General features: G+C 44.7%; 4 protein-coding genes across 13 annotated transcripts; 2 read left to right on the plus strand and 2 right to left on the minus strand.

Annotated features, from left to right (window-relative positions):
* Positions 1 to 6,842: 6,842 nt before the first annotated feature.
* On the minus strand, positions 6,843 to 8,917 carry LOC109452799 (transcription factor Dp-1). Its single transcript, XM_074332598.1, has one exon. It carries the CDS (start codon positions 8,699 to 8,701, stop codon positions 7,472 to 7,474), a length of 1,230 nt encoding a protein of 409 aa, XP_074188699.1. The 5' UTR covers positions 8,702 to 8,917; the 3' UTR covers positions 6,843 to 7,471.
* A 336-nt stretch (positions 8,918 to 9,253) lies between these two features.
* TRIM40 (tripartite motif containing 40) lies at positions 9,254 to 24,348 on the plus strand. Of its 4 annotated transcripts, XR_012496498.1 has the most exons (7): positions 9,254 to 9,542; positions 10,227 to 10,758; positions 19,947 to 20,042; positions 21,148 to 21,372; positions 21,625 to 21,647; positions 21,810 to 22,264; positions 23,450 to 24,348. XR_012496498.1 is itself a non-coding variant. In XM_074332599.1 (6 exons), the coding sequence occupies exons 2-6, from the start codon at positions 10,414 to 10,416 to the stop codon at positions 22,036 to 22,038; spliced, it is 918 nt and encodes a 305-aa protein (XP_074188700.1). In that variant the 5' UTR covers positions 9,254 to 9,542; positions 10,227 to 10,413; the 3' UTR covers positions 22,039 to 23,441. The 4 variants fall into 4 exon arrangements, 3 of the variants coding, with proteins under 3 accessions (XP_074188700.1, XP_074188701.1, XP_019597608.1); XM_074332599.1 differs by lacking the exon at positions 23,450 to 24,348 and having other exon boundaries at positions 21,810 to 23,441; XM_074332600.1 differs by lacking the exons at positions 19,947 to 20,042; positions 23,450 to 24,348 and having other exon boundaries at positions 21,810 to 23,441.
* A 2,283-nt stretch (positions 24,349 to 26,631) lies between these two features.
* Positions 26,632 to 35,795, minus strand: TRIM10 (tripartite motif containing 10). 3 transcript variants are annotated; one of them, XM_074332601.1, is made up of 8 exons: positions 35,547 to 35,794; positions 34,885 to 35,352; positions 33,618 to 33,713; positions 32,414 to 32,644; positions 31,646 to 31,668; positions 31,212 to 31,327; positions 30,029 to 30,061; positions 26,632 to 28,831 (listed from the first exon to the last, which is right to left on the minus strand). In XM_074332601.1, the coding sequence occupies exons 2-8, from the start codon at positions 35,311 to 35,313 to the stop codon at positions 28,314 to 28,316; spliced, it is 1,446 nt and encodes a 481-aa protein (XP_074188702.1). In that variant the 5' UTR covers positions 35,314 to 35,352; positions 35,547 to 35,794; the 3' UTR covers positions 26,632 to 28,313. The 3 variants fall into 3 exon arrangements, with proteins under 3 accessions (XP_074188702.1, XP_074188703.1, XP_074188704.1); XM_074332602.1 differs by having other exon boundaries at positions 35,671 to 35,783; XM_074332603.1 differs by lacking the exon at positions 32,414 to 32,644 and having other exon boundaries at positions 34,885 to 35,795.
* Positions 35,796 to 37,302: 1,507 nt separating this feature from the next.
* Positions 37,303 to 46,091, plus strand: TRIM15 (tripartite motif containing 15). Of its 5 annotated transcripts, XM_074332606.1 has the most exons (9): positions 37,903 to 38,041; positions 39,169 to 39,274; positions 39,415 to 39,510; positions 40,598 to 40,828; positions 41,788 to 41,810; positions 43,060 to 43,175; positions 43,517 to 43,549; positions 44,253 to 44,463; positions 44,561 to 46,091. In XM_074332606.1, exons 2-9 carry the CDS (start codon positions 39,272 to 39,274, stop codon positions 45,015 to 45,017), a joined length of 1,170 nt encoding a protein of 389 aa, XP_074188707.1. In that variant the 5' UTR covers positions 37,903 to 38,041; positions 39,169 to 39,271; the 3' UTR covers positions 45,018 to 46,091. The 5 variants fall into 5 exon arrangements, with proteins under 5 accessions (XP_074188708.1, XP_074188705.1, XP_074188706.1 ...); XM_074332607.1 differs by lacking the exon at positions 39,169 to 39,274 and having other exon boundaries at positions 37,303 to 38,041; positions 44,253 to 44,467; positions 44,561 to 44,767; XM_074332604.1 differs by lacking the exon at positions 39,169 to 39,274 and having other exon boundaries at positions 37,308 to 38,041.
* The last annotated feature ends 21,479 nt before the right edge of the window (positions 46,092 to 67,570 follow it).

The raw sequence follows: 67,570 nt of genomic DNA on the forward strand, positions 1-67,570 counted from the left end.
TCTAAGTTTATCTTTAGCTCCTTCTCAAGAAAAACTGTCTTTTCCAGTCAGACTGATAATCTGTGACCCAAATTTGCCAAGTAGGGTTGCCAAATTTAGCAAATAAAAATACAGAACACACAGTTAAGTCTGAATTTCAGATAAACAATGAATAATGCAGTATTTGGAACATACAATCAGCCTTTATTTACTGAAATTCAAGTTAACTGAGCGTCCTACTTGGGGGTGCCAAAAAAAATGTATACATATACTTGTATTCATCTTTTGTAATTGGTATATATTGAATATTAAAATTTTAATACAGTTTTTTCATTTCTTAAAATGTGTGTACATTTTTTTGTCACCCTCTGTATATTTTATGTGGCGACCCTATAAGTGATCTTTCTTCCCCTGCTGGAATAATCTCTCATTTCCATCTTTCCAAATATTCCCCGTTAAACGAGAGGGTGGGGAGCAGAGGACGGAGTGTGTGGGATTGGAAGACAAGCCTGCCTGTCAGCTCCTGTATAAGATATAGATGGGGGCAGGAGGGGGCACAGTTAAAGGGGCCCTTTCTTGACTATGGCCTGTGACTTTCCCTCAGATGAAGAATGTACCTTTTTTTTTTTTTTTTTTTAAATTAGTTTCAGGTGCACAAGACAAAGCAAAACTTAGACGTTTATCATTTATATCCCTCACACTGTGTGAACCCCCCTCCCCCATCCACTATCCCTCTGTACGTTCCCAAAACCTCTCACCTTCCCCTTATCCCCACCCCCCCGCCCCTCTAGCAACCCTCTGTTTTTCCTCCATGTTTCCAAAACTGTTTCTGATTAGTTCATTCACTTATTCTTTTCTTTAGATTCCGCATATAAGTGAGATCATATGGTATTTGTCTTTCTCTTTCTGACTTATTTCACTTAACATAATGTTCTCTAGGTCCATCCATGTTGTTGCAAATGGTAAGATTTCTTTCTTCTTTATGGCTGCGTAATACTCCATTGTATAAATGTACCACAGTTTCTTAATCCAGTCATCTACTGATAAGAATGTACCTTTGATTAGAGGCTCCTGACCTTGGAGTTGGGTAAATATGTGAATGTCCAAAGGTTCTCCCTAGAAAATAAAGTATTTTAAGTTATAGGACATTTATTCCAATTTCCAAGCTATTTTAGTTCAGGTAAAATGTCCTTAGTTATTTTGTTTTAAACCAAGAGTGTTTTAGATGTTGACTAATTTAAGGAGGCTTTAAAAATGGACAGCTTTTGTTCCAAACAAGGATGTATCTCCACTAGTCTGACCTACCCTTTGCTTCACACTGTCCCCCACTCTGTTTGTTAGGGGATCTGAGGGCACTTTGGATATGACCTCTGTATCAGGCTCATGGTCGACTCAGAGTTTCTTCTAAGTCTGCAGGGGAGAAGGCTGATACTGAAACCGAGGGTCCTTACGACTTTGATTAAAATTCGTTTTGAATTCTGGCTCTAGAAATCACATGCCTTTCTCTCTGTGCTCCTCAGTCTTGGCCTTCTCTCTCCCTCCCACCCCCATAAGTAGCAACCCCAGAGGCAACAAAAGACAGTAGTCTGGATCTGACTAATGGTCATACAGTTAGACTTCTGGCAGGATAAAGAGAACATCTTGACCTAAGTTAGGTTTTAGCTCCTTAGCCCTAAGGCGGAATGATCCCCTGGCTATTTTCCCATGAGAGCAGACAGAGGGACTCTGGAAAAGACCTCAGACCTGTCCTCAAGATCTGAGGAAATGATTCATTACCCTTACCTCACCTCAGACCAATCAGTTCCCAATAGACCCCCAAACCCTTAACCCATGGTGTCATGTGACTTTGCCTCATAGAATCTGTAACCTACACGCCATCCGGGAGGCATGTCTTTGAGCGCTAGCTCACCTGTGTCTCTGGGCTTGGCGCCATTTCTTTAAATAAACCTCTACTTTCTTTGCTGCAAACTCCTGTTCCTGGTGTCTCCTTTGGCTTTAATGTGCTCAGGTATAAAAATATATGTATATTTTGCTTTAAAAATGGAATACACACACATATTCTACTTACGTAAAGAAACACTGAAAGGATACGCAAGAAAATAAAAGTGTTTACCTGTGGGGCAGGGATGGAAGGATGGGGTAAATAGAGGCAGGGTGGTTGCAAATATTTTGGATGTACATCTTTATATATTAATTTTTGAACCCAGTAAATGTATAACCCTTTAAAATTAAATTATATATTTTTTAATTAATTTATTTTTTGTGGCAAAAAACTGAACTGTAAATAGGAAGCTACTCTTTCCAAATCTCTGTGATCCTTCGTTTTCCCTCGGCTCACTGATGAGCCAAGAAGGTCACCATACTAGAGTTTCCATGACTTGATAACTTTAGCATCCATTACTCTCTCAGTTTAAAAGTTCCTTTTTAAAAAAAAAAAAAAAAAAAAATCTGCTGTGATTTTCTAAGCGTGGCTTTTATTTCCTTGGACGTAGCATATACATAGTTGTTGTACAGTCTGTGTCCAATAATCCCAGTGTCTGAAGACCCTGTCGGCCTGATTCGCTTTTCTGAGAACCGTATCACCGAACATAGAACACAGCCCTTTCCTGTGATTTCTTGAAAATGTCTTCCACAAGTAGTTGGATTTAATACATTGACTGATTGTTTCCTGAAGATCCAGAGATAGATGGTGGTGTGTCAGATTAGAGGATGGATTTTACCAGAGTACAAAACCACAGAACAGATAACTGAAGGTTCAATACTAGATATTCTGTTCTAAAAATATCACAGGATATTTTTCACTGGCAGACTTTCTTCCTTGGTCCCCTGCCTTCTGCTACTACCCTACAGGCTCTGTCTCTCCTGGGCTCTTCCTCTTACACAGGTTTATCCCCTCCTTCCTCCTCACCCCTCCGAAATTTACACATTTCTTTGCTAACTTTCCACAGTCATTCTTGCCCTGAGAATTACGTTGCCAGTGTTTAAGGTATCTGTTATTTTTTAGTGGAATGTCCCAGTGCCCTAGGATGGCAGCATTCTTCCTTCCAGAAGTGAAAGAGAAGCCAAGTCCTGTCTTGGGAGATGGCGCCACCTACTGCCCATTGAGAGACAGCTGCCAAACACACAGCTGAAGGACTTTCCATCACCCTGTCCTGGGCAAGGTGGCAGATAATAGGAAGTTTTCATGCAGCAAAGTGGGACATGAGCTGGGTTTAAACTGATGTCAAGGGTTTAGAGCAGCTGCAAGGAAGAGATAGGAGATTTTCTCTGCTGGGAAATGTCAGAGCAGAGGCAGGAAAGAAGTGATGAAAGAGAGGGAAAAGATGTGAATTACCTGATTCCACAATTTTAAAGTAGGCATAATTAGGAAAGATCATTCATTCAAAAAAGTACTGAGCACCTGCTATGTGCAAGGAGCTATGCTGAACAGACTGTGAGGCAAGGGAATAATAATAACTCCAAAGAACTGTATGTCAGTTTATAGTTTATAAAGCACATCCGTTCTCAGCCAGGACATTTTGATCCACCTTCCTGCGAGGGAGGCTGAGGTGGCTGTCCCAGAGCACAAAGCTCCAAATCTCTAGAAATAGGACCATAATACAGATTTTTTAACTAGTTCAGAACTCCTTTCATTTTAGATTTGATTCTTCCTCTTAAAGATTTTTAAATTTAAGTAATTGTTTAAATAGACGATACACTTACTTGGTTCCAAATTAAAAAGGTGCAATAGGAACACAGGGGAAAGTCTCCCTCCCACCACTGTTCTCCAGATATCTAGACATTTAATTTTACTGTTGTCTTAATTTTCATTTCCTTCATGTGAGTGAGCCTGAGCATCTTTTCAGATGTTTCAGAGATACTTTGTATATTTTTTTTTCCTGTGAAGGGTCTGTTCATTTCCTCTGACCAATTTTTCACTTGGTAGTTAATAGTTTCTTTTTGATTTATAAGAGCTGTCTATGCTTTAGGGAAATTAGCCCTTTGATTTGATGGAGTTGCAAATAAGTTTTCTTTTTACACTTTCATTTGGTCGTTTTTCTCTTGGCATTGCTTTTGTAGTTCTTTTCCCCTATGCAGATCTTTCTAAATGTAGTTGAATTTATCTGTCTTTCCTTTTATGACTTCTACGCTTGAATCTTTCTTAAGCAAGGGTTAAATTAAACATGGTGGGTCCCTGCCTTCAAGTTGCTCAATAAGCCAAAAGGAAAATTGAGAAAACTACCTAAATAACTATAGTGCATTATCACATGGTCAGTACACCAAGGTGGTGCAAAGTGTGGTTTATTCATTTATCTATTAAGAATCCAGTTACTGTGCCATCTGCCCAAATACCCCTCCATTTATGAAGCCTTTACTGAACTCTTTCTAAGAGACGACATTTTGTGGCAAGTGTGCGAGGATGACAAGACGTCGAGATCTGAATCCCGGCTCTCTGTCCACCCCTCTATGATCTTGGGCAGGTCACTTAATCTCTGTGCATTTTCTGTTTCTCATATTATCTCATGAGATGTGACAGAAATGTAGAATGTGGAGCGGTCAAGGATTGGAGATTGAAGAGCAGAGGTGGTAGTGAGCAGCTTAGGGAGAGCTGTAAGACACGTCCAAGGCCTGGATTTGTGATTTCAGGTGATGAAATCTGAATTCCGACAAGGTCCAGAAACAGTCACTAGGCTGGTGGCAAAAGTAAAGGTCACTGGATTGAGCATGTGAAAGAGCAGAAGGGCCTCTGTGTCGAATGGTCATATACATAGTCCTTGAAATCACCCAGGATGATGGCAGGACATGGGGTCAGGAAGGGCCTGTGAGCCTCATGCATAAGTCCTCGTGAAGCAAGGCAAATGGCTCTGTGAGAGCAGCAAGAAGGATTGAGTGTGAGCAACCAGAGCTCCACAGCAGGTGTTTTTACCTGGCCCTGGGGATGTCATGCTCAGGAGGTGGTCGTATAGAATAAGGAAGATGCTCACCCCACCTGTGACGCTGAGATTCAAGAGATTCATCTCTTTTGAGAAGACAGCCAAGGAATTGTGACTTTTTTTTTTTTTAAAGATGCCCATGCGCGTTTTATTAATAAAAACTAACAGTGGCAAGTTAAACAAGTCAAACAATTGAAGTCTCTTTATATTCCATAAAATATTACAGAAAAGTTTGTGTTTCAATAAAAAGACTATTGTTTTAGAACAGGCAGCTAACAGCAACTGTGCAGCTAATGGTTCTTTGTGAATAAATTTTTTTTTTTTAATTTTATTTTATTAAATTTATTGGGGTGACAATTGTTAGTAAAATTACATAGACTTCAGGTGTACAATTCTGTATTACATCATCTATAAATCCCATTGTGTGTTCACCACCCAGAGTCAGTTCTCCTTCCATCACCATATATTTGATCCCCCTTACCTTCATCTCCCACCCCCCACTCCCCACCCCCCTTACCCTCTGGCAACCACTAAACTATTGTCTGTGTCTATGAGTTTCTGTTTCTCATTTGTTTGTCTTGTTCTTTTGTTGTTTTTGGTTTATATACCACATATCAGTGAAATCACATGGTTCTCTGCTTTTTCTGTCTGACTTGTTTCACTCAGCATTACTCTCTCAAGATCCATCCATGTTGTCACAAATGTTCCTATATCATCTTTTCTTACCGCCGTATAGTATTCCATTGTGTATATATACCACAACTTCTTTATCCATTCATCTATCGAAGGACATTTTGGTTGTTTCCATGTCTTGGCCACCGTAAACAAAGCTGCAATGAACATTGGAGCACACATGTCTTTATCTCTAAATGTTTTCAGATTTTTTGGGTAGATACCCAGGAGAGGGATTGCTGGGTCATATGGCAATTCTATTCGTAATTCTTTGAGAAACCTCCACACTGCCTTCCATAACGGCTGCACCAGTCTGCATTCCCACCAACAGTGTATGAGGGTTCCTTTTTCTCCACAGCCTCTCCAACATTTGTTACTATTTGTCTTGTTGATGATAGCCATTCTGACTGGGGTGAGGTGATATCTCATTGTGGTTTTGATTTGCATTTCTCTGATGATTAGTGATGTTGAGCATTTTTTCATATGTCTATTTGCCATTTGTATGTCCTCTTTGGAGAAATGTCTCTTCAAGTCCTCTGCCCATTTTTCAATTGGGTTGTTTGTTTTTTTGTTGTTGAGTTGCATGAGTTCCTTGTATATTCTGGATACTAGCCCCTTATCGGAGGCACTGTTTGCAAAAATCTTCTCCCATTCAGTTGGTGGCCTCTTTATTTTGTCAATGGTTTCTTTTGCTGTGCAGAAGCTTTTAAGTTTCATATAGTCCCATTCGTTTATTTTAGCTTTTACTTCCATTGTCTTTGGAGTCAAGTTCATAAAATGCTCATTGAACCCAAGGTCCATAAGTTTAGTACCTATGTTTTCTTCTATGCAGTTTATTGTGTCAGGTCTTATGCTTAAGTCTTTGATCCATTTTGAATTAAGTGAATAAATTTTAAAAGAGGCTACTGCCTGTCCCGAAATTCCTTTTTCTTTTTATAAAAAAAGAACTATTAAAAATGATTGACAAATTTTGAGTTAAAAAACTGTTAAAACATTCTCTATATTTAATTTCAACTTTATAGTAGATTACAGGAAGATGCTTATGAAACAAATACAATATTTGTTTCAGTACATGTCTTTAAATGATAGACTTATAAGTATGTAAACAACTATATAATAAAAAGTTTCCAAATGATGCCTGTAAGAAATCAGGCAAATTTTACCATAAGCAATAAACCATTCTAAGCCTTCCAGACAGTTTTCATAGCTGCACCAGCATGGCAGTAAACTTTTACAAAACAAAACAAAAACAAAAAGAGAACTCTGCAATTTGTTGCGAAATAGACCACACACAAAAAAAAGGTATAAACTTGATGGAATCACAGTCGATATAATTTAAGAGAAAAATAAAGGTATAATAAGATTCATGGCGCTTAATGGTGAAAAGCAGAGCTTTGCCATCTGCTCAGTTCTTTGGACACCACATGATTGAACAACACAACACTCGTCCTGGAGCCACACCCTCGGCCAGCGGGTGGCGCCATTCACAACAAACTGCAAATGGCATTCTGGGTGGTGTACCCGCCTCCACCGGACGGAGTTTTATTTTCGTGGATGTAGATGGAGTACAGCTTAGTCAGCAATCTCAGCAAGAATTGTTACTGGGCATAAATGAAGTCGTTATTTAAAAAAATAGAAAAGGAACACACAAAATCCTAAAAAGTAAGTAGAGGTCCTGCATCAGCACACTGGAATCCATACACACTGCAGCCCGTTTTAAAAGACCCGACAGAAAACAACCCTGGCTTGCTTATCAGAGGTGCACATCGAATTCAATAGCTTACCAATATCTTTTTGGGAGGAGGCCAAAAAGAAACAGAAAAACCCACATTAAAAAAAAGTTTCTCTTCCCTAAGCATGTTTTCCTGCAGCTTAACTTGCGGGGGAGCGACCTGCGAGCGAGCACGTCAGTCTTCCTCCTCGTTCTCGTTGTCCTCTTCGTCCTCGTCGTCATCCTCCCCGACATAGGACACAAGGGTCTCCACCCGGGACCCGCTGTACTGGGACCCACTGGAGCTCGTGGCCAGCATCCCATCCGCACCGTTGGTCAAGTCCCTGGCAGAAAGCCTTGTGCCATTAGAGGTCGAAACCGACGACGTGATGAATACACTGCCGAGTGATCCCTGAGCCATTTCTGTCACATAGGGTTCCAGCGCTTTCGGCACCAAACTTCTTGCCACTTTGAGGTCTTCAGCGGAGCAGCTTCCGGATTCCAGCCCGTAGGCCATCCCCATGCGCTTCAGCACCTCTATGTCATCATGGATTTCAAACGTGTTGTCAAAATTGAACAGATACTCAAATTTGTCATTAGAAATGCTGCAGTCGATGACAGTCTTCTTGCTGGTGTTCACAATGATGAAAGGCAGGTGGATGACAGAGTTGGGCGGGGGCGGCCGGCTGGCCTGCTGCTCTGCCTGGCGGTTTCTCTGCACCAGATTCTTGAAGGCAATTTGCTGCAAAATAAGTTCTTGAAGTTGAGATTGTTTCTGTTTTATTCTTTCAAGTCTCCTTTGTCTCTCTGCCTCTAAATTCTGACATTCCTGAGCCGAGTTGGTGGGCAGACCGATCCATTTGATTTCCTTCTCCTTAGAGATGATGTTCGTGGCCATTAGCACATTTGAGGCATCATAGACTCGCCGTCTGATGTTCTTCTGGTCATAAGCAGATTCATTTGGTAAGATGTGATTATCGGCGGCGCTGAACTCTGCGACAAGCTCGTCAGCCACCTCATTATAGGATGTGGTTCCCTTCCTCTGTACCTTCTCACAGACCTTCATGGAGAAGTGCCTCAGGCCCTTACCGTTCTTCTCTCCTTTCCTGTTGCGTTTCCCCGCAGACCAAGGTGAGGGGTCTGAAGGCTGGTTCTGTGACACAAAGCGAGTGTTAGGGGTGTGTGGGCTTCCTACCACGATAGTGTTTGGCGCTGCAGGTCTCTGAGGCGTACCAATTACCACTTGCTGTGCAATGTTGACATTGGACTGTCCAAACGTTTTTGGCAAGAGCTGCTTCCCAAGCGTGTTTACTGCAGAGGGGTGAACAGCTACTAAGGACACAACACCTTTTCCAGGACTAAGGTTCTGGTCTATGAAGACCTTTAGTTCCCCATTGGCTTCAATTAGACCAGCATCTTTTTCCATGTTACCAGATCCGTGAAATCGATGCTATAAATGTTCACCCTCCAGAGAAGAAAAATGATTTTTCTGGCTGGCGGTGGGCGCACGGACACGCCGGGGTGGGCACGAGGGCGCGGGCGCGGACACGGATGCGCGGGCTCGGACACGCGGACACAGAGACGTGGGCAGTCCTGGCGCGCGCTCCGGCCCAGGGTCCTGCCCTGCGAGGCGCCGGGCGTGGGGCTCGGAATTGTGACTTTTGAGAAAATAACTTTTCATTAGCAACCCACAGCAGACAGTGGCCAAGTGGGGCTGAGGGAGGAGACTCTGGAGTGAGGTTTTAATAAGTATCTCAGACCTTTTAAAGCCCTTATTAAGGGGACCCCCTGTAGGCTCCCCCAATGTCAGGGCTGAGAACAGCCTGACTGGATGAGAAGTTGGAAGACTGCGGGGTGGCCACTATCATGCATAGACGCCATGGCTGTGTGGCCCCTGGGTCCTGAGCTACCATGGCTGGGGTTTTGGAGGACAGGTCTTCATTTTGTGAGTTGACTCAGTTTGTGCCATTACATTGAAAGCTCCAAGACCTTCCTCTTCCCTGTGTGCAAACAAGCCGCACCTTGCTCCAGCCAAAGTCCATCTCACCTTTCAGCTCCCCTCAGTCAGCCAGCCAGCCACAGGAGTTTCATTTTCCTAGTGATTCAGTATTTGCAGGAGAGGATGGGCCTCTTCACTTCCCCCCAGTTTTACTGACACATGAGCGTTTATAATTGACATGGTTTAAAAAGAACCATTCACCTGCTGGCCATCTCTCCAGATCTGAAGCCTGAGAAAATGACCTGAAGTTGTAGCAGGAGAAACTGAGGTAGGATACTCTGAACGCTTTGGGGGAGAAGGACTAAGCAAGAGGTTTGGGGGTGAGGGAATGGGAGTGAACGCATAGGGTTTAAGGGAAGTGGTGATGGGGGAGGACTTTCTTCTTTTAGTCTCTTTGGAGATGGCTTGAAGGGAAGGAAAAGGTGCCTTCAGACATTGCACAGGTCTCTGGTCTGCTCTAAGTCCTGTTCTCTTGTCTTTCATTGTGGAATCCAGAAAACCCTGGAAAGGATGCTGGTTCAGAGAACAACCAGCTGACAGAGATGCTGATGCAAATGGTTGGCAGTAGTAAGTTATCGCAGTAGCCAGATTCTTAGATGTGACCGTGAGGCACATCTAAGAATAGTATCCCAGGGTGGAAGACACTCCACATTCCTGCCAAATTCTCTTAGCTGAGGGCAAATCAGAGGAGACTTTCAGCTTTTCAGTTTATGATGCTCTGGCTTCTGGCCATAACTCTCTGGCCTTTTAATTTTGAGCTGTACAAATATTCACAGAAAGCTTTGGAGAGGAAAATAGAATTGGTTTTTGAACCACCTGCTTCCTCCAGGGGTATGGAAAATAAAGAGTGATTTCAAGTTTCACAAATATAAGGAAACCAGAGGGTGCGTGTCAAAGCTGATGAGATATTTCTGCAACTCATGAAGAATTGTGGTGTGTGTGCCCGTGCTAGGCTTCACAGAGGGACAGTCAGCAGTTGCCCGAAGTTGTAGGCACGAGTCGTGTCCTCCAGGCTGCTCCAGGACTGCCTTCGTCCAGCTGGGCCATCTTCTCTGGACTGTGTACATGGGAGGCCTTCCAAAGCCCCAGTGGGGAAGGAGGCCCTGTAGACAGGAGGCTGGCAGTGGAGGGTGGAGGCCATGGTCCCTTTGCGGGAGAATAGCTGGGAAGAGGGCATCTGCCCCATCTGCCAGGAGCACCTGAAGGAGGCCGTGAGCACTGACTGTGGACACCTCTTCTGCCGAGTGTGTCTGGCCCAGTACGTGGAGAAGGCCTCTGCCTCTGGGGGCTTCTGCTGTCCCCTCTGCCGGAAGCCCTGTTCCGAGGAGGTTCTGGGGGCAGGCTACATCTGCCACAGCCACCAGAAGAAGGTGTGCTGGTTCTGTGAGGAGAGCAGACTTCTTCTGTGTGTGGAATGCCTGGTATCCCCTGAGCACAGGTCTCATCGTGAGCTGACCATTAAAGATGCCATCAGCCACTACAAGGTAAGGCCGGCTTACCACCTCCCTGGGTGACTCTATTCTACCCTCTGTTCATGATGCTTGGCATGTCATGGAAGCTCAGCAACGGACGCTTTTCTTTGTTTCTCCTGCTTCATCCTCTTTTGCTTTTCCACGTATAGTTTGCTGCTGATGTCAAAGTGTCAGTGAATTACTATGAGTCTAAGAGGTGGTACTGACACTGTGATGTCAGATTCCCAGAAAGCATGCGGTGCTCTCACTTTGCTCACCTGCAGAATGAGGAGTTGGACTATGTAATGCAAAACCTTTCAATACTAAGACTATATGGTTACCCTGGTTGATAGTACTAGAAATTTGGCTAGAAATGTATTCAAGTTCTATACATGCTAATAATTATCCTGCAAATATACTGAAACTTGTAAATTAGTGCATAGCTCTCTCTTTCGCTTCCCTTTCCCTTTGCCTTTTCTTTCCTGCCTTCCTTTCTGTACTGATTATTTGTATCCTATTTCATTTAATTTTTTATCATAAACATTGCATGCTCTTGGTAATACACTCAGAAAACATTATAAGGTATAGTCAAAACTAAAAATATTTCTTCTTGCTTTCCTCCATTCTCAGTCCCCAGAAGTAACGATTGTTAAATTTTTGTGTATCATTTTTCCAGACAATCTTGTGTGTGTGAATGCACTCCTTAACACACACACACACACACACACACACACAAATACATTCTCCTTAAATTTTTTCTGTAACTCATCATCTAAAAATACATCTTGTATATTTTCACATTTTCCCTTTAGTTCATATACAATTTATATATTCTTTTTAACAACTGCCTGGTATTCAATTCTATGAATGTACCATAAATTGGCAGACACTATTTATTTCCAGTTATTATTTTGTTTTGAGATAACATGGAATGTTGCAATGAAAACCTTTGAATATGTTTTAGAGGACTTAGAATATCCAAGATATAGTTTGATGAAAGAGTAAGGTAACTTCTAAGTTATAATCAATTTTTCCTATCATTGTTTATTGAATGATCCAGTTTCCTCAATGATTTGAGTGCCAAGTTCATAACATGCCATATATTCACATATGCTTGCATATTTTTTGACTTTCTATTCTGTTCTATTTTTCTGTCTATCCTTGCCTGTGTGTCAAGCGATTTTAAACACTGTAGCTCTGCAATGTGTTTTAATGTCAAGTAGGTCTTAGAACCCCACAAAGTTTTCAGAATTTTGTGGATATGCATATATGTTTATTTTCCCAATTAGCTTTAGCGTTATTTTCACCAGCCACCACCCCCTACTGAAACCTCAATCCAGTTAGTATTTGATTTAATGGAAATGACAAATTTACACTATGATGTCTTTCTATCCAATAATGAGGGATGAATTTTCAAAGTCTTCTTTTTGATACTTGACTTTTTGAGAACATGTTATGATACAGGATGAGAAAGTGGGGAATCCAGATTGGGGTGACTATGGAAAGGTAGAGAAATAATTCAGAAAGCCAAAGAGGCAGAGTTCTCTGGTTCTAACATCATTCCTTCTAGATGCAGTGTACCACGGGGGGGCAGGGGGTCTCTCACCTGCTGATGCGTGCACGAGATGAAAAATCACATTCAGTGATTTATTCAGCTCTGTGCTTTGTGTGGAATGTTGTGCTAGGTATTGTAGGAAGTAGAAAGATGATTCATAATAATTGTCCTTAAGTATGCCTTTAATTTATGAAGGGAAACCTAGAATAAATAAAAAACAATATGTGTTCATTTAAGAAATACTTAAATAAGTTCCTTCAGTGTGTTAGGAACTACAGTACTTGCTAGGAATAAGACAGATGCCATCCCTACTGGCAGAGTTTTCAGTTTAGTAAGGGAGACAGATAAGAAGTCAAACAAACTACAAGTTTTTTATGAGTTATGAAGAAAACAAACACGGGTGTGAGAGGGAGAGTAACAGTGACCCATGTTAGCGTGGTCAGTGAGGGCTTCGTGGAAGAGGTGACACAGAAGCTGAGATCTAGAGACAGAGAAATCCACCATTGTAAAGACCAGGCAGCAGGGGAGTACACCCAGAAGCCCAAGGCTGCAAAAGTCTTATTTGATTCAAAGAATTTATAGTTAGAGTTTGAACTGGCAGGATATACAGATAGATTAGAAGTGGAGTAAGAAAATGAAAGGAATCAAAGTGAATTCATGAGTTTCTGGTTTGAGAAACTGGATGGATGATGGATGATAAGGATGATAAGGGGGAGAACAGGTTTGAATGAAACATCAAGTTTCATTGAGAACAAGTTGAGTCCAAGTTGAGACACACCAAAGTAGGATCTTAGATATGCAATCAGATACGAAATCTGGGTCTCAAAAAAGTGTGGAGTAGTATTCCTAGAACCTAAAACAGGGTTCCATCATAATAAAGATAATATTTAAAGCCAAGGGAATTGAGGCAATATCCTCAGGAGAGAGTCTAGAGAGAAAAGAAGTTCCAATATCCCGAGAAGGCCATCATTTAGATGTAAGGTACAGGAGGACCCAGCAAACGAGATTTAGTGAGGCAGGAAAAATCGAGGAGAGCGGTGTTCTAGATGCTGTAAGAGAAGAATGTGTTAAGAAGTGAGTGATGGTAGCGAGCACTGGGTGGTACTGAGACATCCAGGAAGGTGGGAGGCAGAGAAGTGCACTTCTGCCACTGAAACAACAGGGAAAAGAACACAGGGTCTGCCAGTGTACATAGCTTTGCAGTTTGGGAGATGGCTCGAGTTTTCTAGTTCATTTCCTCAATAATATGCAAAGAAAGAACATCAGCAGTGTGGGTAAATGTGGGATGTGAAAGGTCTGAAGATAGGAGAAGGTGTGGTATATTTTGGGAAAGTGAAACAGAGAATGGGGCAGGATTGGCAGTCAGTACAAGGCAGCAATTTGAGTTCTGAAACTAGAGGTTTCCTGTGTTTCATGGGGCTGCCTGAGGACAGCCAATGACAGTAGCACTTACTTACCCAGGGATAAGGAGTTGCCTGAAAAGTAACAGAAGGAGGGAGAGGCAAGGGGGTTGAGGGCATTTCTAGAGGAGTGATTGTAATAGTGGGCCCTGTGTGTGTTTGTAGGTGTTGATAGCATAGTTGTGAAATTGATTTCTTACAATTTCTCATGATGTCTCTATTTCTTTGAATTAAATCTTGTAAAGTAAATATTGTAAATTGTGACCTTTATAAAGAAATTAATCCCTGATTGCACTCCAGAAAGACTGAAAAATTTGCAACGTAACAAAAGTCCACGTGTTTCCTCACTGACCAGCCCATGTGGTGTCAACCACTTGAATGTATCCAGTAAGTTTCCCACATGTGCAGCAGTGACTGGATGTGTTTTACTTTGCTTAACTGTGAATGCGGGGGACGAGGCTTTCATCCATGCAGACTCTCACTATCTTCACTTTCCTCTAGAATTGGGGCATGAATTCTACATGATTGTCTCGAAGTAGTTTATCTTTTGGACAATAAGGTATATTAGTTAATGTTTAACCTCCATTTTTCTTATTCTGTTATTTCTTTTCTTTTTTATTGCATTGTTGGGGAAATTTTTAGAAATCTGTATTTAGATCAGTTCTATTTCTTACTCAGAAATTCATCTAATTGTTTCATTTTTAAAGATTAATTCCTAGCCCATTTGGAATTTAATATACTGTGTTGTATGAAGGACTACTCTATGTTAATTTTTCTTTATTCTGGTATCCAGTTGCCCCCAAAACATTTCTGTGAGTCCTTTCCACATCTATGTGTTGTTTCTAGTTTGACATAAATTAAATTTTTATAAGAGCAGAATTTTGCTTTACTCTAGCCATTGATTATTTTTGTTCTAAAGTTATTACATAGTTTTGATTGTTTTATGTTTTTTTTTTTAAATCTACCAGCATCTTTGCCATATAGCATTTTTTAAAATAACTTGATATTCTCACTGACTCAGAGAAATTTTCTTATGCAAGTTTCCAAGTTCTATAGAGAATTTCCTCAAATTTTATTCGGCATTATATTAAACTTATTGATTACATTAAGAATTGTGACTTTTGGGGTATACTTTGTCTTCTTGACCAATAGCATTTTCCATTATGTTTCCCCCCCCTTCTTCCACCTCCCCACCCCAAACTCTGGTTCAAGCCATTGTTTCTCAGTCTAGTTGTGTAGGACACAGCTCCTTGGCCCATGCTGGTATTATGAGCCTTACACACACACACACACACACACACACACACACACACACACACAGCAGCAGCAGCACAAAGTAGCCCACGGCAGCACAAAGCTGCCACAAGTCTATGGCAGCTCTCAACAGCCCAGCTCCAGGGAGAGCTGTTGTTCACAATCTTAGCTGTAGAGGGCCCAGCTCACTGGCCCAGGTGGGAATCGAACCTGTGACCTGGCGTTAGGAGCACAGCACTCCCACCACCTGAGCCATCAGGCTGGCTGGGCCCTTCTTTATATTTCTGAATCAGATATTAAATTGTCTTTATTTAAACCTCTTAATGAGGTTAGCTATATCTTATATAGCTATATAGCTATTTCCTGATGTTTCCTAGATGCACGATCATGTGCACATTGTCAGGTTTAGTCATCACGGTATCATTTTCCCTTGTAAAATACAATGGGTGATACTCTTACCCATATTTTGGGACACTTTTGGCTCTGTAAGGAACACTCATTTTGAAAGTTGGTAATTTTTTTTTATGACAGTATCAGGGAAAGGTACCTTTTCATCTGTTCATCACTTTTCTTTTATGCATTTTGTTAGTAAGCCATTTGAGAATTTCAGTGTTGCTAGGTTCTCGTGTTTCATCACTACTTAATGCCCTTTTCAGTCAAATTATTTTACTGTGAAATCACATTTTATCTGACATTTGATAGGATCAGAAACTTAAAAAAAATCTTGCACGAGTCCTTATGTTTCAATTTGTCTTTTTTTCCCTGAGGAATATTTTAGGAAAATAAAAGTTTGTAGAGGTTTGCATTTTAATTCTAATGAGTGCCTTAGTCACATGATATGTACCACTAAATATTATTCTAACGCAAAAATGGATGAATAAATATTAAAAAAAATAAAACAGAGAACTTTACCTTATTCATTTTGAATATTGTAAATGATAGATCTATATTTTCTATGACTATTTCTTGCATTTCTTTTTTTGTTATCTTTGCCTCCTTTTTTCGTTTACACAATGTCTGTAGCTGACTTTAAACTCTTCATTAGATTTTAAACTAAACCAGAAGATAAGACTGTGGCTTTTTGGACTGAATCGTAGGCCTGATTTCGACAGGCAGAAATAGGTAGTATTTCTGGCAGAGGGAATGGAAGATAAGCCATGAGAGTGTGTGGCTGCATGGGGTGTGTTCAGGAAATCACAAGTAATTCTCTGGCCAGCTTGGAGAGCATGGATGGAGTAGGAAGAGGTAAAAGGTGGAAGGGTAAATGGGGGTTAGGTCACAGAGAGCCTTGGATACTGGGTTAAGGAGTTTGGGCTTATCTTTGGTAATGAGAAGGCATTTTGAAGAGAGGAGTAACACAGATAAGAGATGAAATATGACAGAGATTTCAAGATGAATGGCAGATCCAATGACAGAAATATGGAGTTCAAGGGCAGTAGATTGTATAAGAGGATGGTGAATGGATGATAAGTTTGATTTCTCCAAATTGATTTTGAGATGCCAATAGGAGATTCTTGGCTCCGCTGGAAACATGGGATTGACTGTTAGGAAGAATCCAGTGGTTTGGAGATTACAATCATATCTGAAGCCTCCAGATGGAACGCTAAGGACACAGTTTGGAGATAGAAAAGGACTAAGGAAACAACCTGAGAAAGGTCAAGGAAGGATGGGGGTAGGGGAGTAGAGTGGGATGGGACATGAGGGGAGAATTACTTCAAAGCAGAGAAGGCCTCAGAGGAAGGCTCCTTTGGATTTCATGACCGGAGATCACTGGGGATGCTGCAGAGAGAAGTTTCAAAAGAGTGATGAGAAACAAAACAGATGGCTGAGGAGCAAGGACCCAGTCGTGAAGACAATGAGAACTGACTACTCATTCAAGTTCAATTGTGAGGATGGAGAGAGAGAGTAGATTGATGAGATAGCAAGGTGAGGATTGTTTGCTTGCTTGTTTTATCTCTGTGAGACCTTAACTTTTGTGCTTACCATCAGTGGAGATCCATGAGTGAAACCCACCGTGCCCACTTACTGCCTGCCACTCCTTCCCTGAGTGCTTCATTCCTTCTCTGCTGGGAAGTGACTGCAGGTAACACCCAGTGATGTGACACATTTTAATAACTTCCTAGTGACCTCATTGTCTCCTCTGCTTACTGAAGGCTTTCGTTTGCCTGAATGTTCTTGCTGATCTCTCATCCACAGTCCCCTTGACCTTGATTTCATCCACAGAATCTCAGGGCCACAAAGAACTTTTTTGGTGGCTCCAACCCCAACCTCTACCTATACACTTCCAGTGATGTGGGACTCTTCTTTCCCCAAAGCAACACAAGAGAAACAAGGCAAAAATGACAAAAATTAAACATATTCCCAATAAACAGCCCATAAAATATTCCCCATAATAAACAAAATCTCCTAAAATTTTTTTTGACCTGACATGGGATTTAGTTAATGAAACACATACTTTTCAGTTAATATCACACCCTTATCTTTAGTCCACAAATTCTTTTTTCTGTTTTATTTAATGGTTGCATTTAATCACCATTCCTCCCTTTCCCATGGGCAACCATTTAAAGTGTTGTATTTTTATTTTATTTGTAGATGGTTTGGTAAAACACATATTGCTGTATTTTGTGCTTGTATATTGACTTAACAAAATTATATTATAGGCCTCATTCTATTTCTTGCTTTTCCACTCTACCATGGTTTTAAGATCAGTCCATGTTTTGTGTGTCATAGATAAGTGACCCTTGAACAATGCAGGGTTAGGGGTTCCAACCCACTGCAGAGTCAAAAGTCCCACATAACTTCAGTTATCATTCCTCCGCATGAGCAGATTCACAACCGCGGATCAAAAACATGTCGTCCATTGTTGCTGCCAGCTGCACAGTATCCATAGCAGGTATTTGACACATTTTACTCTCCATTTTCCCAAGAATGGATTTTACATGACTCCAGCTTTCTGTTACCACAAACAATGCTGTCGTGTGCCCATCCTCTTAAGACCTAAGTAAGGAAGTCTCTGGGATATTTAGCCAGAAACAGGACCACTGGCTTATAGAGGAAAGCACACTTAGGTGGCCGGGACCCTCACCAGAGTGGCCAGGCCAGTGCACAACTCACCAACCTGCAGTATAGTCCTTATATCCACTTCCATCTTCCCTCCCCCAGGTGTTATCCACTTGTCTAATTTTCAGTAATCTGATGAGAGTCAAATAATATTTCATTGTGTTAATTTCCATTTCTCTAATCCCTGGTGAGCTTGGGCATAGATTCACATGAACTTTAGCCTTTTGCATTCCCTACTCTGTGAATTAACTGTTCATTTTCTTTGCAAAATTTTCTCTTGGGTTCCTGTCTTTTTATTGGTTTGTAGGCTTTCCTTTTTATATTCTACATGTACCTTATTTTGCTGTGTATAATGTGCTCCCGTGTATAATGGGCACCCACATTTTGGGCCCAAATTTTCAGGGAAAAACTATTTTGTTTTAATTTTTTAATTCAACTTTTTATTTGTTTACATTTAGGTACTTGTTTTTTGTGTTATAAAGGAATTTTAGCGTTTATTTTTTAACATATTATGGTACAAATTTTATGAACCGGTAACAAATGTACGATATTTACATGTCATAGAAGGCCAAGAACTCTGTTGTCACAAGTTCCTCTTAAGTTCAACAAAATCCATTATCGTAGCCAGGGTATTATTTTGCATATGGATATTGTAATTGATTTCTAGAGTTATACTTTTAACTCATAAGCATAAATAGAAGAATTAAAAACACTTACATAGATTCAGAATTAGTGCTACCCATGTATAATGCACAACCTTATTTTTCCCTCACAAATTTGGGCAAAAAAGTGCACATTGTACACGGCAAAATACAGTAAGTCTCTTGCTGGTTTTAGACACTGCACATATCAACTTTTATTGATGGCATTGTCATTGAATGTAATATTTAGTTTTGAGGTAACCAAATTAAATAATTCCTTCATGGTTTGTGCCTTTGGGAGTTTCTTTAAGACATCTTTCCCTACCTCCACGTCACTAATTTATTCTCTAGCATTATTTTCTATTAACTTCAGAATTTCACCTTTCACACGTAGGTCTTTAATACATCTAGAGTCTACTTCACATATGGTTATAAGGAGGGATCAACTTTATTTTTCTCTATTATTATAAGCAAGTTTTCTCAACACCATATTTTATAGATTCTGCTGCTTCTCTTGATTTATGTCCTACTTTTTCTTTTAAATTCCTTTGCTAACATGGATCTGTTCCTGCGCAGTCTCTTCTCTCATTTGCTATTTGTTCTTGCACCAGCACCATGCCATTTGTTACAGTGGCTTTATGGGCCCGTTCATCTGGTAGGGCAAATACATTTTGCAACTAACAAGGGGTTACAAGAAGAATGCTCCCCGAGTCTTTTGTGGATGCCAGTCCCTTTCTTCCACTTTGATCACTAAAGGCCTGTGTTGATATCAGTATCAGCTTTGTTTACTTATGCTGCCCTCATAGTTTATCAAAAACCCAAAAGAAATTTTTTGTTGAGAAATGGAAATCATTCATTTCTAATCATCTTATCCTTAAAGCATCATATTCTCAGCTTCAGGAACACAGTAACCAATCCAGATGCTGATTGGAGGTTTAGAGAGAGGTGCCGTGCCTCCCTGGACAGTGGATTTGCCTCCCAGAGGGCTCTCGTCTGTCCGTCACAGCCAGGACGAGGGAGGGATACAGAGGTCTGGCGTCTCCTCTGCTCCCTGAAGTCAAGTAGAAAAGGTTCTGTTATAATACTATGTCATTTGAGTGGAGTTAAGGCTTTAAAAAAGTTACCCATTGCTTTTCCCGTCATCACCCATTAAATAAACCTATGTTCCTTACCCCAAGCAGGACACTTCGAGAACTGCCTGTTTGGGGGCAGGATTTTCCTTTGGCCTCATCCTGGGGTCAGGACCCTGACCATTTTCCACTGAGTGCCACCCTGCCCCCAGTCTGAAAGCAGGGATATCTGTCTCTCTAGAAGCGACTCACCTGCAGGAAGAGGAAGCTCAAAAAGTACATCAGGGAACTTCGGCAGCTCAGGGCTCAGAAGGAAGAGAGGCTTCAGGCTTTGCAGGTGGGTTTCGCCAAGTCCTGGGAAGGACACCCTCCGAGTGACCCCAGGGCCTTTACTCCTGGTTCTGGCCATCTGTCTATCTCAGGAGAAGCCTGATGTGCCGGAGGTCCTGGAGGCTGGAAACCTGGGTGCTGGGCACGGCTGGCCTCCAGGTTTGCTGGTTGGTGATCTGGGGCAGGTCAAGCCCCTGATCTTCATGTGGTTTATGTGTTAAGTAAAAGCCAGTCCCCTCCACCCAGCTCATGATGAATGAGGACCAAAGGAGACAGATAGCTCCTCAATTGAAAATGACTACCCAAAACATAGGTCTCCATCGCTGTCTCTGACGGGCTACCTTTCTGTATCTCTTGTTCAATGAGATGTGGGGTCTCTTCTTACCTATGACCTGAACAGGGTTAAAAGCAGGCAGTAGAAGGATAGAGCTGAGCAGGGTGTGTGTGTGTGTGTGTGTGTGTGTGTGTGTGTGTGTGTGTACCCACCACGTGTGACATGGCATCTGTGGAGGGGAGGTGTCCTTCCATTCATGAAGAACACCACTGTGACAGGCAAGGCAATGCCACAAGGGGGAAAAAACTGACTGAGGAATCAACTTTCTCAGATACTCAGAGACTGAAAGGTCAGTGGGCCAGTGGGGAGCCATCTGACAAGTGAATCTTTTTTTTTTTTTAAAGATTTTATTGGGGGAAGGGAACTTTATTGGGGAACAGTGTGTACTTCCAGGACTTTTTCCAAGTCAAGTTACTTGTGGAGGGCTCAGTCCATCTCCAGGTCCAGTTGCCGTTGTTAGTTGCAGGGGGCGCAGCCCACCATCCTTGCAGGAGTCCAACCGGCAACCTTGTGGTTGAGAGGACGCGTTCCAACCAACTGAGCAACCTGGAAGCTCAGTGGCAGATCAGCTCAAGGTGCTGTGCTCAATCCTAGTTGCAGGGGGTGCTGCCCACCATCCCTTGCGGGAGTCGAGGAGTTGAACCGGCAACCTATGGTTGAGAGCCCACTGGCCCATGTGGGAATCGAACCGGCAGCCTTTAGGAGCATGGAGCTCCAACCGCCTGAGCCACCGGGCCGTCCCCTGACAAGTGAATCTTAGGGAGTCTCTTTTCTGTAGTTTCTGGTAGACTGTGGACCCCACAGGCTGGAGGCTGAGCGGGGAAGCCAGCAGCAAACTGAGAGGCAGCTGGATGCCGTCCCCCAGCGGTGGCCAGACCAGCTGGAGGGCACGCCAGCAGAGATGTCCGGAAGCCTTGACATTTCCAGGACAATCACACAGCTCCACAGCCTGGTTACTGATCTGGAGAGGATGGCGAGGGAGCTGGACGCCAGCATGCTGAAGGTGCATGCCCCAAGGCATGCCCCAAAGACAGTGGAGATGTGCTAGGAGAGGCTTCTCTGTGACATGTGGTGGTGGCTTGTCCGAGGCCACACAATACTGCTGCTGAGTGGGGTGCAGAGGAGAGCTGCCAATCCCTCCAGTTCTCAGGGTGACTGCCCAGGGTGGCACTCAGTAGTGGGTTGGGGAGGAAACGGGAGATGAGAGGAACTTGACAGCCAGTTGTGATTCTCACTCTTGTTGTGTTTTTTCTAGACAGCCAGCGACTTATTGACCAGGTAGGTCAATAAGTCCCACCTTCCTCCCTGACATACAGACCCACAATGCCCACGGGCTTTATCAAAGTCAAGGAGATCCACTGCTCCATTACGTTTGTGTCTTTATGCTGCATGGCCAGTGGAAGATTCAACAGAAATACTGAAGGATTTCTTTGTTTCTAGGAGTGCTCCACAAAAATTAGAAGCTATTTATCCCAAATTAGAGAAAAAAGCCAACGAATCCCTTCTTCAAGCATCCTCAGCAACTCCGACCGGTTCATCCCTCACCGCAGACTCACCTCATTCTCCTCGCTCTCCGGCCACCAACCTGTCCGGCCGCCCATTAAGTCCACCTGCTGCAGCTTCAGGCCTGCCATTTCCTGAACGTGACCCACTTTCCTCAGCCCCATAGCCATGACCTGGTGCCTGAGTCCCTGACACCTGAACAATCATTACAGCCTCCTTCCTGAACCAGCTTCGTGCCTGTGGCTCCCACTGCAGAGATCAGGATGCAAGATGCCACTCTGCCTGTGAATTGACAGTAGCCCATCTCTCCCAATATCAAAATAGGAGTATCCTGGCACCTGGGTGGCATGCGCTCACCAGTGGTGAGCCACCTCTGCATATGGAGCTGGCAGGTCTGTTGGAAAGAATATTCCTTCTGAGTATCTGTACCACTCACCTGGCACTGATTATTTTGTGGTGGACAGACACTAAGGTGACCCCCATGACCCTCCCCTTTTGGTACTCATGCCCTTGTGTGATCCCTTCTCCTTGGGTATAAGCAGGATCTGTGATTTGCTTCTAATAAATGGAATATGGAAAGGTGATGGGATGTCACTTCCATGATTAGGTTATGTTATATGCCTAGGGGAATGGGTTGTCACTTCAATGACTCACTCTTGAGTCTCTCCTTGTGGGATTGATGAGGTGAGTGGCCCTGTGGTCAGCAGGCAGCCTCTAGGAGCTGAGAGAAGCCCCCAGCCTTTAGCCAACAAAAAGCAGGGGCCCTTAGTCTTGCAGCTGTAAGAAAACAAATTCTGCCAACAGCCTAAGTGAATTTGGGAGTGGGTTTTTCCCCAGTTGAGCCTCCAGATGAGAACCCAGCCCAGCTGACACCTTCATCACAGCCTAGTGAGACCCTAAGCAGAGAATCCAAATTTATGACCCACAGAAATTGTGAGGTCATAAATGTCACAAAAACTGTGATACAATAAATGTGTCTCGTTTTAAGACACTAAGTTTGTGGTAATTTTTACAGAGCAATAGATAACTAACATATTTATATATTAACTATTTGTGCATCACTTCTTTGGGTGAGTAAGGACAGTACCCTGAGTCTTCGTGTCCCCAGTGTCTAAGACAGTGCCCGGCTCGTAGTTGGCACCCAGTGAAATTTATTAAGTAGATGCATGAATGAATGAACAGAAAGTATAAGGGCCATTTCTTGATGCTCCATGTTTAACAAAGGGAGACTTTAACCAGCATGTATTGAACCCTTGCTGAATTAGTCAATACTACAGTAGGCACTGAGGGATGTAAAGAATAAAGCGTGGCCACAAGGAAATGCTGTGTTGTAGTGTAAAAAGTGAAAATTTCACTTAAATTCAGTCTCAGTCCTGACAGCTAATACCTCTGTAACCCTGGGCAAGTTACTTAGCCTCCCTCTCTGAACCTCAGTAACACACCTCTAAAGTGAAGATAATGGTCCCTGTAGCCTGGGGTTGTTGTCAGAATTAAATGTTATTACATATGCTGTAGTACTGAACATGTTGTCAACATTCAAATATGGTAATTCTATCTTCTTCTACTTCTCCATCCAGAAGCTTACAATCTAACTGTGGAGCCAGGACAAACACATGTGGAACGTATTAACGAAACTGTGTGTCTGGTTAAATTAAGTGTCACTGTTGCTAAGTGCTGTGGTGATTCAGAAGAGCAACACGTGTGAGGATGAGAAATTCAGCGTTGGCTTTGTGGGGGAGGTGGGACTGGACAGCAGGGGGTACGATGAGAGCACCCAGTTCAGGACAGCTCCACGAATGAAAGCATGGAGGTAGGAACAAGCCATGCATGTTTGCAGGACCATGAGGAGACTGACTGGTTAATCTGGAATAGTCAGGAATGGGGAAGAGCAAAATTCAAGCAGGGCGTTAGACAAGTGACACCAAGACCTAGGCAGCTATCAAAGGTTTTTGGGTCAGAAGTGAAGGGAATAAGTGGTGTTTAAGGAAAACTAGTCCGGACTCCTGTGCCAGGTGGATTGGGGGGCTGTGGAAAGGGGGAAGGAGAAAGAGTCTGGTGTAGATGTTCAGAAAAAGAAAGGGTGTAGTTACCAGGCAAGAAGCTGGAAACATGAGACCCCGAATCTCAGAACAAGGTGATAGCCAAGGAAAACACATCCACGGAGGGGACAGCTAACAGTCCTGCATCCTAGCTGGGGTTGACCTCACACAGATAATTTGTGCCGAAGTATCCTGCCAGGAGTGGGAGCAGACTGGCAGGCTACAAGATTCTCCCTCACCAGAGAGCCGGTTCTCCTGCGGTGCCTGCCAGCCCCTCTGCCCTCTTCTGCCGTGACTGCACATTGGGCTAGTGTGGGTATCTGACCAGCAGGTAGCTAGCTAATCAAGCCTATGAGCTTGCCTGCCGGGAAACGTCTTTTCAAAGAGGGACCATGATCATGAACTGAACATCAGCTTCTGTCGGAAATTCAAAATGGATCCATGGTGCACACACCAGGAGTGGGCAAGAAGGGCAGCCACAGATGGAATGAGAGCAGCATGTGTGGCCATGCGCTGGAGAAGTGTCCATGACCTAGGTAGTGGGTGGTCACAGGGTAATCCAGCCTCTGAGCTCCTGTGGATCTCAAGTCCCCTTTCTACCAGTTCTTGGACATACAGAGGCAGTACTGGTCGTGAGCACAGACTTGGGAACCAAACTGTCTGAATTCAAATGTGCTTTACTGTCTGATGTCTGATGTGCACTGTTGCTGTGCCATTTACGATCTGCTGATGACTTGGGACCCATTAGTCAACTTCCACATGTCTCAGTTTTCTCAGTATGACATGGGGATATTACCTTAGAGTTGTTGGGAGGATTAAGTTAGTTAATATGTAATCAATTTATTGCAGTGACTGGCCCAAGTGAGCTCTATATGTGTTTGTTATTAGTAGTAGTAGTATTTTAAAATCTCCACTTCTCCCTTAGAGACTTGGTTGTGTCGCCCTCCCTCTCCCACTACCCCAACCATAGCTTCCCAAAAGGCCTGGCTAATGGTGGAAAATCCCATTTTCCTTATGTACATGTCTGTTATTAAATTAAACTTTCCTATTATTTAAACTAACTTGAGTGAGTCTCTGCTCTTTTTAGTAGAAAGAGCTGGTACAGTGTAAGCTGTGAGAAAGCCAGGCATTAACTTGGGGACGTCACAAGTGTGCAGCACTCCTTTGGAGTCTTGTAGAGGGCAACTGGGAGCATGGGGCCTCTGGACATGAGCATTTCCCTGGGGGAGGGAGCCCTGAGTCCAGACTCTGCCACAAGCAGAGCATGTCGCAGAGCATGGAGGTTCGCCAAGCTGCTTGTTTTGAAGTCACTGTATTTTAGGATCTATCCACTTCCTCTGCACTGACTCCAGGCTCCAAAACAGGCGAACTTTTTTTTTCTTTTCAATTTTATTGGGGGAGGGGAACAGGACTTTATTAGGGAACAGTGTGTACTTCCAGGACTTTTTCCAAGTCAAGTTGTTGTCCCCTCAATCGTAGCTGTGGAGGGTGCAGCCCAGTTTCCAGGTCCAGTGGCTGCTGCCAGTTGCAGGGGCGCAGCCCACCATCCCCTGTGGGAGTCGAACCGGCAACCCTGTGGCCGAGAGCCCACTGGCCCACGTGGGAATTGAATCGGCAGCCTTCGGCACCAGGAGCACAGAGCTCCAACCGCCTGACCAACCCGGCCGGCCCAAAACAGGCTAGAAGTTACCTACAAGAGGAACAGTGCTAGTAGGCCAATGTGAGTATTTTCACTCCCCAGCGGTTTTATTTCTCAGAGTAAGAAATACAAATTGTCTTTTTAAATCCAGGTCACTCATGGGGTGTGGCCAGCATGACCATATTCACCAGGCCCCACTGGGCACCTGTTCTCAGTAAAGCGGTGTCCCTTTACCCAGAGCTCTTGAGGTAGGTATGGATTAAAATCCTGGCTGGATGATCTGGGCTGAGCAAATAACCAAAACTCACTAAGTCTCATTTTCTTACCTTTAAAATGGAAGTAATATCAAATATATGGTGATGGAAGGAGAACTGACTCTGGGTGGTGAGCACACAATGTGATATATAGATGATGTAATACAGAATTGTACACCTGAAATCTATGCCATTTTACTAACAATTGTCGCCCCAATAAATTTGGGGGAAAAAATGGAAGTAATAATAGAAGCTACCACATAGAGTTACCTAGACGAGTCCATGATGTGTGTGAAGTCCTCCGGCAGGCCAGGATCGCCACACACATTTACCTTAGAGGCAAACAGTCATTTTAGAGGACCTAGCTAAAGCTCACAACAATGAACAGAAAGATACAATCCACTTTTTGGTGGAATCCCAGATTTGGGAGCTTTGAAGATGTTTAATCATGACATAGGGTCTTGCATGTATCTAGGATTTTTTAAATAAACAGCATTGTATATGAAATACTGAGCGCTCCCAGGGAGAGCAGCTCAGCCCCTCTCCAGTCCCTGCTCCTGAGCGCCACAGCTCCTCCACCTGCCAAACTGAGGGTGGAGAACGGGGCTTCTCAGATGACTTTTAAGCCAAGGCCACAACACAGTGCCCTCTCCCTTTGAGGTTGCAGATGGGTGGTTCACTCTTGCCAGGAGCCCCAGAGGGGAGATGACCAAACATTTTAGTTTATGTCTGATCAGAATAAACAGATCACATTAAACAGATTGTCCCTGAAGGGGTGGTGTAAGTAGAATAAAAGACAACACCAACAAGAACTAGAAAATAAAGTGTGTTATGACAATATTTTTATTGTGCATGTGGGATTTATTAAAATCCCACCTTGAGACAACTGAAATCATTTTCCAAAATCTGGGCAGCCATGTATGAGTGCTCAGCCCTGTCCCAGAATCAGCACCAGGCAGGGGACTTCTGACATCACCAGTACTCAGCTCCTTCACCACACGGCCACAGCCTCCCCCAGACCACCTGGCTTCCTGTCTCCCCTAGGGCTCTCCACCCCAGATTCACACATTGCCAAATACCCATTTCTCTACTTCCTACCATCTCGTCCCTCAGATGTCACTTCTCGTCCGACCCTAGAGCAGTCTCAGTTCTCTGGGCTAAAGGTCACAGGTCATCAAATTCATCTTCCTGCCTCCACCTGGATTCTTTTACCCAGCCTAAGGGTTAAGATGAGCTATTTCTGCTCCCACAGCTGAGCTATTTGAGACTCATTTCTTCCCACCATTTCATTCCTTTAATCTTATTTGTTGATCTCAGGTGGTGATCAACAGGTCAGCAAAAGGATTTTTCCCAAAAGTTGAGTGTGGTTATGCCTCCCCTGTCCTCCTCCATCTAAGGCATTGAATCTACATCTCAGGCAGAAGTGACACCACCGGGGGGAGGGAGGCATTGAGTGGTGTCAGGGGTAGGGATGGCAACACACTTGCTCATGAGGACAGTGTCCTATGGGTTACAGATCATCCAGCCAGTTCTCTGTCGTCCCTTCTTCTTAAGATGCTTCTTCTCCCCCCACTTTCCCTATTCACTGCGCTCATCTTTTAGATTCACCTTTTCCTGAAAGCCATTCTCATCACACACCCCTGCTCTCCAAGATGGGTTATGCCCCCCTCTTCTGAGCTTCCCTAACCCCCAGGGCAAACCCCTATTCTAGCACTCATCACCTCGTGCTGTAATTTCCTCTTCATGTCTCTGTCTCTTCCCATGAGCACCTTCAGACAGGGGACACTTTTTTTCTTTTTCTTTTCATATCACCAATGGCTACCATACTGCTTAGCTCATAATTAGCACACAATAAATATTTCTTGAGGATATGAGTAACTAAACCCTAATATTTTGGGAAGAAAACAAGATGAAGAGAGGTGAGATGCCCTGCTTAAGATGGCACAATTAGTTGGTTACAAGCCTGGGTGTAGAGCCCATGTCTTCTATCTACAAATTCGATATTACATTCCTTCCTCTACACCAGGGGTGTCCAAACATTTTTCAATGTTTTTCACCAAGGGCCATATGCAGTAAAATACACAAACAGCCGGGCCACTCACTTGAGGTGAAGTATGTATTGCCTCACCTGGTTTATTTAAGTAAACTAAATATATTTTGGAATTTGCTGCGGGCCAATTAAAAATGGATTGTGGGCCGCAGTTGGCCCGTGGGCCGCAGTTTGGACACCCCTGCTCTACACATACTTCTGTGCCTGGTGGGGATGGTGGTGAGGAAGCTGGTAGTGGTCCAAGTCCCCAGACAGCTTGACCATCTACTGGGCCTTGAGGAAAGGGCTTGATCAGAAGATTGAAGGTAACCCGCCTCGTCCCTTGCCAAAGTCCTGACTCCATTATATCATCTAAAGCAGTAGTTTCTGTTTCATGTCTTCCAGGTGACTCAGCCAGGGGTCAAGTCCATTCCATCCTCTTTTTGAGCCCTGTACTTAGAGGAGGGTAACTTCCCCCTCTCAGGAGTTTAGGGAGAAACTGGACCCTCGGCCCCAGAGCCCAAAGAAGGGGAAGACCTTTTGAGTGAAGGTGGCAGTGAAGGTATAAATGGGTTCCTGAGTGGCAGCGTTGGCAAAGGTCACCCAGCCCACCTCGTAGTCAAGAGATACCCTCACCTGCCTGGGCTGCTCTTTCAGGGACAGCCGTGTGGGGAAGGAGCCCAGGGCTGAGACAAAGCCCCAAGCCAGCCTCATGGCCCACACGCCCTCCTCTGGCCTCAGTCGAAGTTCCCCTTTCCGCCGCACGTCCTCACTGACCACACCCACGGTGCAGCTGCCCCCATGGGCCAAGTCTACACTCACCACCCACGTGTGTCTTCCCCCTGTGAAGCCACCGTGGGCCAGGACACAGGTGGCCCGGTCAAAACGCTGAGGGTTGTTTGGCGAGTTCTGCCATTTGTAGGAGAACCGAGCCCGCTGGTGGTCCTCAGACAAGAGGAGCTTGGGGTGGGAAGTCTGGGGGTCTAGAGAGATGTGAGCTGTGGGGAAAACCAAAGGGGACACAGGTGTCAGCAGGCATGTTATCCCCTTCAAGAAAGGCCTAAAAAGTCCCCTTGGCGCCCACGTGTAGTGTTATTGTTACCATCAACGTGTACAGTTAGTGTCTATGCCGACCAGCACCTGGGAACTTGTTAGAACTAGGCTCTCAGGCTTCACCCCAGACCACCTGAAACGGAGCCTGGATTTTTAACAAGATCCACAGGTGACTGGTGCCCTGTTAAAGACTGAGAAGCCCGGTGCAGAGGACGCGTCGCCCCATGTCCATGCTCCCCCGGTTCTAGGCTTCCTTTGGATGCTGTTCTGCCTCCCACCCCCACCCCGACCCCCACCCCCAGCTGGTTGGCACCCAGAACTGGGCGTGCCTGCTCTGATCTCCTGCTGCTGACATCTCACGCCCCACCTACTGTATCTGCATCCGGGAGGACTGAGGGCGGAGACGTTCTCTCAATCCACACTTCGGGATTCCTCCAGGCACGCATGACTCAGTCTTTGCTCCTGGCAAGCTCTCTGGCTCACCCCAGGTTACTCACTCTGCCTCAGTAATTTCAAAACTATCAGGGTCTGAGGGCCACTTTTCAACCTCAGAAACTTCTGCAGATTCCTACATATTGTTACTTTTAGTATCCATAAATTGAAGCAAATGGATAAATTCAGAGAGTCCCTTCCAAAAACTCTGACTTCTCAGAATCTTCGGCTGATAGACTATGAACAACAACCTCGAGTGGGGTCCATTCTGTTCATTTCTTTCCCACCCAAGGCTGCTCTCCTTTTATCATCTATGAAAGGGCAGCTGCAAGGGCGTAGGGGCTCTGGTGGGTTCTAAGAATGTGATTCTAAACCCAGATCAAAGTTCTCCTCATCCAGGAAGCCTTTCGTGATAGACCTTTCCCGTTTTGATTTAGCCTTTCTAACTTCTTCCTCATGTGTAGATCAGAACATGAGCTTAATGCCAGGCATGGGGTGTGTGTGTGTGTGTGTGTGTGTGTGTACATGCGCTCACGCATGCACACGCCTGTCCTTTCTTCATGGGTCTCCTGCAAGCCTTACAAAGGCAGTGATGTGTGTGAGTGTATTTATGTCTGCGTGTGTATGTATATACATGCAAAATGTACTTTTTTTTTTCCTTTTCAATTTTAGATTTCTCTCTCCCTCCCATTCTGACATAGGCTGCTTACCTGGTTCATAGTCCAACTCAAAGCAGAGTTTTTCTGTAAAGAAGAAATAAAACAGGATGAGATTTCACCAGTCACACAAAACCATAGAATACTTAATGATGAGGAAACAGGCCCAGAGAAGGGAATGGACCAAAAGAAGAATGGAAGCTGGAACCCTCCAGACCAGCGGTTCTAACTTGAGCTTGCATCAGAGTCCTCTGGAGTTGGGTGGGGGATGGAACTGAGCATTTGTATTTGTAACAAGTCCGCAGGGGCTGCTGCTGCTGGCTGGGAGACCCATTGAGACCCACTCCCCTACCCTGAGCAGGCAGGACCAGGTGTGCCTTGATTGCCTCTGTGTCCTCAGCGCTTCGCACAGAGCCCAGGACATAGCAGATGCTCAAGGAACATCTACTTAATGAATGGATAAGTGGGTTAATTTATTTCTCGTTCTGCTTGAAATTTTGCACATAGTCAAAGGTTAGTCTTTGATTAGAGTAATATTTCTTTTACTGCCAGGCCACTGGGAGTACTTGCAGGAAGTGAACTTGTGAGGAAAGCTCTCTAGGGTGACACTTTTGTGGGTGGGTCATTTAGAAATAGGTGGAATGATTCAGGACATCATGGGGGTGAGGGCTAGGTGTTGGCAGAAAGCCATATTCCTGACTTTCAGTTTCAAATCCTCCACACCCTCTCCTGCCACCAGCAGGTATTCCAGAAAAGGCGGGCACAGTCCCCACAGGGCAGGCTGACTCAGAACCAGACTCCGGACGAAGCGAAGGAAGGAGGAGGAGGGAAGTCAGCTACCACAGGGCAAACAGAAATACTCTTGCTGGTTTTAATTAACAGTGTTCATCATCAAAAACCTATCATGTACTACAAATGTTTCTGCGGATTTTTTAAGTTATTAAGAATAATAGATTGTATTAATCGTTATCTTTCTTATTGCTTAATGCCAATTGATGAGATTTGTTTAATTGTTTTTCAAATCCGTTAAATTTTTTCCGGAAATCTTCACCTTTATTATATCTCTCTTCATTGTTTCATCATCCCGATAAGCAGATTTTATAAATATCTGCAAATAAGGAAACCAAGATACTGGAAGGATACGAGCCTTGCCGGGAGTGACACACTGTGGGCAGTGGAACACGGGGCTTCGAACACCAGACTTCATGGCCACCTGTGCTGGGTGGAGAGCACTTACCCAGAAACATCTTCAACTCCCTCTGCAGTGGGAGGGCCTGCTGGGGAAAGTCCCGGATCCTCTGGCCCAGCTCAGGCGACACAGCCTCTGGTTTCCGACACTTTCTGGTTTCACATCTGGGGGCACAGAAATACGGGGTCTGGGAAGTGTCCCTAGCACTGTGCCCAGAGTCAGTCAATTGCCTTCTGTCGAACTGGGCATGGAGGTGCTGATCCCCACAGGTGGACACACTTCCTCTGGGATGGCCTCCACCCCCTGGCCTCCCTCCGGCACCGCCATGCAGGCGTATCTACCACTGCACATGGGGGTGCATTGGGGTACGGGAGCTGTGCGTGCGAATTGTCCTTCTTCCTGTGAGGCTGCTGTACATTTGTAGGGCACTGATGGCGTGTATGTGTATGTGTGTGGGCAAAGAGAAGAACTGTATCACTTACCTTATTAGAGTGCTTCTGATATCCTGGGAGAAAGAGAGAGAGAGAGAGAGAGAGAGAGAGCAGGGATTCAGTTTTCACCTTCCTCCTCCCGCTTTTCTTATAACTAAAAAAGACAAAACACCGGATTCTGAGCCCTGGGTAGAAAAAGGACACCAGACCCACAGAGTCACAGTCCTTTAGGGTTTAGGATGCTTCCAGATCACAGAGCCCAGCCCCGTTATTTTATAGATCCAGGTGGTGAAGTGACCTGCCCCTGCTTTTGGAGGCAAAGGCAGATCCCACTGAAGGTCTTCTGTTTTTCCGTCCTGAGTGTGCTCCCCTAAATCATGCCACCTTTCTGATGTCGCGGTGAGACCCCAACCTCTTCTCAGGTGCGAGGAAGTGAAATAGACCAGGAAGAACTTCCTGACTGGTGGGCAGTGAGTGGCCCAGAGAATAGTTGCTTTGGAAGTAGCCTGACATTTGTTTGCACAGTACTCAATGCTTTTCAAAGTGCTACTTTGACTTGCATTTACTGTTGGATCCTCACAAAACCACTGTGAAGTAGGTAAGGAAAGTATCCTCCCTATCTGTTGGATGGTAGGATGGAGAGACCAAGACAGGGAGCAACGTAACCAGGGAACTCTTGGGGAAACAAGGACTAGAATTCAGAACTCCTGGTCCTGTGAGCCATCAGAGATGTGTGAGTGAAGGAGACATGGCTTAGACAAAGTGACAATGCAAGAAATCACAGGTAAGCTCAGGTGGTTGGGGCAGGGCAGGCCTCACCGTCAGGAGCTCCCTTGCTGGCTTCTCGTTCTTCTCCTCCAGTTCTGCAATCAAGGCACTAAACCGGCAGATCTCCCCGGTGACCAGGACATCAAACTCATCCCGTTGCTTCAAGATGTCCCCATCCAGGCTCTCCAACTGCGCTAAGAGGATGCTCTGCTGCTCCTCCAGGAACTGGCTCAGATATGCAAACTCGAAAATCACTTTTTGTCTCTTGGTGGCCACCTGAGTCTGAGGGGACCGGAGGAAAGGACAGCAAGGAGTTATGTCTCCTCCTCCTTTCCCTCTTTTTCCTTAGCTCACTCCCATCTCCCTTCTGGCCCAGATCCACGTCCTCCAAGGTTTGGTGGTAAAATCAGAGCCCCAACCCCACCCCCAGATCCCCAGACAGACTTGGAATTGCAGCATGGTTTCCTTTCTGCCTGCCACACCGTTTTGGGACAGTCTAGACTCTCCAGCATTGCCTCGCACCATCTGCTGCAGCTGCTTCTCCTTCTTCTCCTTCTTCTTCTTCTTCTTCTTCTCCTTCTTCTTCTTCTTCTTCTTCTTCTTCTTCTTCTTCTCCTCCTCCTCCTCCTCCTCCTCCTCCTCCTTCTTCTTCTTCTCCTTCTTCTTCTTCTTCCTCTTCCTCTTCTTCCTCTTCTTCTTCTTCTTCTTCTTCTTCTTCTTCTTCTTCTTCTTCTTCTTCTTCCTCCTCTTCCTCTTCCTCTTCCTCTTCCTCTTCCTCTTCCTCTTCTTCTTCTTCTTCTTCTTCTTCTTCTTCTTCTTCTTCTTCTCCTCCTCCTCCTCCTCCTCCTCCTCCTCCTCCTCCTTCTTCTTCTTCGTCTTTATTTTTTTGAATTGCAGCCTGTATTACTTTCCTGTGGCTGCTATATGCTGCAGCTTCTAAAACAGTGGGACTCAGAGGAGGCATAGGCAGGTGTGGGGACACCCTATCTTCTGCCTTTTACGAAATACACACTAGGTGCACAGCACTACGTTGCATTACAGACACAGTCTCATTTCAATCCGTACAGAAATTTAATCTCCATTTCACAGAAAAATAAACAAGATGGAGCGTTGCTTGAAGCCCTAAAGCTAATTAGTGTCAGAGTCAGGACTCAAGCTCAGAAGGGCTTCCAAGCCCTATGTGCTGTGGTGCCTGAGTTTCTGAGAGGCCAGGCCCCTGAGGAAGGGGAGGCCCGGGGAAGGGATGATGTCCTACCAGAAGGACTTGTATCCTTTGGTTTTCTCTTGACTGGATCTCTTGAATTTCCTCTCTCTCTTTTCGTAGACACTCGAGACACTTCTGTATTTGTTCCTAGAGAGAAGGAGCATCAGATATTTAAGGTGAAAGCAATGATTTGCTCAGGGTTGTCATCTCATCCCACCCTCTGCCTCCAGGAATGGAACCATCCAAGGGAAGGAGTCACTCCCTCAGCTGACCATGCCTGGGCCTTCATTGTCCTTCACAGCTTACTTTCTTTGGGTCGTTTTCCTCTTGCTTTTGTCCTCTGAGAATTTTGATCAGGGCTTTCCCCCTTTATCTTATGTCATCATAGGCTGGGACTTGGTTTTCTCACCTGAGCCTTTCTTTTTTCAGGGAAACCACCCTAATCTCTTTTGCCTTCGGTAAGTGGTATCTGGGATCTGTCCTGAGCCTCATATGCCCTTTGAAATTATTCCAATTTTCTCACATGTCCCAAAGGGAACACATCCAAACAACCCTCTCTTATGAATGAATCAATTTTCTGTGTATGATTCTGAGGGGGAGAAGAAACTTGGAAAATGCAAAAATAATCAAAGAGCTGTTCTAAAATTGCTGGCTCTAGAATAGAGTTGGAAACAGGTATACACACACAAATGTTCTTGCAGGTAAATTTAGAAATACATATAGAACTCTCATCATCAACTGCTAATTAATTAATTGACACATACACCCACTTGTACTAAAGCACAAAACATAAACAACTAAAACCAGCACACACTCATTTAACGACAGATAAAATTACACACCACATATATTTACTTAACCTGCATATATGTAAACACCAATTTATTCATAAACATGAGCACTCAGTTATATTTACACATTCAAATAGTCAGACCTCCCCCAAACGCACCGTACCCATTGGTAAATATGCAAACATTAATACATATGCAAACCATTTGTGCAATCGTTCCCTCGAATACAAACTCAGACACTCTCAGACATACCTGACCGCTCCATTGCACAGATACATACACTCACATTTTGGTCACTATTCCATTCAACAAATATTTATTGAGCTCCTATTATGTGTCGGCCATAAGTAAACAACATAGAAAATGCTTTAAACACAAACACCTAATCTTCCAGGCCTGGGTTTACTGCATGGGTGATGATAGAAGTAAGGAGATAGAATTTGGCTTCTTAGTGGCCCAAACCAGAGCTCTGCTCCAATTCTCTTAGTCCAGACCCAGCCCGCGAACGCCCGTTTGCCCTATCCTACCCTGTAGGGACCGGCCGCATCCTCCAGGAAGCGCACAGTGTGGGCTCGGTGCTCCCAGGCCTCCCGGCACAGCACACACAGCTGCATCTCATCATCCTCGCAGAAGTAGTAGACCTTCTCGCCGTGCTCGTGGCAGACGTCCTCCTCATCTGAGCCTGGCTGGGACACCAGCTTCAGGCGCTCAATGTTCTCTACCACGCTGGCCAGCTGCCAGTTGGGCCGGAAGCTTCCTGGGCGGAATGGCTCCTTGCAGAGCGGGCAGGTGAGGGGTTCCTCGGGGTCCAGGCCTGGGGTCTCGCAGTAACGGGTAAGGCAGCCACGGCAGAAGTTGTGGCCACAGTCGATGGTGACCGGCTCCCTCAGGGAGCCTTGACAGATGGGGCAGTTGACCTCATCTGCCAGGCTGGTCACAGAGGCGGCTGAGGCCATGGTGCCTGTTGCCTCCTCAAGGTCACTGTCTCTGCTTGGCTGAGGAGGAAGGGCTAGAACAGTGAGGACACACACTCACACACCCACATGTGCACACAGCCAGAAACAGGCACGTCTTAAACATACACTGACACCCTCATGGACACACATACACACACATGCATACGTGTGCACACACACAAATGCAACGCATCCACTTGCATATCTGCTGGCCAGAGGATACAGACACATACCCTCCAACAGCTGAGATGGAGAAATAGCAGAGGAGGGGGAGGGAGAAGGGAGGAAGAAAGGATCACAGCATTCCAGAGGTGACCTCAGGGACTCTCAGGGCCGGCACCTATGACCTGGACTCACAGTTCCTTCCTGTCCATCCAGAGACACTCACAGCAGAAGGAAAGTGGTATCTTAACCGTCCACAGATGAGAGAGATCATTCTTCTGTTGGGGGCAGGAAGGAGACTGGGTCACAGAGCAGTGATGCCAGCCACCCCAGCCTCCTGTGGTATAACCAGCTGTCTCCAGGGAGATTGGCGATATCAGCCAGCCCAGGGGAGTGTGCGGACACAGATAAGGTGGCTGTGCCCCAGGGAACATGGCACAGGCAACTTCACCGGTGATGCCCCCACCGGCCTGCCACAGGCTTCCAGAGAGGTTGGAAAACACTGTGTGGGGAGGAGAAAGAAAAATAGCAGCGGCCAGCCTTTATTTATGATGACTCTACTCTATTCCTCACACTGAAACAGGATCTTAGTTGTTCCTCCTGTCTGCTCTATGATGCTGGTGCCGTGAGGGCATTAGTGGGGCTCAGCCAGGTTCTTCAGCTTGCCCAAGGCATACCAGTAGGAAGGCCATTATTTGCACTCACATCTCTGTCTCAGAGTTATGCTGTCCAATAGAAATACAATGTGAGCCACATATGCAATTTAAAATTTCCTAGTAGCCATAATTAAGTAAAAAGTAAAAACAATTTTAATATTTTATTTAGCCTCAAATATTAACATTTTAATATGTAATCAGTATAAAAATTAGTAATGAGACATTTCGCTTTTGTTGGTGCTGTCTTTGAAATCTGGGGTATATTTACACAGAGAGCAGATGTCCCTTGGGACTGGCCACGTCTAAATGCTCAGCAGCCACGTGGGGCTGAGGACACATGTGTTGGGCAGCGAAGCTCCAGGGGCTGCACTCTTGGGGCGCGAGCAGGTAGGGTGCTAAGGTGGGAAGGGAACGTGGTGTACAAAACAGCTGAAGTGCAAAGGGAGCCAAACAGGGTAGGGGGCTGATCACCCAGTGGGAGAACGGGAGGACCCTTTCCTTGGTTGGTGTTACAGTGCCTACGAGCGATGAAGAGCCGTGGCTGTTTGATCTTCGTCCTGACTCGAATTCCAGCAGAGCACAGGCTGGGAGCCGCAAACTTGCATTGACCCCACGTCTGCGGCTTTCTAGCTCTGTGACCTATGGGAGGTCATTTTTGCCTTTCAGTTTACATTTCCTCCTCTGTGAAACGAAGGTAATCATACCTTCCCCCAAGGGTTGTCATCAGATCGGATATCATAATATGAAAATACTAAACGTTAGATAAATGTGGTTGAATCTGTTTATCTCATTGACTAATTGAGTTTTCTAAGTTTTATCAACATGAATCATTTGATATATGGTCTCTTGTCTTCTCCCACTGGCAGTTAAAAACTGAAATTGAAGTACAATGTTACTGGAAGGCCAGTGGGGACACTGGTGTTGGGAGTTTGTGGGGGTTACAAGTTTAGGAGAGACCAGTCTGGGCAGATGAGGTGAGGAGGGACCTGTGAGCTGTCGCCACCCATGGACCTGCAGCGTCTGACAGAGCCCTAGAGTCCCAGAAGTCCGTCACCGCCCACTCCCCTGGACTTTGCTGCTGCAGGCACACCTCAGAAGCAGAAGTTTATGGCTCCCACCTTTTCAGGTGAGCACAAAGCCGTGTCTCTTCCTCAATGCTCCCCACCCCACCAAGGTTAAGGGAGAGATTCCAGGAAACCCCGTCTGCCTGTGACCTCATGATATGCGCTGCGCCCCACCCCAGGGACCGGAAGGGCCAGGCATGGAGAACAGGCTGGCCAGGCCACTGCTGAAAAATGCTGGGTAATTAGACATGCCTTGGAGTTTGAACTGCTCTGCTGATGGGCGGTGGCCAGGGCTCTGGGGACGCACAAGAGGTGGAGCCAGGTAGCTTCCCTGCCCAGACATTCCTGATTTCCTTTCTCTTGGCTTCCTATTCCTTCCCTTCTGTGGTTTGTGTAAAAGTGACTCAGTTTCAGGGGAAGGAATATCGTGTGGCCTAAGGCAGAAGCCTGAGTGGACTGGCTGGGGCAGGCACCGTGATGCCCTCAACCTCCTCCCATAAGGGGGCTGCCTGTCCTGCCTGCAAGAGGGCCCTGGAGGATGCAGTGACCGCGGCCTGTGGACACATCTTTTGCCAGCTGTGCCTCCCCCCACCCCACCACATGGGGGCCCAGCCCTCCAGCGGGGTCCTGCTCTGTCCTCTCTGCAGAGAGAAAGAGGAGACAGAGACCCTTGTGGCCCCTGTGCCCCTGGGCCCTCTGGGGGAGACTTTCTGCGAGGAGCACGGCGAGAAGATTTACTTCTTCTGTGAGAAAGATGCCGAGTTCCTCTGTGTGTTCTGCCGAGAGGGTCCCACCCACCAGGCTCACACCGTGGGCTTCCTCGATGAGGCCATTCAGCCCTACCGGGTAAGAAGGGTGACTTCAGCTTGGGCCTGTTTGCAGCAGGGCAGTGTTCTCTCACGGTGAAGGGGATGGGGCCGGGATCTGGCTGAAGGGCCATGGCTTCCACACTAGGGACCCCAAAACTGTCAGGACACTGGAACTTTGCCAGACTGAGGGGGACGTGGTTCCACTGGGATATGGGATCATTCAATCTTAGGGGGAACTTCAGCTCCAGCCCTTTTACGGAGCACAAAGGATTGTAGCCACAGCTTCATCTCTGTGGGAGGAAAGAGCGTCAGTGCAGGGTAGGACCTCCTGCAGGCTGCGGCTGGGAGGACCGGGTCTCCCAGGATCCAAACTGGACATGGCTTTTACCAAGGCCCTGAGTGCTGGGCTCAGAGGGAAGAGGGATGCGGAAGGGCCACCAGCAAGTGCTGCTCTTCCTTTTGAAGCAAGGAGGTACGGAGGTAGCCCATCCGGTCTTGGGGACATTATCCATTCCTGTGTGCCTCTCAGATGTCTCTCCTGTCCCCCTGTCACCAGGTCTGGAAATAGTTTCCTCAGAAGCATTGCTCAAGTCTGTAACTGCATTATCCCCACAACCACTACCAAATCCAGGCTCTCACTGTCTGTCACCCACACTTGCGCAGTCTCCAATGCGTTGCCTGTCTCCACTGTCCCCTTTCCTGTCACCCTCCAATGTGCTATGAGGTAGCCCGTCCCAAACCACACAGCCAACCACACCGTTCCCCTCTCACAATCCTCCGTGGAGCCCGAGTGTCCAAGGAAGGCGTGGTGTGTTTGGCACCCAAGGCCATTGCAGTCAGGTCCTGCCTTCCCGTTCCGGCTCATGTCTCAGCCGCCCTTCCCAAGGCACTATGTGTCCAGCCAGACTGACCTGCGTGTGCCTGCTGTTTTCTCAATTGTTTTACCCTCACACATTTCTCATACTTTTCACGTGTAGTGTCTTCCTCCTAGAATGCTCTCTCCCCTCCCCTCACTTCTTTTCTTACCATTTTAACAACATTTAAGTGTGCAGTTCAGAGACATTAAGTGCTCTCCTCCCCTTCTCTTATCCAACTGGAAGTTTATCTTACAAGGTCCACTGTAAATGTTTGCTGCTTTCTAAAACCCTTCCCTTGTCCCTACAGGCAGAATTGTCCCCTGCTCTGTGTTCCCATCTCACTTTGTGCACCTTGATTACTGCGTTTGCCTGTTTGAATTTTAATCACATGTGACCAAGTGCTTCCCCAGATGGTGAGCAAGGACGAGGACGGGCTTTCTCCCCTCTGACCCCTTAGCACTCAGTGCTGTGCCTGGACCGTGAGAGACACTTGACATCTGTGCATTGAATTATGAATGAAGCCACCTCTTTTTGCCCATTCTTCTCCCCACAGGATCGTCTCAGGAGTCGGTTGGAAGCTCTAAGCACGGAGAGAGATGAGATTGAGGACATAAAGAATCGGGAAGAACAGAAGTTCCAAGTGCTTCTGGTAAAAGGCCACATCCCTGGCCACTTGCTCCTTTGGGGGTTTTCCTAACAGACTCTGCAGAAACGTGTTGTCTGGTATCTGTTGCCTGGCTGGAAAGAACTGGAAAACTGTTCCTATTCACCTCCCTGCCTCCGCACAAGGGCATTTGGGGTTAAGAGTGCGGAATTCCAGAGCTGGAAGTGGTTTTGACATCTTCTAATCCAAGACCCATCTGAGCAGTCATATTTTTTCTCTCTTTTTTTTTTTTTTTTTTTAATTTTGGTTTTTATTATCAGTCTTATTTTCACAGTCCAGGATAGTGATGCTCCCAAGGCCACATGGCAGAACTCAAGTTTATGATGAAATGGCTAGAACCTGGATCTCTTGACCCTTAGTCCACTGCTCTTCCCATCGCATTCTGCCTAAAAGCATTGCTTTCAGATGGGAAGCTTGGAGCCAGAAGGTGTATATTAGTGTCTACATTCTAGCCCTGACCACAAGGCTGACCCCTTGGTGTGGTGCATCACGTTCCTTCCCACATCTTTTCTTGTGCTACAAAGTTATCCAGGAGGAAATCCACAGTGTGGGAATTTCTGCTATCATGACCAAGGAGACAGAGTTTTGGAACAGAGATCTCTTCAGAACCCCTCAGCTCCCATCAAAATATTCCCCATAGATAGTGAGCTCACTGACTAAGAGCAATGCCACACACTCTTCTGATAGGTTGTGCTGACTCTAATTACAGCTTCCTCTCACTTCAATTACTCTTTAGGAAATGACTATAACCATCTCCACCTGCCTTAGGAAATGTATGATTGGGTTAGGATGGTATAGATGTGGAAGAATTTTTAAAAAGTTCTCCATGGCTGTGAGAGCGGAATGTGGCATTATTATTAGAATCTCTAGGTAAGACCAGGGCGCAGCTTGCGTCACCGCTACATTTATCCCGAGACCTGCCTACTCCTACCCTGATGCCACTTGGGAGAACGAGTCCTGGAATTAGTTACTCTCTATTCCTCTTAATCAATAGTAAGTATATAGATGACCATCCTGGAAGCCAGCTCTGTGAGCTTCTCCCTAACCGTGTCTGTCTTTCTATCCCTGGCAGACTCAGATTGAAAGCAAGAAGCAGCAGGTGAAAGCTGCTTTTGAGCGGTTGCAGCAGGAGCTGGGGGAACAGCAGTGTCTCCTGCTGGCCAGGCTGACTGAGCTGGAGAAGCAAATCTGGAAGGAGAGAGATGAGTACATCTTAAAGGTCACTGAGGAGGTCGTCCGGCTTGGAGCCCAGGTGAAGGAGCTGGAGGAGAAGTGTCAGCAGCCAGCAAGTGAGCTTCTACAAGTGAGAGACTCCCCACCACCTCATGGGATAGGAGAGGGATTCCACAGCAAGGGGATGCTGTGGCATGGGCTGGAAGATGCTGGGGATGGTGAACGGCATGAAAGGAAAGTGGAGATTATTTCCAATGGAAGAACCAATGGTTACCAAGTTCTCTTGTCCCAGAGAGGTTACGGAGGTACAGACCCCACAACGCTGGATGACTTGCCCATACACTGTGGTCACATTAAGGGCTTTGGACTCAGACGATGGTGTTCTTATTTATTTATTTTTTTAACTTTTATTTATTTTAAGTGTGTTTTTCCAAGTAGTTGTTACAACCTAGTTGTGGCAGGTGCAGCTCACAGTGGCCCATGTGGGGATCGAATCGGCAACCCTGTTGTTAAGAGCACCGCACTCTAACCAACTGAGCTAACTGGCCGCCCCTTGGAGTCAGACGGTCTTGAGTTTGAGTGTCGGCTCTTCCAGCTGTGTGCCCTGTGCCCTTGGCAAGCCTTGTAACCTCTCTAAACATGGAGATAATAACAGCACCTCCCTCGCAGCATTGCTCCAAAGATAAGAAACAATCCATGCAAAACACTTAGGTTGGTCCCTGGCTCACAGAAATAACTGAATAAATAGTGCCTGTTGTTTTCATTGTATTATCCCATGTCACATCAGGTCTGGCTGATAACTCAGGGCCAAGTCCCTGCTCTCCACCATCTCTTAATTGTTGGAGCAGGACACAGGCCCAGGCTGAGGCTGAGACAGAGAAACCCATTCAAGTGAACTGACTCCACAGTTCTAAATTAGTAAGGAAGCATGATGTAATATAAGAGAGCAGCCTCAGAAGTAGGTAATTACAGACACAACTCTCTGGAGGAGGAAAGTTTTGATCTCACATGTTGAGGCAGAAAGGAGGTACAGCATCTCCGATGGGAAGGATGTGTGGGAATTAAGCACCTGCTCTTTTTCTTTTGCAGGATGTCAGAGTCACCCAGAGCAGGTAGGGCTCACTCCCCGTCTCACCTCCTCTCTATTCAACAAGGGGACTGGGGGGGGGGGGGACACAAAGACCAAAGTAATCAACTATAATGACTGGTCCCTCACACAGAAACAGCCCAGAGAGAAAGGTTTGTGTTCTAGCGGTTCATTTTCTTTTCTTTCTTTCTTTCTTTTTTTTAATTTTTATTAGTGGTTCATTTTCAAACTGAGTGTTTGGTATCAGGGACAGTTTTTCCCCTAGATATGAAGTTACAAATAATAATCATGTTTTTAGGCTGATCTGGGACCTTCTATTGAATCCCTGAAATTATTAGTCCTTGAGTCAATATTTAACACTATTTAAAATGTAATGCTAAGGGGAAATATTTTATACAGAATACAATAAACACAGAACCTGTTCTTTGAATCATTTCCCCCACTCAACTTCCCCGTATATTCAGAATTTCAAGTGCTACCATAAAAGGACAGGCACTAGGGGCTAGGAGGCATTGTAAACATATATCCACTGCTCCTTTCCTGTCTTCTCTGACATAAGCAGAGCAGTCTGCCCTGGGGTGAGCAGAGACTCAACAACTGGGGAACACTTGTCATATGCTGTGTACCCAGGCATGTGCCAGGAGGCTGAGCCCGGGTGTCCATGGATCAGGAAGTGTCTCTACACGTACTTTCCAAAGAGTGTTAGAGATTTAGATCTAGGATGGCCCCAGAGGTCCTCTAGTCTGATAAAGAAGCTGAGATGCAGAGGGGGAAGTACTTGCTCAAGGTCACACATCAAGTGGAAGCAAGGACTGAGCTAAAACCAAAATCAAGGGCTTTTTCACTGTAGAATATGTTTTTCTATTGTTTGTTTTTTTCAACTCCTTCACCCACCCCACCCATCCCTTTTCCTCTGTAATGAATACACACAAATTAGAATAGTTTAAGGCTGGTTTTCAACCGTTACCATACTGCCTTCTAGAAGCTAACAGGGGTAATGATCTCTTCTCTTTTGGCCGGGACACGTCCAAACATTCTCTTAAAGGATCTACCTATAATTCTTGAGGAGTGGTTACCACTAGTTCTTTTTGCGTCCAGCCGAAATGCTTCTTGCTTTAGTAACTATACATTTCTAACAGAGATAAAGAGATGCTACTCTATGTAATTATTCACCACAGACACCAAGATTCTTTAGTCTGATTTTAGTCTCATGTGGTCTATATCACCCAAACATTAGTTTTGGAAATTGGACCTGATTACCAACTTGTCTGCAGGTGTGAGATGAAGACTTTTGTGAGTCCAGAGGCCATTTCTTCTGACCTTGTCAGGAAGATCCGCGATCTCCACAGGAAAATACTCACCCTCCCAGAGATGATGAATACCTTCTCAGGTAAAGGGAATGGGGCAACAGCTTTCCTCGTCCCATTAGTTGTCCAGTTTTCCATCCATCTCTACCTTTCCGCACCTTCAAAACCTGGCTCAAGACATCTGCGTTCCTTTAAGTCTTCCCTTAGCGGTCCCACTCTGCCAGGGGAACCATTTCCTAGAGCATCTCCTCCCCTCCCCAAGGACAGGCACCAGACTGAAAGTCCAGGGAGACGTCTTTCGTTAGAGTACAGCAGAAGCTGAGCCTCTCCTACCCTTGTCCTCACATTGTTCCCAGGACACACTGCCCTTGGGGGTACCTATAGGAAATAATGTCACAGATCTTTCTGTTTCTGCTTCCCTCAGAAAACTTGGTGCATCATCTGGAAACAGATTCAGGTAAACAGCTGGGGGTTTTGGGTGCCGTTCCTTCCTTCATCCATTTGTGAATTCATCCATTCAACCCAAGGCAGCAAACAGAGCAATGAAATATATGAACTCTGGAGCCTGATCACTTGAGTTCTCTGTTCTAGCTCTTGCTAGTTAGGAGACTCTGGGCAAGTCATTAAGTCTCTTTGTCTGACAGTTTCTTCATCTATACAATAAAAAGTATAATAGGGGCCGGCCCTATTATACTGGGGGGAGTGGGGAGGAGGTGGAAGAAGGGAAAAAAAAACTATAATAGTACCTACCCTGTAATTACCTGTGAGGTAAATGGATTAATGCATGCAAAAAGCTTAGTATAGTACCTGGCACATAGTAAGTGCTCAATTAATGTTACTTGTATATGAGTAGATATTACTTATTCAAAAATATTTATCAAGCCCTTGTTTCTTGCCCAGCATTGTTTAGACTCTTATTGATTTGAACAAATATGGTTTGTGTGTGTAATATATTTTACTTTGAAATGTCGCATGGCTGGCGGGGGCGGAGCTGCGTCCTACCGGCCCTTCTTACGCTCCAGCTCAGCCCTTTCATTTACTTTGAAATTGGGGCTTAATTTAGAAACTATTTCCACAAGCATCACCTCATTCTGCTTCTGAAATTTAAAGTGCAGAAAAATCACCTGGGGTGTCTTTTAAAAATACAAATTCTGATTCAGTAGGTCTGGGATGGGGCCCAAGAGTCTGCATTTCTAACAAGCTCCCAGGTAAAGTGGATGCCTGTGATCCATGGATCACACCTCTGGTGGCAAAACCTTACAGCACAGCGCCACTTGCGGGTCAGGTAGAGGAGCTGTCATCCTCTCCCCTCATGGACCAGAAGGGGAAACTGAGGTCCAGAGAAGCCAAGCCACTGGCAGACTGCACAAGGCAGGTGCTCTTTCTGTCCCCCTCGCACCTTGTTACGTGCTCCAGGGGCATTTTTGGTGCCGCCAGCTGTGTTGATGTCGCGCTGTCCTCCCTCCAGGGGTCGTCACTCTGGACCCTCAGACCGCCAGCCGGAGTCTGGTGCTGTCGGAGGACCGGAGGTCGGTGAGGTGCGCGCCGCGGAAGCAGAACCTGCCCGACAGCCCCCTGCGCTTCCAGCGCCTCCCGGCGGTGCTGGGCTCCCCCGGCTTCTGCTCCGGACGCCACGGCTGGCAGGTGGAGGTGCAGCTGGGAGACGGCGGCGGCTGCAGCGTGGGGGTGGCGCGGGAGGGCGTGGGGCGGGCGGAGCAGGGCCTGAGCGCCGACCGGGGCGTCTGGGCCGTGGGCCTGTCGCACCAGCAGTGCTGGGCCAGCACCTCCCCGGTCACCGACCTGCCGCTGGACGGCGTCCCGCGCAGCCTGGCCGTCGCGCTGGACTACGAGGCCGGCCGCGTGACCCTGCTCAACGCCGAGACGCGGGAGCCCATCTTCACCTTCACCGCCTCCTTCTCTGGTAGAGTCTTTCCTTTCTTCGCTGTCTGGAAAAAAGGCTCCTGCCTTACTTTAAAGGGCTGAGCTGGAGCGTAAGAAGGGCAGGCAGGACGCAGCGGAGAAAGCAGCGCCCTGGGACGCCGCTCCGCCCCGCCAGCCCTGAGACGGGCCGCCTCACTGTGGCGAAGGGGGACACGGTACCTCAGAGTCTGCGCGGCTGTGGGATTGTGTTTACTTCGTTTACCTCGTGTCCTTCAACTCCCCGAGGTCCTGGTCCTCCCGCTGACGCTTGACCTTCTCTGCCTCCGAGTGGAAAACGCAAGGCTAGGCTGTGCCTAGGACACCAGCAAAGCAGGGGAGCCAGCGGGCGGTTGGAAAAAAATAAAAATCTAAAATAAGAAATGTTAAAGCTTCCAGGGGGCAGGTTGGCTCAATTGGTTAGAGCGCCAGCTCTCAACAACAAGGTTGCCCGTTCAATACCCCAATTCCCCACCTGGGATGGTGGGCTGTGCTCCCTGCAACTAAGATTGAAAAAAGCCACTGGACTCGGAGCTGAGCTATGCCTTCCACAACTTGGTTGAAGGACAATGACTTGGAGCTGATGGGCTCCAATTAAAAAAAAATGTTAAAGCTTCAAAATAATTATCAAGGGAAAAACCAGAACTTCATCAGGCTTCCACTGATTGGTACAGTTGACTTTTTGTTTTGACACACGCGTGGAGCTGCTTCTGCCTTTACAGGGCTTAGGGGCCTCTTCAGCCAGCCCTGGGTGGACCTAGGACCCCCTCCCTTCTGGCAGGCTTCAGGCCCTTTTTTTTTTTTTGTAGAGAATGCCCTGATAAAATGAACGACCCTACCAGACTTCCTGCATTTCACTGCTGATGGGGCTGAAGGAAAGGCTTAAATCCAGTGGAAACTCTGTGACCAAGACACCATCTTGTCCCTTCTTTTACTCAGGTCTTGCCCGGTGATAGTGGAACCAGATTCCATTGTTCAATAAAATGAGACTGTGTTCAGATCTAACTACCCTTTCAAATATTTATTATTATTCCTATTATTATTACTGGACACAGAAACAGGCCACACATTAAAATAACTTTACAAAGCAAAGTATGAATCTCTGTCACAGTGATTTCCACACCACCACCACCACCACCACCACCCCTTTCTGATTCCAACTCTCTCTCAAGCTTAACACTCATATCCCCACCCTTCCACCCCAACCCCTTCTTCATCCCTAATCCAGGTTCCCTCTAGCATAAGTCGATGTACAAGATAACTTTATCATATGAGCCCTGCTCCTAAAGTGTGGGATCAGATGTTTTTTTTAAAGACACTCTAACTGCTTGTACCATATGAGAATTTCATTACAAAATTGTAATAGGAGTCATTATGATGTGAACAATTACCCTAATATAACTGGACAAATAGAGATCCTTGATATAAAGGAAGCCAGTGGATTTGGGGTTTCTTCTGTCCTCCCTGTGACAGGAAGAACCCCCTGTGTCTAATCCAGAAAAAAATCAAGTCGTTTGACAGGCCAACCTGGTAGTGATACAGGTTAGCTAGTATGTCCCTAGGTAGACAGGGAGGTCTCTGGTGGAATAAAGAAGACAGCCATATCCTAAAACTTCAGGTTTGAAACCACTCTTTTGCTCCAGGACATAATGTAACAAGGCCTTGAGGTGAATCATAAAATTCCTTTTGGCCTGACAAACAGAGCAGATCTGATAGATAAAGAGTGGGTTACTTTGCTAATTCCTTTAGGATGGGCAAGCAGAACAAACCTGGCAGACGAATTTCATTAGAAGGCGCCAGTTCCCTTCTTCAAACAGCTCCCTTCCCCAAGCAGGCAAGGGAAGGTATAAAAGTAAGAGCTTTTGCATCAGACACAGGGCCACCCCCATTCCGGACCCCCTCCCGCGCGAACCGCTCGGGAGCTACAACCTCTTCTCCTGCCTCTAATAAACTATCCTCTTTTTAAAACTCTTTGCCTCTCCTGGGTCCGTGTTTCCATTCTTCGGCTTCACGAGACACGATCCCGGCCCACACTCAGAAACTGCCGGCAGATCCAACATCACCTACATCAGTAGTAATATTGCCTAATGTTTGTTATAAAAAATAGTATATGCTCATAGTTTTACAAAAGATTCAAATATGTCAAAGAGTATAGGTGAGAAGTCCCTCTGTCCACTCAGCCCTTGCTCTTATCACATCCCGTACATAATGACTGCTATCAACTTTTGCATATCCTGCCAGTTTTGTATAACTATTACTGGGTCTTATCTTCTCGAGGTTAAGAATTCAGTCGAGAGACAGACAGTGTTTTGTGCAGCTATAGACAGGTAGTAAGAAGTTTATTACTCGAGGCAGATACACTCTAAGATGTGGAGCGGACGAAACCCAAGACGGGGAAAGGTGTCTCCTTACAGTGCATGAAGGCTTTGATCTCGGTGGGTAGAATCGCCTCCCCCTCGCCCTTCTTCTAATCTCTCTTTCTCTTGCCGAGGTGCCCAGTCCTCCCTTTTGGTTTCTGTAATTTACAATTTGTTTGACAAGCTCACTAAAATAATCCTGATAAGCAGGATGTATACTCTGAGAAATGGAATGCTTTCCTCCCTTCTCTGCTTTTTAACAACACATCCCTTTGATTTAAGGGTATGTGTGAGCCTAGAATCCTGCTGGGCTAGTGAGGCATTGGTGCCCTGAGTGAGGGCAGCTGCAAGGGGGCCTCCCAATCAGGGCTAGGTCTCTGCTTCTCCTGCCCAGTTCTATCTACCTATTTACCCTATCATAACAGTGTATTTAGCTTTATTTTTTTTACACAAATGAGATTATACAATACATTCTTTGAAACCCCCCAAAAGACAAACTATATACAACATGTGTTCATTGCAGCACTTGTCAAACATCACAGAAGTCAGAAGGCTTTTTTTCAAAAATACACATCTTTCTTTGAACATTGTAACAAACCTGTGAAATGAATGACTTACTTTGTTTCTCTCGTTTTGTGGTAGAGGAACCCCCCCCCCACACACACACACACACACACACACACACAGTGAAATAAACCTGTCTAACAAGTTTCAGAGATGGTCTTTGGAATCTGCAGGGCTAGAATCCACAGGTCCTGGTCCTCAGCCCTCAGTCCGGTGACCTTTCAACCGCACTCAGGCTGTTTCTCTTCCCGTGCACTGAGCTAGTGTTACAGGCAGCTTCTGCTTGAATATGAAATCGAAAAAACAAACAAACTGATGCTCTTTTAGCTGAAATTACACTGGCATTGGTTGAAATTGAATTTGGGGAGGGTTGGGGGGATTTAGTTTAGAGAGCATTGACATTGTCATCCTATCCATAAACATAGTATCTCTCGCTGGCTGTTGAGCAGAGTATATAAAATATACTATAAACAAGGTTTTTATTGGATTGAAGCCTTGCAAAACAAGTTATTTACTAGTAGGGTCTGACAAGAGTGAAGTGAAAGTAAACATGTTTATGTGTAGAGCATATACATATATTTATGTGTGAAACTGAGCATAACAAAATTGAGTGACAAACACGTTCACCAAAACAACTTCTGGTAAACAACTTGTTATCACCTAAGAGGTAAACAAGTCCCAGGAAAAGAGAGTAAGAGCAAAACTCCAGAGCAAGGCTGTGAGTAGTCTGACTGGGCGCTCCTGCTCAGAACTTCTGTGAGGTGCAAGCCCCCATACTCCGGAACTCTCCAAAGTTCTTCCTTGCAAGGCCAGCTCGCCTCAGATTCGTCAGGGGGCTCAGTTGTCTCTTCTGGACCAGGGACCTCTCCATCCTGATTGACTCTGGGACTTGGGTCGTTATTAAATTCTATTCTATTCTGTATAACCTTCTGCACTTACCAGAGCATTGGCCTCTGGAGGGACATTGGCTCCCAAATAAAGCTGTGTTACTCACTCTACCTGAACCTGTGTCCTGGGACTTTGTTCCCCACTCGCGTCACGAGTACCACGCAGGGATGTAGGGCCCTGCCGAGGGATTAATGTCCCCTTAACTTTCAGGAAGAGACTGAAGTGTGGTGACTGCCCTTATAGGCGCTCACGAGAACTGTTTAGATTTCATTTATGTTCTTTAATGAGATTGTGAAATTTTTTCCACAGAACAATTTGGCAACATCTACTAACATGCCTATTGTTTGACCCAGTAATTCTCCTTGTACAGAAATGTTCACACAGCGGGCCAGCCCGGTGGCTCAGGCGGTTGGAGCTCCATGTTCCTAACTCTGAAGGCTGCCGGTTCGATTCCCACATGGGCCAGTGGGCTCTCAACCACAAGGTTGCCGGTTCAATTCCTCAACTCCTGCAAGGGATGGTGGGCTGCGCCCCCTGCAACTAAGATTGAACACGGCACCTTGAGTTAAGCTGCTGCTGAGCTCCTGGATGGCTCAGTTGGTTGGAGCGCATCCTCTCAACCACAAGGTTGCTGGTTCGACTCCCGCAAGGGATGGTAGGCTGCTCCCCCACCAACTAGCAACGGCAACTGGACCTGGAGCTGAGCTGCGCCCTCCACAACTAAGACTGAAAGGACAACAACTTGACTTGGAAAAAAGTCCTGGAAGTACACACTGTTCCCCAATAAAGTGTTGTTCCCCTTCCCCAATAAAATCTTTAAAAAAAAAAAGAAAGAAAGAAAGAAAGAAGTGTTCACACATGCAAACACTGAAACACATTTAAAATAGTTCAGTAAATTACAGAATGGAGAATAAATTGTAGTATATTCATACCATCTATTACTGTACAATTTTAAATGAATGAATCATAGCTACACGTATCTGTATGGGTAAATTTCAAAAAAAAACACTGTTGAACAACAAAAAAAGCAAGTTAAAAATATGTACAGCTCTAGTTTTAAAAGTTTGAAAACATGCCAAACAATCCTCTATGTTGTTTTGGGGAACTTATATATGTGGAATTCCACAAATTTAGCCATAGTGATTACTTCTGGTTAAGAAGGTAGGAGGGAAATACGATGGAAAAGGAGTACACAGAGGGTTTCAACCATACTTGTAATTTTTTATTTTCTAGAGGAAAAACTAAATCACATTCATTCAAGGATAAGAGTTTGATGGAGTTTAGTGGTGGGTATACAATTATTCATTATATAACTTAGAACACTTGTCTGTAGGTCTGAAATATTTTATAAGAAAGAACAAAAGTTGCTCTTTATAAAGTTTATATATTTTGAGGAGGCTATGGTATTTATACGGTTTGCATTGCTATTATGAAAATTTCTTTTTTAATTATAATTTGTAGTTGGTAGAGGAAATCAATGTTGATTTTAATAAGTTAATCTTGTATTCAACAATTTTTCTGCACTCTTATTAATTCTAAGAGTTTGTTGATTCGTGGGGTTACCTGTGTAGAAAATCGTTATTATTTTATCACCTGAAAATAACACTTTTTAAATTAGTTTCAGGTGTACAAAGCAATGTAATATAATAGACATTTATACCCCTCACAAAGTGATAACTCCCTCCCGAGTCTATTACCCCAGTGACATTATATACAGCTGTTACAATACCATTGACTATTCCCTATGCTGTGCTCCACATCCATGACCATACATCATATATATATAAATGTATGTATGTATGTATTTACATTTAATTATAGTTGACATTCAATATTAATCTACTTCAGCTTCAGGTGTGTAGTGCAGTGGTCAGGCATCTACACAGTCTATGTAGTGATCCCCCTGATAAGTCCAGTGCCCATCTGGCACCTTACATGATCTTTACAACATTGTTGATTATATTCCCCATACTGTATCACATATCCCATAACTATATTGTGACCACTAATTTGTACTTTCTAATCCCTTCACCTTCTCCTCCATCTCCACCCCCCGCCATCTAGCAACCCTCATTTTTTTCTATATCTCTGAGCCTATTTCTGTTTTGTTTGTTCATTTATTCTGTTCTTTAGATTCCACATATAAGTGAGATCATATGGTATTTGTCTTTCTCCATCTGACTTATTTCACTTGGCATAATGTTCTCTAGGTCCACCCACATTGTTGCAAATGGTAAGATTTCATTCTTCTTTATGGCTGAGTAATACTCCATTGTATAAATGTACCACAGTTTCGAGCTGGCCTGGTGGCTCAGGCGGTTAGAGCTCCATGCTCCTAACTCTGAAGGCTGCCAGTTTGATTCCTACATGGGCCAGTGGGCTCTCAACCACAAGGTTGCCAGTTCAATTCCTCAAGTCCCGCAAGGGATGGTGGGCTCTGCCCCCTGCAACTAAGATTGAACACGGCACCTTGAGCTGAGCTGCCGCTGAGCTCCCGGATGGCTCAGTTGGTTGGAGGGCGTCCTCTCAACCACAAGGTTGCTGGTTCGACTCCTGCAAGGGATGGTGGGCTGCTCCCCCTGCAACTAGCAACGGCAACCGGACCTGGAGCTGAGCTGCGCCCTCCACAACTAAGACTGAAAGGACAACAACTTGACTTGGAAAAAAGTCCTGGAAGTACATACTGTTCCCCAGTAAAGTCCTGTTCCCCTTCCCCAATAAAATCTTAAAAAAAAAAATGTACCACAGTTTCTTTATCCAATCATCTATTGATGGTCATTTCGGTTGTTTCCATATCTTGGTATTGTGAATAGTGCTGCAATAAACATAAGGTGCATATATTTTTTCGAATTAGTGTTTTGGATTTCTTTGGATAGATACCCAAGAGTGGAATTGCTGGGTCATAAGGTAGTTCCATTTCTAGTTTTTTGACATACCTCCATGCTGATTTCCATAGTGGCTGCATCAATCTGCAATCCCACCAACCATGCACGAGGGTTCCTTTTCTTCACATCCTTGCCAACACTTGTTGTTTGTTGATTTATTGATAGCCATTCTAATCAGACTGAGGTGGTATCTCATTGTGGTTTTTATTTGCATTTTTCTAATGATTAGTGATGTTGAACATTTTTTTCATGTCTCTTGGCCATCTGTATGTCCTCTTTAGAAAAATGTCTCTTCATGTCCTCTGCCCATTTTTTAATTGGGTTGTTTGTGTTTTTTTGGTGTTAAGTTGTATGACTTTTTAAATAAATTTTGGATATTAACCCCTTGTCATCAGTTTTGCTCAAATAAACTCCTTGAACTTCTCTACAGGTTTGGATGTTTCTTCTATTGACACAATTGGAGCAGGAGTGTATGGTTTTCCTATACCACCAATAATTCTTTGGATACCAGCTGGGTGTCCTACAATTCAACTCAATTCTGGCACTATCTACCTGGAGACAGAATCAGATTCTATAAGTTAAGGGCTCAGTCCGATCAGATTGCCCTCTGCTTCAGAGCCACTAGCAAGTCTAGGTTGCTACAGGTTTTGACTGACTAGCTATAGATTGTGTAACTGGAGGCCAAATGAGTCCATGGTTGTGCTTCCTGCACCGCTCAGCCATTAGATCTCCTGCACTGCTCAGTCAATAGATGGAGTTGGTTCATGGAATAAGCATTTATTGTTGGAGAACCGGTGGCCTGAGGCCACCTCCAAAAACTGCCCTATATTCTCAGACTGGCTGGGGGTATTTAAGGGAAAATCAGGGCATTCTCCCAAGGCTGCCTGATGAACCAGAGGTCTGTTCTCCTTTCATGATGCCCTCCTTCTGTCATCGCATCTCTTGCAGTCCGGGAATGGTGAGGGAGTAACCTGGGAAAATGCTAAACTATTGTTTGTAATTAGCAAGCATCTACAAGGTGATCTTCTAAGATAAGGAGCCAGAACCGGGACAGGGCATCCAGAGGCATTCTGAGCTCAGCCACCTGTTCATGGGCAGGGCGTCCCAGAGGCATTCTGAGTACAGGGGCCCAGCTGGGCCCTGCTTCAACTGGAGACTCCCATGACATCCTCCATGGACTTCACTTCAGACAACAGTGGCAAGTCCAGATTGTTACCTGTACACCTGACTGACTGGAGGTTCCTACAACCCTCTCCTTGGGTTAGATTAATTCTCTAGGATGCCTCACAGAACTCAGGAAACCCACTTACTCACTAGATTACTAATTTATTATAAAAAATACAAATCAATAGCCAGATGAAGATACATTGGATGGGGTCTTGATTGGGGACCTTTTAATATAAGAAACATCCAAACCTGTAGAGAACTTTATTTGAGCCAAACTGAGGACAATTGCCAAGAAGCAAAATCTCAATGGATTAAGAAAATGCTCTGGAGAATGGCAGTTTTGCAGCTTATTTTATAAATTACAATCAAAGGAGGAGATGTGACATCCTTTGGTGGTAGAATAAAGGGGTGGGAGAAAGGAGAGTAGGGAAATCGCTGGCATTGGATAAAAAGTAAAATGGAGAGACACAAACCTCTTTTACATAGGCGGGCACAGGATAGTTAATACTTAGCATTTGACAGCACATAGAGATGGTAATCAAGGGATAAAAACAACAATGAGGGGTTCTGTGGTCTCCTGCTCTAATGCAGTGGGTTGTGCCCTAACCGTTCTGGAAAAAAAGGGTTTACTTTGACATTCCAAGGGTATGTTGTCTTAGATGCAAAATAGACAATGGTGGACAAGCTCACTGTGGGGACAGAGCTCCAGAGAGTAGTTTACAGGCTCTCGGCCTCACATGGTAAGGTGCTGGCTCGGCTGTGGCTGATTGGCTGTCGGCTGTGGCCGGTTAGCCGATTGGCCGCCGGTATAACTGCTGCGGCTACGGAGGAGAGCCGAGGACTGACGAGGAGCCAAGCAGAGCCGAGGAGAGGAACAGAGTCGAGAGAGTGGAGGAGAGTCGTTGGTCGGTCGGTTGGCAGAAAGGCGAACAGCAGGTCGCGCATCCGGTGGGCCCAGCCTCCAGTGAGACCGTGGTGGTATGACTCCCCTACCTATGGCTCCGTGGGTGTTCCTTTTTGGCCTCACCATATCCTGCGTTCTTGTGTGGGGAGCGGGAGCAGAGACCCTGCAGGCTGCCCCGCCTGAAAAATGGCGAGGCGAGCAGGCCTCCGCGCACGACACTCACTTAAGGTAAAGATTGACCTTTATCAAAGAAGCTACAGGCCAAGGGTGTGACTACTGGCCATGACTTGCTTTTAGTTAAGAATTTTTATGCTCAGACCATCCTATGAGGTTAATTTTGGTCTCTGAGTTTGTAGGGCCTGCCATGCAGGCCTCCCTGGAGCTTGTCAGGTTTAGTATGTGGCCCCTTTTTCTTCCACATGCTTCTGTCCTCATGAAGTTTGGGGCCCAGTACGGTGATATGTGGAAATGTTCTAGTTCAACCTGGAAGCTCTAAGATCTTCCTTCTTTTGGGTTTTTATGGAGACTTCATTACATAGGCATGCTGATTAACTCATTGGCCATTGGCGATTGATTCAATCTCTAGCCCCTTTCCGTTCCCTGGAAATCAGGGGGTGGGGTGAAAAGTTTCACCTCAATATTCAGGGTTGGTTCCCCTGGCAACCAGTCCCCATCCTGAGGTGCTTTCCAAAAGTCACATCATTAACATAAGCCCAGTGGTGGAAAGGGGCTTGTATGAATACCATGTTTCCCCGAAAATAAGACCTAGCTGGACCATCAGCTCTAATGCGTCTTTTGGAGCAAAAATTAATATAAGACCTGGTCTATTTACTATTATAATAAAATAAGAGTGGGTCTTATATAATTAATATAATATAATATAATATAATATAATATAATATAATATAGTATAATATAATAAATACCGGGTCTTATATTAATTTTTGCTCCAAAAACTGCATTAGAGCTGATGGTCCAGCTAGGTCTTATTTTTGGGGAAACACGGTAGCAAGACACACTTGGGGTGTCTTCCTGAAACTCTGGAGCATTTTCAGGAATTGAGGGTAAGAGGCCAAATGTGAAGACGGGATTGTAATGGTAGCACTAAATCTCCTATTTTAAGATTTGGACCTCTGTTATAATTTGATTTAAGAAGTGTAATTTAGCTTGGGACTTTTTGAAAGCTTTCTTTTATTTCTTTGCCTTTAATGATTCTGCTTCCTATATATTTACTATGCATATCAGTTTCAATGTTTCTATTTACTTTGGCCCAGTGCTGGCCCTGTGACTTGGGAGAGGTTTTGCATCTGTATGGGATTCACTCCTGGCTCCAGCTTAAATCTACATAACATATGCAAAGAGTGTGATTACAGGCTTAACTGCACCTTCTCCCCACCCCAACGGACAAAGGTGAACTCAATTGTAAACTTGACTACAGGCCAAAGAGATTTACAGCCTGGTTAGAAAATATGAAACTTGAGACTGTTAGGCCAGGAGCAGAAACCGCCTTTGGCCAGAGAAACGAATACGGGCCAAGCGAGTAGCTCCCCCCACCCCAAAGAAAAACTTTTGTTTTTTTTCTTATAGGAATTTTAAGTTTCCCTTTCCTTAAGTCTCCTTTTCCCCAGTTCCTTAGCTTCCTAGTTCCTGATCTTAATCATCTTTCAAATCAGCTTTTTAATCTTTTCTTTTTTTAAAAAAATTTTATTGGGGAGCAGTGTCTTTCTCCAGGGCCCATCAGCTCCAAGTCAAGCCGTTGTCCTTCAATCTAGTTGTGGAGGGCACAGCTCAGCTCCAAGTCCAGTTGCTGTTTTCAATCTTAGTTGCAGGGGGTGCAGCCCACTATCCTATGCGGGAATTGAACCGGTAACCTTGTTGTTCAGACCTCGAGCTCTAACCAACTGAGCCATCTGGCTGCCCCTCCAGCAGCTCAGCAGCAGCTCGTCTTCAATCTAGTTGTTTAGGGTGCAGCTCACTGGCCCATGTGGAAACACAGCCGGCAACTCTGTTGTTCAGAGCTGAGCCATCTGGCCACCCCCGCTTTTTAATCTTAAACAGAAGATTGTTCCTAGCCTGAATCATAGGAAGTCCCCTGCCCTTTGCTCCAGGCCATCCCAGGCCCAGCACCTGGGTGAACACCGCCACCTGAATAACCAGATTAACCAGAGGAGAAGGCCACAGGCTCCCTGAAGCTAAACAGAATTTCTATCACACAGCCTCCTTGCATCGAAGGCTTTGGGTCCTGCTTCTTGGGCCAACACTTTTAACTCTGTTTAACCAAAATCTGTCTCTCCTCATCTAGGGGCCTTGGGGATACAGAGGATACCCCAGTAAGATTACCAGTCCCAACCAAAGAAGTCAACACAATCTTCCAGGCAGATCTTGAGACCCCTTCCTCTCATCTAAGATTCGGGTAGGGCAAGAGTTCTGTGAATCCTCAATAGGTAGAGACAGCTCTACGCCCCTGCCCAGCAGGAAGCAGATACAGAAGAAAAGACCCCCTGTCCCTCAACTTCCCATAGAGATTTTATGGGGATCACAAAACAAGTCAAGCAATTAGAGACAGGCATCAGATCTCTGTGTTCTTGCACGTTCAACCCAACACACAGAATGTGACCACCCAAAAGACCTCCCCTCTCCACCCAAAACTTCCAGTTCTCACTGTAATTATCTACCCCTATGAGGAAACAATGAGTACAAAATACCCAACTAGATTAAACCAGTCACTCACACCTGCGCAGTAAAGCCCACAACCACCAGGAATATGTATAATATCACACATATGCCGAGAAGTTCATTAATATCATTATAACAAACTGAATTCTGGGAAGCAAAATGCGCAGTTTAAAAAGATGAGGTAAAACCCCCTTGTCAATGACAGGTGTCAAGTTGTCCCTAGCCTGAAAAGGAACAGCCCATTCTAGAGAAAAAAAGGGATAAAAACTCCAAGTCCTCACAGTCAGGGCCTCTCCTGAGCTTTGCTTTTGCTCGGGGCCCACTCCAAACCTTCTGGAGTGTACTTTTCCTTTTAATGAGCCTTTGAGCCACCCTCTACTACTCAGGCCCGCTTCAACCTCCTTGAGCTGTACTTTCTTCTAATAAACTGCTCTTTCACCACTTTACTTTCATGTCTCATTCAATTCTTTGCTCAAGACGCCAAGAACCTGGACACTGTGGCGAGGGCCCACCCTCCAGTAACAAAAACGCCCGGAAGGTGCTGAATAGAAACCATCTTATCTTAGAAGCCATGTCGTCCTGCTGTCTGCTTGCTTGTGATGCATTGAAGAGGAGCAGCCTCGTTTACCTCCCCCTGTAGAACTCCATACCCTTCTTACTCGCGGAGGTTATGGTCTTTTCTAGCCTGACCTCCCGCAGCGCAAACACGCCAAATAAATTCTAGACCAATTTTGTGCTCCCGCAACTCATTCCTCCGGCCATGCCTAACACCAAATATAACAAAAGATGCTCCCACTGCTCTTATCACTCAGGAAATTCCACAGATTTTTGGAGCTGTTGATGGAGGAATATTTTCCTGTGAGTCCCCAAATGAAGTAAATGTTGGATCTGCCGCAGTTTCAGGGTGTGGGCCGGGATCATGTCTCGTGAAGCCAAAGAATGGACACACGGACCAGGGAGAGGCAAAAAGTTGTAAAGGAAGATAGTTTATTAGAGGCAGGAGAAGAGGTTGCAGCTCCTGAGTGGGAAGGGGTCCCGAATGGGGGCGCCCAGTGACTGAGGCAAAAGCTGTTACTTTCATACCTTCCCTTGCCTGTTTGGGGAAGGGGGCTGGAGCCTTCTAATGGGATTCATCCATCAGTTTTGTCCTGTTAATCCCATCTTGAAGGGATTAACAAACCAACGCATTCCTATCTATCAGATCTGCTCCTGTGTCCGGCCAGAAGGGATTTGAGATTATCTATTAACCTCAAGGAGTATTGTCATGTCTCGTCCTGGAGTGAAGGAGACATTCCAGGGCCTGGAGTTGCAGGATATGGCTGCTTTTTTGTTTATTCCACCAGGGACACCCCTGTCTACCTAGCAACATACCAGATATCCTGTCTCACTGTGAGCCAGGAACTGTGGAGGAAGACCAAATCCATATGAGAAATATATTTTGGGCATCTAAATGACCAAATACATATTTCTTGTAAATGACAGCATTGCAACAATTAACTGCCTTGGCGCAGTGCTTGGCATTTAGTGAGCAGGTAGTGTTGATGTTGGGCCATGGTTTAATAATAAAATGCTCAGGTCTCTCTGACTCCATCTTGGTTAAGCCTGCTTTGTTCCCAGGGCCCTCAGGCTAATAGCCTCTGCTTAGTCTTGCATATAGACATGCTAATCACTAGAGGAATCCTGCTTGGCTTGAGTTTTACAAAAACAATCCTTCCCAATTTCCCCTTCCCTTGACATACAAAAAGCCTGAACTCTGTACTTTGGTGAGATGGATTTGAGGTACTGCTAGGGCTTTTATCTTCTCAGTTGGCACTTTCTCAACCAATAAACCTTTCCTTACTCCAAACTCTGATGTTTTGAGTTTTGTCCTTTTGAAGCATTGGGCTCACAGACTTTGGATCAGTAACAATGGTAATGGAGTTGGGACAAATTCCCTTAGAAAGAGGCCCTGGCAGGAGGCTGTGATTGATGTCACAGATCTGCAGAATCAGAGTTAAACTTGGGTGAATCTCTTATATGTGCACCAAACAGAACCTATTTAGAAGCAGGGAAATCCTCACTTATCCATTCTCTTCCTCTTATATTTGTTTTTAATTTAAATATTTTTTAACTTTTAAAATTTATTTTAAGTGTGTTTTTCCAGGACGCATCAGCTCCAAGTCAAGCAGTTGTTTCAATCTAGTTGTGGAGGGCGCAGCTCACAGTGGCCCGTGTGGGGATCGAACCGGCAACCTTGTTAAGAGCACCGCGTGCTAACCAACTGAGCTAACCGGCCGCCCCTTGTGTTTCTCATTTGTCAAGAAGTCTATGGTCAAAGTTGAAAACTTGGGATAAACCCAGCCCAACACTCTAGGACAAAGGGAACTGAGGCCACAGAGCGCATACCAGAACCACTGATGGAGGAAGGAGCAGAGCCAAGGGTGGCCTCTGGTCATGGCCAGCCTTCCTGCAGTGCTAGGGTTGACAGTCCTCTGAATTCAAAGAGAAGAGCAGCTTCATAGCTCAGGAGTCAGAATAGGGAATTAAAAAAAAAGAAACAAACAAAGGTATTCAAATTCACAGACCAAAAAAATGAAACTGCTGTGTAGATTACCTTTAACTTGGGTCTACGGGCTCTCACCAGTGAATATTATCTTTGTGAATTCTTCCGGTCTCACTTCATTACAAAAAAGACAGAGCTACTTGTCCTCATGATGACAGGTTTGAAGTCATTGCCACCAGCATCATTCCCTCAGAGAAGTCTCTTTGTAGAGGAATTCTGAGACCAGGTGAGTGGCCTAAAGACATGCAGAAGTAACAGTGAATGCAAATGAGTCAAGGGGCCTGGCCCTGGGGATGTAAAAGCCTCCCCTTCTGATGTTGGCCCAGCCAATGACTTTGACCTTGGAAAACCACCCCATCTGCCCTAGGCATAAAGAGCATATAGGATCCCTTCTAACTCTGAGACCTTGTGACTTAACTGCTGTCTTCACAGTGCTGGCCATCTAAGGGAGTGAAGGGTGAGTACTGCTTCTACTTCTCGTAGGACTGGGGACCAATTCCACATATGTTCTCCCAGGCCTCCTGGGAAAGCAGTGACCTCAGGCCTTTGTGCTCCAATAAATGAGACCTGGGGAGAAAGGCACTCTCTCTTTTTTTGGTAAGAAGGCTAAGAGTTACCAGGTACTCCCTGTTCTTCAAAGCTCTCAAGCCCTCATATTAGAGTAGGAACCAGAATCCCATTATCTCCTGGGGCAAATTCAAGAGGCTCTGCACATTTGGTAGCGGAGCTTCTGAAATTTTGACCTTGAATCAAATTTATAACTGATGAATATAACTCGTCCTGAGCATCACCGTTTTGTAAGGTAACCATCACGTTAAAAATAACAGTAACATGTTTCTGACAGTGGCACTATGAGTTAAGTGGTTGCTCAGGATTTTTTGCAGTTTCATAAGAAAACAGGAGTATACTGACATGCTCAAGGACTTTTTTTTGGTCTAAATCCTGTGTGGCTGTGAGAGTCGAGGCAGCAGTGGCTAGAGTGTGACATCTCCTAAAGTGCGATGCCTCATGTATGACACCTCCTTTGCCCCAGACTCCAGGCCTTGGGGTCAGGTTTAATATCCTAGAAATGTCAGTTGATGAAGCCTTGGACCAATAACAGGGAGGGTGACACAGCCATAGCTGAGACTGGCGTAAAGTCAGGTGCCTGTGAGTGTCGGGACGTTCCCGCCCCCTCCGCCCCCGCAAGCCCACCCTAAGAGCTCCATCCCCTTATCAGAGCTGTCTCCCTCCATCCCCTTATCAGAGCTGTCTCCCGCAGGCACTATGGTTAGAGGCCTCCCTGTCAAAACAATGTTGAGGGATCACAGCTGCTAGGGACAGACCTCCCCGGCACCCTGGCCAGATTTCTCCCACCAACCTGGAGGCCTAACCCTATAAAACAAAGCATCCGACCCAGGGAAGTGCTCAGTTCTTTGGGAACAATCCCGCTGAGCCCGCCAGCATAATAAAGCTGTGTTCTCCCTGATCTCTGCGTGCCGCTTGAGTCTCTCAGTCCTCGTCATTTTTCCGCAAGATGAGGACAGCATATTCTGAGAAAGGACACATTGGGGGAACCCCTCCCCCCCCCAGGAGGAGAGTTTTCCTGGGAACTCCTCTGAGAAATAGAATCCCTGGCCTAGTGCATGGACAGTGCTTTGGTTTGTGGGGTAGGAACCCCCAAGACAAAAAATAAACAGGAAATTGGTATTGGACTTGATGAAAGTGAACTGGCAGTGATCTTAAGATGTTTAAGCACAGAGCTGGAAGGACCACGAGTGGAGCTGGGTCCCTGTTAATTCTAATCTTGACTTCCTGTTGGCTCTGTGGTAACTTCCGGGGGGGGGGGTGCGAATAAAGGGAGAAGCCATGTTGGTCTCGGCCCTTTTTTCCACGTGGGCGGCCAGTTGGGACACCAGCCTGTGAGTGTGCGTATACACACTCCTTGGTGGCTTTGTTTCTTTTTCTTTTCCCGAAAAAAACCCTTCTTTTGGTGGATTCTATGGAGAGTTATTTTTTTTCCGATCGACAGACTGGTATTATACGTGGGTTCCCAGGCAACAGCTCTGCATAGAAGGAAGTCAAAAAGCCCTGCTCAAAATCAGTTAACAACACAGGAAGAAAGGACTCCCTTACCCATTGCAAGGCACACACTAGAGGAGCACAACCCAAGAACTTTGACTACAGAACAATTAGAACAAAAGCAACTAAAAATGGGTACTTAAAAATGATTAAAGAACTAAAATGAAACAAAAGAAACATGAAAATCTGATTCAAAGAAAAAAGTAGAAGTTCTAGACATAAAAGTATAATGAATGAAAATAAAGTCCATGGACTTGGTTAAACAATAGATCATATGCAGACGCGGAGTTCATGAACTCTCAGGAAATGAACCAAAATGTAGCACAGAGAGAGAAGGAGATGGAAAATCAGAGAAAAGTTAAGAGATTTAAAAAATGGAATGTGAAGCCCCAAGATATGACTTATATAAGTTCTGGAAGGGAAAAAGAGAGAAAACTGGGAGAAGCAATATTTTAAGAGACATACTGTTAATTTTCCAGAATGGAGAAGAGGTACCATTCATAGATTCAAGAAACACAATCCTGAACAGGACAAATAATGACAAGTCTATCCCTAGACATAGAAACTAAACAAAACAAAGACAAAGAGAAAAACCTGAAAAGCAGGGAGAGGAGAAGATGAATTAACTCCCAAGGAGCAGATGTCTCAACAGCAAGAATAGGAATGTCCCTTCAAGCTTTTGAAAAAATAACCATTAAAGTAAATTTCCATTCTCAGCTAAACTATAGCTCCAGACTGAAGATGAAATGAAATTCACAGAGGAAAAAAAAATTAGTTTCCCACAAATCTTTGCTGAGAGATTGACTGCCATTTCCCTCTTGGGAAGAAGGAAGTTAAACCCAGCCAGAAAGGAGAAGGGGAGGCAACAAGCAGTGATAAGCACAGAAACTGTTAAAGTGTGAGCAAAGATAAAGAAGCATTAACTCTACAGAAAACAATAATAGTGACTAACTGGAGGCATATTAAAATAAGGTGTGCACAAGATGATTTTCAGAGAAGTTAAACACCAAAAAACTGTAAAACTTTCAGAAGATAATATAGAATAGGGTAAGAAAGGATTTCTGCAGTAAGACCAAAAACGGCACTCACCACAAAGGTATGGATCAAAAAATTCTCCAGCTCATTAAAGAGCTTCTGGTTATCGAGACACCAAAGAGAATGAAAAGAGAAGCCACAAATTAGGGAAAGATATTGGCGATACACATGTCTGAGGAGAGAGCAGAATCCAGAGTATGTGCAGAACTACAAATTAATATGTAAAAGACAACCCGAGAGAAAAGTGAACAGAAGACTTGAGAAGGAACCCGATCACCCTCTATAAAGATGGCCAAACCCTGCTGAGCAACCAGCAAAACACAAATTTATAACCTCAGTGAGATTCTGTTACTCATCCACCAGACTGGCTGAAGTTTACAAGATGAGAAAGCTCATACACCACCAATGGGAGTGTGAACTGCGACAACCACTTTCAAAATCAGTTTGGCATTACTTAGTATGCTGAAAATCCACCACCCTGTAACCCCCAGCTTCACTCCTGTGTACATCCTGGAGAAACTCGGCACAGGCACAGTAGGATGAATGCACAGACACTCCCAGCAACATTGTTGTAACAGCAAAAAACTGGAAACACAAATGTGAAACAAAGCTATGAGTAATAGTATCACATAGGTGAAGAGGTGTTGCAAGGTAAAGCATTCCAAGGTCTTGTATTGTTTGGGAGGATGGAGGGACAAAAACGTTATTTTTTGTTAATTCATGTATGTATTATTTTGGGGCGGCCGGATGGCTCAGTTGGTTGGAGCGGGAGCTCTGAACAACAGGGTTGCCAGTTCAATTCCCACATGTATCAGTGAGCTGCGGCCCCTGCCACTAGATTGAAGACAACAAGCTGCTGCTGAACCTCCGGAGGGGCAGCCGGAGGGGCAGGCAGATGGGCAGCCAGATGGGCATCTGGATAGTTCAGTTGGTTAAAGCGCGAGCTCTCAACAACAAGGTTGCTGGTTCAATTCCCACATGTGATCGTAGGCTGTGCCCCCTGCAACTAAAGACTGAAAACGGCGACTGGACTTGGAGCTGAGCTGCGCCGTCCACAACTAGATTAAAGGACAACTTAGAGCTGATAGGCCCTGGGGAAACACATTGTTCCCCAATATTCCCCAATAAAATTTATTAAAATAAAAGCATGTATCATTTTTCAATTCAAATATTTTAATATAAGACTGGGTTATATTATATAATACCCGGTCTTATTTTTATTTTTAAAGATTTTTTTGGGGAAGGGGAACAGGACTTTATTGGGGAACAGTGTGTACTTCCAGGACTTTTTTTTCCCAAGTCAAGTTGTTGCTCTTTCAATCTTAGTTGTGGAGGGTGCCATTCAGCTTCAAGTTGTTGTCCTTTCAGTCTTAGTTGTGCAGGGCGCAGCTCAGCTCCAGGTCCAGTTGCCATTGCTAGTTGCAGGGGGCACAGACCACCATCCCTTGTGGGAGTCAAACCGGCAACCTTGTGGTTGAGAGCCCACTGGCCCATGTGGGAATCGAACCGGCAGCCTTCAGAGTTAGGGGCATGGAGCTCTAACCGCCTGAGCCACCGGGCCGGCCCCCCAGTCTTATTTTAATACAAGACCTGGTCTGATATAAGACGGGGTCTTATATTAATTTTTGCCCCAAAAGACGCATTAGAGCTAATGGTCTGGCTAGGTCTTATTTTCGGGAAAAAAACACAGTAAAATTTTATGGGTAGAGAAAGACGATGTAACTTCCAAAATAAGAGAGGAGAAAAAACAGAATAAAGAAAGCTTAATCAAGCCATCAAAGATAAGAAAATAAACAAGAAGCATAGAAAAAGAATGATAAGTGGAAATGATAGATATTTATTGATCTATCGATAATCAAAATATATGTAAACATAATAACTCATATTTGCCCAAACACAGGTTTCTAGACTGGAAAAAAAATCTAGCTATGCTGTTTACAAAAGAATTAATGAAACAATGATACTGAAAGATTAAAAATGATATACCAGGTAGTGAACAACAAAGGGAAAATTTATGTAACTATATCAATATCAGAGAAAATAAACCTCAAGGCACAAAGTGTTAAGGTTAGAGAAGGAGGGACATTACCTTCTGGTGAAAGGAACAATTTCTCTGGAAACTGTAACAATTCTAAGCTGTGGTACATCTAACAATTCATTGTCAGAGTTACAAAAAAAAACACTTGATAAACCAAGAATCATAGCAGATTTCTCTCAGTTATTCATACTTATAGACAAAATATTTGGAAAGATATAGTATATTCAAAGCACAAAATAAGATTCTTCTAATAAATACATAGCACATTTGAATAACAAAATAAAATTCATCTAATGGGCATACACAGAACTCTGAACTCAGTGAAGTCTTTTTGAGCACTCATGGAATATTTAGAAAAAACATGACCAAGACTTAGGCGCAAAAGCAGATCCCTCTCACTGTCAAAGCAAACATTACATGCCCCCTATTCTATTTGCTTTGCATTTTCTTCCATGCGTAATATATTGAGCTTCTCAGCCTGCTCTTTCCCCTGCTGTTAACCAGCAGGTGTCCTGCGCTTTGTCCTGGGAAGGCGGGCTCTCCTAAAGGAACATCAGACCCACACAGGGACCTATGCCCTCCCGCTCATTCTGACAGGTGTCCCGCCAAGGGCACCAACAAGAACGGCACAGTTCTGGGCATCGTTTGGTGCCAACTCATACCTATAACCACCCTGTTCAGTGTTCTGTCATCATAAAACTGTTCTTGCAAATGCTGCTTGTAACAAGAGTCTTTCAAGATTCCTGAACCACAGGTATTATGACTGCTTTGTAGAATCCCAAACACTAAAGTCTCTAAAGTGTCTGCTTTGTTAAATGATTTTCTTGCTTGATAATAATCACTCTGGTAATATCTGCATAAACATGTTTCTAAAGGTATAAAGGCTTGTGAAATCTATTTATTAATCAGAAGAGCATTGAAAGCAACCTATCTCCCTCCATGCACAAGGGCATAATAAAGTCATGAGTGACAGAGCTTTTTTCTTAAAACAATGTGTCAGAGTGGTTTTCATTTGTTAATCATGCAGACGAAGATCTCTGACCACAATGTAATAAAATTAAAAATAAGAAAGATCATTTAAAAAGCCTTTTTAAAAACCTTAAAAGCATTCACAAAACTAAAAACGCAATTCTAAATTATTCATGGACCAAAGCTGAAATCATAATGAAAATTTTTAAATATTAAAACTGAAAGACAGGGAATACATCACAAGTGTTTGATGCAGCTAGAGCAGTTCTACTAGTTATTTACATAATAGCAAATTACTTCCCCCTCCCCCCCAAAGTAACAGTAACAATAACAAACATTCATTATCTCACAAGTCCTGTGGGTCAGGCATTTGGGAGCAACTTGGGTGGTTCTGGCTCAGGGTCTTTCCAGAGGTTGCATTCAAGATACAGCTGGAGCTGCAGTTATCTGAAGCTGGGCCATCCAATTCCAAGTCCACACACCATAACTTTCGCAGTGCTCCGTTTGTTCAGAGTGACTCCCTAAGTCCAGTCCACACTCAAGGGGGTAGGAATTTAGCTCTGCCTCTTGAAGGGAAGAGTATCAAAGAATTTTGTGGCTATAACCTTAAGTCTACCACAGTATTATATGAAATTTAGAGTCTTAGATAAATATATTGGAGAAAAATAGTGAAATTAAACTGTTTAACTCAATAAGTTAAAAAAAAAGGGTAAGCCTAAGGAAAGTAAAAAGTGAGATAAGAGCAAAAATGAAATAGAAAGGAATAAAAAATGTTCAATAACACTGCAAATTTGCTCCATGAAAAGACTACAAAATAGCAAATCTTCTGCAAGACTGATCAAGAAAAAAGAAAAATTACAAATAAGATTAGAAATAGGATACAGGATGAGTGTGAAGAATTGTGAAGAACTTATGTCAACGACATTGAAAACTGAAACATATGGGCAATTTTATATATAACTGACTGTGGTGACAGGGAAAACCTGACTAGATCTATAACCACTTATTAAATCAAACTAGAAATTAGAATTTTAAGCCTTCCTCCCTCCCCTCTCCCAATAATAAATACTAGGTCCACTTGGTTTTTATAGGCAAGTTTTATCAAACCTTCAAAAAAAAAAAAAGTTAAGGGTGGCAGGTGCTACATCCGGTTTCGAAGGTGGCAAGACGCAGCCAAGGATATGGACGAGGAAGATGAGGCCTTCAGGCAGAAGCCGCAGAGTCTGTGGGGAAGGGCTCCCTGGCCAGAGTTAAGAAATCTGGCAAAAAGTGAGCTGTTCCTTGTGCCTGGGGCAGTTGTGATCCTTAACATCTGAATTCCCTGCCATCACACCTTTTGCCACCTATAGCTAGAATGAAGTGCTGTCTTGGAGCCTGTTGTACATTTAAGAGCAAACTTTTTGTAAAAAAATATATAAATCAATAATAATAATAATAATGATAATAATGCAGTGGCTTATTTCAGCCTTAGCCAGGAGGGCAGAGTGAAACCAAACCAAAATCCTGCCAAAGTGTGTTCTTCAGTCTTTATTCTATCCTGAATTCTGTACTGTCTGGAATTAAACCAACCCATTTGGGGAAAAAAAAAAAAGGTAAACCTCACAATAAGTTATTACAGAAAACAGGGAATGCTCCGAAATCACTTTATAAGCCTAATGTAAACTTAATAGTAAAAATACATGTAAAGAAATCTTTATGAACAGTTAAAGTAAACAGAATTAAGCAAAAAAAATCAAGTGATAGAGTTTACCCCTGGAATGTAAAATTTTAACATAAAAAATTCATCAATGTCATTCATTAATGGATTAAAGAAGGGAAACAATACGATCACTTCAACAGAAGTGGAAAAGCATTTGATATAATTCAAAACCGATTCCTAATGAAAATGCTTAATAAACTAGAAATCGAATTTTCTTACTTTACAAAGCATATACTACAAAATAATACATCAACCATGGAATTTAACATACTTTATAATTCTAACTAAAAAACAGAAGCATCAAAAAACAAACAAAAAACCCCAGAAGCATCACTTTAATATCAGGTACAAGACAGATTTCTTCTATTCAACCCAGCACTGACGCCCTAGGTCATTAAAGAAAACTAAAGAGTATAAATACTAACATGGAAGAAATAATCTATCACAATTCCATCATTCAACCCGCTTTTCTTCAAAGCTGCTCCTGACCCCTCCAGGAAGATCCTCCTGGAACCTCCCATCTCTCCCCTTGGTCCAAATGCATGAGCTCAGGTGGGCCACAGCCCCTCATCCGCACAAGACAAGCACCCACTTCGAGCTACCCCTCCATTGCGTTCTCTTCACTGGTCCCCATTTAGATGTCCAATAAACAGCTCATGCTTAACACGAGTGAAAGAGAATTCTTGGCTTCTGCCTCCTCTGCTTCCAAACATACTCCCCAATTGTCCTGAATTTCCATCTTCATCTCCTTGGTTCAACCCAAAACCCAGGAGTAT

This window comes from Rhinolophus sinicus, linkage group LG05 (assembly GCF_036562045.2).
Source record: "Rhinolophus sinicus isolate RSC01 linkage group LG05, ASM3656204v1, whole genome shotgun sequence".
NCBI lineage: Eukaryota > Metazoa > Chordata > Mammalia > Chiroptera > Rhinolophidae > Rhinolophus > Rhinolophus sinicus.

Coding starts and splice junctions, on each gene's coding strand:
- TRIM10 (XM_074332601.1), bottom strand. CDS start 35,313: ATGGCCTCAGCCGCCTCTGTGACCAGCCTGGCAGATGAGGTCAACTGC. Junction 33,714..34,884: donor ATGCGGCCGGTCCCTACAGG/GTAGGATAGGGC, acceptor CCTTCTCTCTAG/GAACAAATACAGAAGTGTCT. Junction 30,062..31,211: donor GGAGTTGAAGATGTTTCTGG/GTAAGTGCTCTC, acceptor TCTTCTTTACAG/AAAAACTCTGCTTTGAGTTG.
- TRIM40 (XM_074332599.1), top strand. CDS start 10,414: ATGGTCCCTTTGCGGGAGAATAGCTGGGAAGAGGGCATCTGCCCCATC. Junction 10,759..19,946: donor ATGCCATCAGCCACTACAAG/GTAAGGCCGGCT, acceptor CTGTCTCTCTAG/AAGCGACTCACCTGCAGGAA. Junction 21,648..21,809: donor GCCAGCGACTTATTGACCAG/GTAGGTCAATAA, acceptor CTTTGTTTCTAG/GAGTGCTCCACAAAAATTAG.
- TRIM15 (XM_074332604.1), top strand. CDS start 37,673: ATGCCCTCAACCTCCTCCCATAAGGGGGCTGCCTGTCCTGCCTGCAAG. Junction 41,811..43,059: donor GTCAGAGTCACCCAGAGCAG/GTAGGGCTCACT, acceptor ACTTGTCTGCAG/GTGTGAGATGAAGACTTTTG. Junction 43,550..44,252: donor TCATCTGGAAACAGATTCAG/GTAAACAGCTGG, acceptor ATTCTGATTCAG/TAGGTCTGGGATGGGGCCCA.
- LOC109452799 (XM_074332598.1), bottom strand. CDS start 8,701: ATGGAAAAAGATGCTGGTCTAATTGAAGCCAATGGGGAACTAAAGGTC.